The sequence below is a fragment of the Podarcis muralis genome, chromosome W, assembly GCF_964188315.1.
Source record: "Podarcis muralis chromosome W, rPodMur119.hap1.1, whole genome shotgun sequence".
Classification (NCBI taxonomy): Eukaryota; Metazoa; Chordata; class Lepidosauria; order Squamata; family Lacertidae; genus Podarcis; species Podarcis muralis.
In genome coordinates this window covers 15,563,404-15,635,268 of record NC_135674.1, presented here as the reverse complement: position 1 = coordinate 15,635,268, position 71,865 = coordinate 15,563,404, and the positions used below count along the sequence as shown (strand labels likewise).

General features: G+C 45.5%; 1 protein-coding gene across 1 annotated transcript; it reads right to left on the bottom strand.

The window, feature by feature from the left end:
- Positions 1-22,004: 22,004 nt before the first annotated feature.
- LOC114589415 (nuclear pore complex protein Nup214-like) lies at positions 22,005-71,225 on the bottom strand. Its single transcript, XM_077922856.1, has 9 exons — positions 71,183-71,225; positions 68,933-69,024; positions 68,254-68,343; positions 67,863-68,012; positions 65,141-65,299; positions 45,219-45,322; positions 43,624-43,806; positions 39,828-39,910; positions 22,005-22,099 (listed from the first exon to the last, which is right to left on the bottom strand). Exons 1-9 carry the CDS (start codon positions 71,223-71,225, stop codon positions 22,005-22,007), a joined length of 999 nt encoding a protein of 332 aa, XP_077778982.1.
- Positions 71,226-71,865: the final 640 nt, after the last annotated feature.

Below are 71,865 nucleotides of genomic sequence, written 5' to 3'. Positions count from 1 at the left end.
AAGTCCTCCGGGGCGCGCGCTCTGCTGGGCTCTTTTCGGTCATTGTGCTTGTGGGAAGCCGTCCCTTCCCTGGGCGACGCGCCGCCTCGCGACTCCGGAGTCAGTCCCGCGGGCTCTCGGAGGGACTCGCGAGCGGCGGCGCGGCGGCTCCGGGGCGCGCTCAGCCGGGGCCCCGCGCAGCCCCTGCTGCAGCTGCCCGGCGTGGAGCGCGACGCGGAGCCGGCCGGGCTTGGAGGCGCCCAGGTAGGGCCGAGCCGGGCGGGGGCGGGGAGGTCTCGGTCTGCTGCGGGCGCAGGAGGGTGAGCGGGAGAGGGGGAGCCGTCGGGTCTCCTGGAAGGAAGCGAGGCGGCGGCTGAGGGGGATGCAGCCCCGTCCCCAGCAACAGGCGCTCCTCGAAGTGAGGCCACAAGTCGGGGCTCGGACAGGGCCTGGAAGCAGCGGCTCCGGCTCTTGGGAGCGGAGAAGGGGACTTCGAAAGCGGCCTGGAGGAGAAAAGCCCCGATGCAGCGAGAGCGGGGAGCATGCTGCCTTGTCCAGGCCTCCTCGCTTTGTGCCGTCCGCTGCCGGGAGCAGGACACGGGGGCTCCTCGTTCGCATGCTTTCCCGGGTGATCGGTGAGGGTTAGGGTTAGGGTTAGGGTTAGGGTCCCTCAGTCCCTCGCTTTGCTGCCTCCTCCCCCCCACCCCCAAAGCTTGGAGGTTCCCCGGCAAGGGGGAGGGAAAAAATTGAAAGTTACACTTTCGTGCGTCCCTCCCGGCGTGACGCTGCGCGCTGACGTCACGGGGCTGTAATGGTGGTGTGCCTCGATATTTTTTTCATCAAACAAGTGTGCCTTTGCCCAAAAAAGGTTGGGAAACACTGTATTAAAGGACCATGATGATGGAAGAAAGAGAAGTTTCAAGGGACGGGTGATACCTGGCTCACTTGATTGGTAGCTACAGTTGCCAGAACTTGGTGGACAGCTTGTGCAGCAGACTGAGGAAGCGATGACCTAGAAAAGGAAAAGGAAAAGATTTCAGAGGCCAAACAAACCACCAAAGAATTCAACAAACAAAACACAGGAACAAAGGAGGCTGCCACTGAATGAGCCAGATTGCTGGGGTGCATATAGCTCAGTATTTCCTACACTGAATGGCAGAGGCTCTCTCCCAGCCCTTCCTAAAGACTCTGAGGATTAACTCTGTGTGACAGCATAAATGCTAAGCTGCCAAAAGAAAATGCAAGATTCTCAAAGGGTGTGTTGCCTGCTGCACCCCTTCATGAGTTACTGTTGTGCCGATTACATTCTGCCAAGATTGCATAATTCTCCTCCATCTTTGCATAGGACAAGATTGGGTCCATAACATCATTCAAGACGCAGTAGAGTCACCCTTCAAGTCAGTGGCAGCTTGGAGTATGTTTACATGAGTCTCTGCTCCATCAGTTCAGATGGGTTACGTCTAGCGCAGAGACTCAATCAAACGTACCAGAGATGGGAATTCTCTAGCCTTTTTACTGCTTTCATATTTACTCCATTTTTATCCCATCCTTCCTCCAAGGGCTGCATTCCCTTCTGGGGGCAACATGCCAATAGGAGGTGGGGCCAGAGGCAAAAGTATGAACAGCAATCACTGTAAATTTTTACTTTCATACAATAGGCTAGTTTCTACAAACACACTGATCCACCCCTTTCTATCTTCCATCCAAGCAAGCAAGCTAGAGGCTTTATCAGAGTTCACGGGCACAGCCCAGCAAGGCAAACACACTCAAGATGAGTCCCCCACCCCTACACTGCTTGTGGGTTTCTCATTGGTTCCTGTTGATAGCAGAAGACCTGTGGTCTGATCCAAGAGAATTCTTTTTGTGAGGGTGTTTGCAGAAGGCTTGCTTGCAGCAACAGCCAGGAGTGGGTAGAGGATGCACAGAGAAAGTGCAGTATTCCCCTTTGGTGTGAGGGTGCATATACACACAAACACACTCCTCCATTTACATAGACTGGGTTCTTTTATTTTTTGTCACACTGACAATACCATGAATCAATCCCTGGCATCTCCACCCTGGTTTGAAATCCTGGAGAGCCACTGCCAGTCAATGAAGACAGTACTGAAATAGATGGGTCAATGGTCAAACTCAGTTACAAGGCAGTTACAGCTCTCTGTGTTTGGGAAGTGGCTGCAGCTTGGGGGTAGAGCATAAGGAAATTTTGTCCATGGTGTGATTATTTTCCACCTAGTCATTTTGATACGTTGGCACTCTATTTGCAAAATTTAACAATTCCAAAACACAGGCACACTTTCACTTACACAAGATTAAATATACTGCCTTCAGCTGTACTTGAGGGTCGATTTCACTGGAAAAAACTTATGCCAAATGTGGACATGGCGGTATTGAATCAGTAGCTCATGTGCTTCTAGCTTGCACCCTTTATAAATATTTGAGGAGTGAAGTTATTACCCCTCTACTATTGTCCATACCAGGTCACTTAACCATTGCTACTGTGACCTTTCTTCTAGCAGATGAAGATAACCAAGTGACAGCAAAAACTGCAAAAAAATTATCAGGTGCAATTAGAATAAGATCTGTTATTTGATTGTTGATGTAAAATACTGTACCAAACATAAAACTTCAACTGGAATTGAAGCTTTAGAGCAGGAAGGAAGCTAGAGGACGAGTGGAAAAGCAGTGGTGGTGGCTGTGGTAGCACACATCAGCTGTTAGGCGGGTCATGCACAATGTATATGGGCCATGGCAAAGTCAATTGCATGCAAGTGGGGGGTGCCTATATTTGCATTCCGGGTCATTAAATCAACACTCAATTTAATTTTGGAAGGCCAGGGGACTAGAAACTTTATTTTAAAGACGAAAGCCAAGACCATGGAATACAGAGAGCCTCTTCTTTCTCAATGGCCCCTTTGCTCCTTTAAAAACAAGCCAACCAACTTCAGGAGCCCAAGCAGAGGCTCACCACTGCCTTTCTGAAACAATTACACTGCCCTACTGACAGCTGAACCTTCCTGCAAGCATGGCTTAAACAAAAACAAGACATTTGAAAGGTGAGCAGAAAATTAAAAGGGTTTACCTACCCTATTATTGCAGAAACAGCTGGAGGAGAGGTGTTACTCTTGAGTTCTCGCACATTCATTGCCTGAGGGACATTCTTCAAAGTTGATTCAGTTAAGGAAGCACTCACAGCTTTAAACATAACAATAATAAAGAGACATGCTAATGGTGAAAATTGTTGGCTTCTGTGTGTTGCCACTGTGCAGTGCTTAGAGTCACAAGTCTCTGTTTACATTCCAGATATTCCATACTGTTGGAAGTCTCATGGGAGAAGGATGTGACGTTACTGGTTTCCTGTTCCTTTGTTTTTCAGTTGCTCTCTGCTTTCACAGAGAGAGGATGTTTCTTTTCTGTCTGCGTAACTAGAAATAAAACTCTTTGCAATGTAGCTCATAAATCTCGTCACTTCTGCTGCTTTGAAACTCTGCAGAATGGGAACGTGCTTGGAGCCTTATCAAAGGCTCAGGTCGTTAATCACGTCAGAGGGCAATTCCAGAGGAGTCGCTCGGTCAAACGCAGGTTCCGACAAAAATAACCTGACTATGATTAACCAGACGAGGTTAAGAGGCTGCATATTCAGAAAAAGAGCACCCGCTTTGCATGCAGAAGGCCCCAGGTTCAACCCTTGGCATCTCCAGGTGTGTTGTGTTCATTTTTAGACTAAGACTGTCTTGTTTTGAGTGTATGTAAACTGCTCTAGGAGCCTTTCTGGCCGAAGAGCAGAGTACAAATATTCTAAATAAAATAATAATAATAAATATAACTGGGATTCAGAGGTGCACTGCTTCCAACAGAAAGATGGGTAGTAGCCATCAAAGGCCATGGCAAAAAAATGCTGAAGTGCACACAACTGTAATCATCTGCCCATACGTTTGGGCCCTTGCAGTGGCATCACCTCTTGAAACCCAGTAACCTCTTTCAGAGACAGACATCCTTGAAGTCTTCCCCAGGGTGAGGATAGCAATCAGGCTCTTGAAATGCTTTTGAGGTGTTATCATCTGTTATTGACTTCTTAGAACATTCATCAGTAAAATGATGATTTGGGACCACGTGATTTCCCTTGTAAGCCTTGCCGATGTTCTTCTTATCAGTATATGATTATTACAGTTGTGTGCCCTTCAGCATTTTTGTGTGTGGTTGTTATATGGTGCTGTGCTCTTTGCATATGATTTTTATTTAGCAGCCATCGATAGCCTTGCCCTTCATTAATTTATCTAATCCACACAAGTGGGGCAGAGCATTGTTTAGGAGCAGAAGAAGGCTGTGTGCTCTCATTCCCTTCACATGCTGAACTGGTTTGGAAGATGACCAAGTGACCAATGAGACTCCATTGAAGTATTTTCTGAACCAACCCCTCTCTTTCAGGCATGATTAAACCTCCTCTTTTTCATTTGCTTTCATCAATGGCGTGAAAAACTTCTCAAGGAAAACCCGAGTTAAAAAGTGAGTTGATGTGCAAAAAGGTAAAGGTAAAGGACCTCTGACCGTTAAGTCCAGTCGTGAACGACTCTGGGGTTGCAGCGCTCATCTCGCTTTACAGGCTGAGGGAGCCGCCGTTTGTCTGCAGACAGTTTTTCTGGGTCATGCGGTCAGCATGACTAAGCTGCTTCTGGCAAAATCAGAGCAGCGCACGGAAACACCATTTACCTTCCTCCCGGAGCGGTACCTATTTATCTATTTGCACTTTTTTGGGGTGCTTTCGAATTGCTAGGTTGGCAGGAGCTGGGACCGAGCAACGGGAGCTCATCCCATCGCAGGGATTCGAACTGCCGACCTTTTGATCGGCAAGCCCGAGAGGCTTAGTGGTTTAGACCACAGCGCCACCCGTGTCCCTTTGAGGAGATGTGCAGAGTCTACCCAATCATTAGCAACCCCAAATCGACACCTGGTCAAAGTGTGAGGTTTACCTGGGTTCTGAATAGCCATCTGTCTCCACAATGCTGCTTCTACTGCTGCCTGGGGTGCTGGAAGGCCGGTGGAGGGAGTAGGGACTCCGTGCTTCACTGTCTTTGTTGCCAGAATTGTGCTATCTGCCCCTTGGGGGATGATTCTGGGCATGGCTAATGGAATGAGGTGGGAGAAGATATTGTTAAGTTACTATGAACAGTAGAGAATCAAACATATTGTAAACATCATGTAAGGTTCTACACTTAGGCAGGAATAACTAGCTGCCCAAATATAAGATGGGGGGTACCTAGCTTTCCAGTACTACATATGGAAAGGATCTAGGGGTCTTAATAGATCACAAGCTTAGCATGAGCCAACAGTGCAATGCAGCAGCAAAAAAAGCTAATGCAATTCTAGGCTGCATCAACAGAAATATAGTGTCCAGATCAAGGGAAATAACCAGTTCCACTCTGCCTTGGTCAGACCAGACTACAGGACTGTGTCCAGTTCTTGGCCACACAGTTTAAGATGAATATTGAGAAACTGGAACATGTGCAACCAAGATGATCAAGGCTTTGGAAACCAAGCTTTAGGATGAATGGTTTAGGGAATTGGGTATTTTTAGCCTGGATAAGAGGATATTGGCAAAACCTATTGGTGTGGACATCCTGGGCATCAGTGAACTAAAATGGATGGGAATGGGCGAATTCAGTTCGGATGACCATCATATCTACTACTGTGGGCAAGAATCCCATAAAAGAAATGGAGTGGCCCTCATAGTCAACAAAAGAGTGGTGAAAGCTGTACTGGGATGCAATCTCAAAAATGATAGAATGATCTCGATACGAATCCAAGGCAGACCTTTTAACATCACAGTAATCCAAGTTTATGCACCAACTACTGGTGCTGAAGAAACTGAAATTGACCAATTCTATGAAGACTTACAACACCTTCTAGAAATGACACCAAAGAAGGATGTTCTTCTCATTATAGGGGATTGGAATGCTAAAGTAGGGAGTCAAAAGATAAGAGGAACAACTGGCAAGTTTGTTTGTTGTTGTTTTTAATAAAATTTTTATTAAGGGTTTTTTCTTATGGTTACAAAAACAAAGCATAACAATACATTAAAACATAACAAACAAATAATAACAAGTATAATTTCAAATCTTATTTTCTTAAACCTTACTTCCCCGACTTCCTCATGCTTCCCCTTTCTGTATTCCAATTTCTAATCGATTATTCAGCAAATCTTCTCATATTTTAACTTAGTTTGCTCTTATTTTTCTCCTTATCTTAACCATTACCGCTGTCAACCATTTATTTCACTAATCCAACATCATTTTAAGCTTCATTAATTTTGCAATATTTCTTTAAATAGTCCTTAAATTTTCTCCATTCTTCTTCCGCTGCTTCTCTTCCCTGGTTTCGGATTCTGCTCGTCATCTCTGCTAGGCCCATGTAGTCGATCACCTTCATCTGCCATTCTTCCAAGGTGGGTAGATCTTGTGTCTTCCAGTACTTAGCGATGAGTATTCTTGCTGCTGTTGTGGCGTACATAAAAAAGGTCATATCCTTCTTTAACACCCCCTGGCCGACTATACCCAAGAGAAAGGCCTCTGGTTTCTTAGGGAAGGTATATTTAAATACCTTTTTCAGTTCATTATATATCATTTCCTAGAATGCCTTAATCTTCGGGCACGTCCACCAGAGATGAAAGAATGTGCCTTCGTTTTCTTTGCATTTCCAACATTTATTGTCAGGCAAATGGTAAATCTTTGCAAGCTTGACTGGGGTCATGTACCACCTATAAATCATTTTCATAATATTTTCTCTTAGGGCGTTACAAGCCGTAAACTTCATCCCGGTGGTCCACAACTTTTCCCAGTCAGCAAACATAATGTTATGCCCAATGTCCTGAGCCCATTTAATCATACTTGATTTAACCGTTTCATCCTGTGTATTCCATTTCAGCAGCAAGTTGTACATTTTTGACAAATTTTTCGTACTGGGTTCTAACAATTCAGTTTCCAATTTTGATTTTTCCACCTGGAAGCCAATCTTACTGTCCATCTTAAAGGCCTCGTTTATTTGATGGTAGTGGAGCCAATCTCTCACTTTCCCTTTTAATTTCTCAAAGCTCTGCAATTTCAGTTTGTCCCCTTCCTTCTCCAAAATTTCCCAATATTTTGGCCACTTAGGCTCCATGTTTAGCTTTTTAACTGCCTTAGCTTCCATTGGTGACAGCCACCTTGGGGTTTTATTTTCCAACAAATCTTTATATTTGGTCCAAACATTAAATAGTGCTTTTCTGACAATATGGTTTTTAAATCCTTTATGGGCTTTAACCTTGTCGTACCATAGATATGCATGCCACCCAAACGTATTGTTGAAACCTTCCAAGTCCAAGACATCTGTATTCTCAAGAAGTAGCCAATCCCTTAGCCAGCAAAACGCTGCCGCTTCATAATAAAGTTTAAAGTCTGGCAGGGCAAATCCCCCCCTTTCCTTTGCATCCGTTAAAATCTTAAATTTTATTCTAGGCTTCTTGCCCTGCCAGACAAATTTAGATATATCTTTCTGCCACTTCTTAAAGCAATCCATCTTATCCAATATTTGCAATGCTTGGAACAAAAACAACATTCTTGGCAATACATTCATTTTTATAACTGCAATTCGACCCAACAAGGAAAGCTTCAAATTTGACCAAGTCTCTAGATCTCTTTTTACTTCTGTCCAATTTTTTTCATAATTATCCTTAAATAAATTCACATTCTTCGTTGTCATATTTATCCCCAAATATTTCACTTTCTTAACCACAGTTAACCCTGTCACATTCTGAAACCTTTCTTTTTCGAACAATGTCATGTTTTTCCCCAATACCTTAGTTTTTAACTTATTCAGTTTCAATCCTGCCAGTTGACCAAACTCTTGAATTAATTCCAGAACCCTTTTCGTACTAGCTTCTGGCTCCTGCAATGTAAGTACCAAATCATCTGCAAATGCTCTCAATTTATATTGTTTAGCTCCGACCTGGATCCCTTTAACCAACCGGTCTCCTCTAATCATATTTAGCAAAACCTCCAGGACTGAAATAAAAAGTAATGGAGAGATTGGGCACCCCTGACGTGTCCCTTTTTCTATCTTAAACTCTTCTGTAACAACATTATTTACGATTAATTTCGCTTTCTGTTCCAAATATATGGCACCTATACCATTTTCAAACCCTTGGCCTACCCCCATCCCCCGGAGGTTCTTCATCATAAAACTCCAAGAAATATTGTCGAAGGCTTTCTCAGCATCTACAAATATCAACACTGCTTTGGTGTTTATATTCACCTCCAACTTTTCCAAAATGTCAATTATATTCCTTACATTGTTCGACAAATGTCTTTTTGGGAGAAAGCCTGCTTGGTCCCCATGAATCTCCTCCATCAACACTCTTTTCAATCTCTTTGCTAAAATGTCCGCAAAGATTTTATAATCCACATTCAATAATGAGATGGGGCGGTAGTTCTTAAGTTGGGTCTTTTCAGTCTCTGTCTTTGGTATAAGTGTAATATAAGCCTCTCTCCACGTATCAGGTGCCTTTTTCCCTTCCATAATTTCATTACAGACTTCCTTCAGAGGTTGTATTAACCATTCCTTCAGAACTTTATAATACTTGGAAGTCAATCCATCCGGTCCTGGAGATTTGCCCAACGTCATATTTTGAATGGCACCTTCTATTTCTTGTTCCGATATATCCTGATTCAGAATTCTCTTACTTTCCTGAGAAATCTTTTTCAGTCCATTTTTCTCAAGGAATTGCTCTATTTCACTTTCTTTCTGCGGCCCTTGTGAATAAAGTTGTCTAAAGTAGCTCTGGAAACAGTTTCTAATTTCCACTGGGTTAAAAATATTCTTTCCATTCACTTCTAAACTTGTAACCGTGTTGAGTTTTTGTCTTTTCTTTATTTGCCAGGCCAATAACTTACCACATTTGTCTGCAGATTCAAAAGTCTTTTGTCTCATTTGTTTAATTTTCCATTCTACTTCTTGATTCATCAGTTCCATAAACTGTGTTTGATATAGTTTAATTTCTCTTAAAATCTCTTGCGATTTCGGTTTCGATCTTAATTTCCTTTCCCCTTCTTTTATTTTTTCCAGAATTTTTTCTTTCTTCTCATTTTGACTTCTTTTTTTCAAAGCATTTTGCTGTATCAAAAATCCTCTCATCACGGCTTTACTTGCGTCCCATATTATTATTTTTTCTACCTTAGTCCTCAAGTTAATTTCAAAATAATCTTTCAAAGTTTTTTGGGCCTTCTTACAGATCTCCTCATCTCCAAATAGGGTGTCATTCATTCTCCATCTAAAGGAGCCAGTTGATGTTTGTTTCATCACCATCTTCATTGCATTATGGTCGGAGAAGGTTTTTGGGCAGATTTCCACTTTCTTTATGTTTGATGCCATTCCGCTAGTAACCCAAATCTGGTCAATCCGAGTCCATGTCATTTTGGCTTCAGAAAAGAAGGTTCCCTCTCTTTCCAGTGGGTGTCTTGTTCTCCAGATGTCAATCAAATCCATGTTGTCAGTCATTTCAAAGAAAGTTTTTGGTAATCTTCCATCATTTGTAACTACCAGTCTTTGTGATTTGTCCATGTTTGTCGAAACTACTCCATTCATGTCCCCCAACATAATCATATTGTAATCCATGTAGTCCAGCAGTGTCTCATGCAACTTCTTAAAAAACTCAGCTTTCCCCTCGTTTGGTGCATAAATTCCGACTATCAGAAACTTTTCTCCTTGAAATTGAATTTCAATTGCCAAGTATCTTCCTTGATCATCTTTAAATCTAAATTTCGGTTGCAATCTTTCTTTTGCATAGATCACCACACCTCTTTTTTTTACTTTATCTGAAGATATAAATTCTTGTCCCAATCTTTTATTTATAAGTAATTTCCTATGTGCTCTTGTCACGTGGGTCTCTTGTAGGCAAATCAAGTCCAATTGATCTTTTTTTAATGCATGAAATATATTTTTTCTCCTTCTGGGGATATTTAGGCCATTACAGTTCCAACTTAGAAGTTGCAGAGACATGATGGGGCTACTTACTTTTTCCTCCTACAGCTCCTAATTGTTGTTCCTCTTCTGTTGGTGGTTCGGTCCCGTATGGTAAGTTGGCCGTATCCGCTGATCCCTTACTTGAAGGGAATAGCACTTGTCCCGGAAACACTTCTTTCTGTAGGTCTTCTTCGTGTTCACCCAAGAACTTGTCTTTGTCACTCACTGATTTTATCCTTCTTTTCTTCCCCTTGTATTTAAAAGACAAGCCTTGAGGGAATTCCCACCTGAATGGTATGTAGTTTCTTTTCAGTAGTATCACCAAGTCCTTGTACAGGCCTCTTGCGTCTAAGATATGTTTAGGGATATCTTTGTAAATCTCAATGTAAGAATCTTGAATCTGAAGTGTTCTTTGGTAATGAAAGTTCAGTATTTTATCTCTCTCCTCCTTTGACCTCAAAGTTATTAAGCAATCTCTCACTCTGTTCTTCCTCTGGCTTGCTCCCAATCTGAATGCGCTCTCTATCTTAAATTCTTCTTTGTCTAGCTCCTGCTTCCAGAAGTTAGAGAATTCTTTTGTCAGGTACTCCACCAGGTTGTCACCTTCACTTTCCGGCACCTGTCTAATTCTTAAATTCCTCTCCTTCCGTTGCATCTCCAGCATGGACAGTGCCAGGTCATGTTCATCCAATTTCTTAATCACCGGTGGAATCTTTCCTTCAATTCCAGTTGCAATCTCCTTAGCATCCTCAGCTATCTTTCGTGTAGTTGAAGAATCCTCCAGGAGCCTTCCAATTGCTTCTGCATTAGAATTAACTTTATTTCCGAGATCAGTTATACTTTTCGTGTTCAAATCAATCTTCCCTGAAATTTCTTCAATTTTCTTATTTGTTTCAGCAACTTGTACCTTAGTTTCTGCGCCTTGCTTCTTTAACTCCTCCAAAGAGTCATTTATTTTTCCCAGTGCTTTGGCAAGCGCTTCGTCAGAAAGCATAGTTTTTACTTTTGTCTTTGAGGCAGCTGCACTTCCAGAGGCTCCAGATACTGAAGCCCTCCTTTGCTTAGTAATGTCAATTTTATATTGTCTGCCAGATCTCAAGGTTGTTTCCTATGTGTCTTCTTTCTCTTTACCATCTGCCATAACAGAGTCTTACAGTCAAGGTCATTCCCACACTCTTGTATTGTCAAACAAAAGTTCTATAGTTAAGTCCAATAGTTGCTGAAAACTTTCCAAACTTTTCCAAAATCCTCTAGAGGGCGCAAAGCAAGTTCCTACATTCAAGCCAGTCACAAAGGAGGCAAACAAAAAAAAGACAAATAACAAGGAAAAAGCAGCCTCAAGATTCCCAAAGTCCCTTTCTGATAATTTTAAAAGAGAGAATCAAGTCTGTCCTGCATAGGTCTTTTAACATGCAACAAAGTAATGGTGTAGAATGTATCCAAACTAAAAGTTGCCCAAGTCAGTTTCTCAGTAACTTTTTAACCTTCATGTATCAACTGTCCTTAGCCAGCTTTCTTTCCTACGGCAGTCCGATCCCAGGTTCAGGAGCAGCGGTGAATAGTCCAAATTCTTTAACGGGCAGGAAAAGTACTGTAAAAGTTCTTCCCCCCCCTCTCCTGCCTTCGGGGGGAGTTCTTTTTCTTCTTGACAATAGATTTCTTAACTTTCACCAAATTCTTAAAAGGTTGCAGCTTAAAGTGCCTTTTGCTTTTGATCTTACTGCAGAACGGAAAGCAGACTTCCTTTTTAATGCTTCTCCGTCTCGGTACCCAATTCTTCAATTTTTAGCGTCCAATTAGTCTTTGCAACTTCAATCCTACTCACGGATAGGTAGTTTCTTGTAGTCCAATTTCCAGGAAGAAATCAGCGCTCTCCGCTAATGGCGACGCGGCTTCACTCCGCAGGCTGGGTAGAAGCGACTCTCAGCACCGCGCCGCACACCCGCCGCTGTTCCGTAGCCTTTAAAAAGGCTCCTTCACAGCTTCGGGGGGGCGCAAAGGTGCCCACCGAGTCTCCGGTTCACAGGCTTCGTGCCTGTGACTTTTAGGGGTCCCCGCTCCGCCGTAGCCGCGGGACCCGAACCTACGGAGCAGATCACCCTCGGGAGCTCCGGGGGAGATCCGCCATTAAGCGCTGGCGCTGACCGGAAGTACACAACTGGCAAGTTTGGCCTTGGAGTTCAAAACGAAGCAGGGCAAAGGCTAATAGAGTTCTGTCAAGAGAACAAGCTGGTCATCACAAACACGCTTTCCCAACAACACAAGAGACGACTCTACACATGGACATCACCAGATGGGCAGCACCGAAATCAGATTGATTATATTCTCTGCAGCCAAAGATGGAGAAGCTCTATACAGTCAGCAAAAACAAGACCTGGAGCTGACTGTGGCTCAGATCATCAGCTTCCTATAGCAAAATTCAAGCTTAAACTGAAGAAAGTAGGAAAAACCACTGGGCCGGTAAGTTAATATCTAAGTCAAATCCCTTATGAATACACAGTGGAAGTGAGGAACAGGTTTAAGGATTTAGATTTGGTGGACAAAGTGCCTGAAGAACTATGGATGGAGGCTCGTAACATTATACAGGAGGCAGCAACTAAAACCATCCCAATGAAAAGGAAATGCAAGAAAGCAAAGTGGCTGTCCAACGAGGCCTTACAAATAGCGGGGGAGAGAAGGCAAGCAAAATGTGACGGAGATAGTGAAAGATACAGGAAATTGAATGCAGATTTCCAAAAAATAGCAAGGAGACACAAGAAGGCCTTCTTAAACGAGCAATGCAAAGAAATAGAGGAAAACAATAGAATGGGAAAAACCAGAGATCTGTTCAAGAAAATTGGAGATATGAAAGGAACATTTCGTACAAAGATTTCCATAATAAAAGACAAAAGTGATAAGGAAGTAACAGAAGCAGAAGACATCAAGAAGAGGTGGCAAGAATACACAGAGGAACTATACCAGAAAGAAATGGATGTCTCGTATACCCCAGGTAGTGTGGTTGCTGACCTTGAGCCAGACATCCTGGAGAGTGAAGATAAATGGGCCTTAGAAAGCGCTGCTAATAACAAGGCCAGTGGAAGTGATGGTATTCCAGCTGAACTGTTTAAAATTTTAAAAGATGATGCTGTTAAAGTGCTACACTCAATATGCCAGCAAATTTTGAAAACTCATCAGTGGCCAGAGGATTGGAGAAGATCAGTCTACATCCCAATCCCAAAGAAGGGAAGTGCCAAAGAATGCTCCAACTACCACACAATTGCACTCATTTCACACGCTAGCAAGGTTATGCTTAAAATTCAATAAGGCAGGCTTAAGCAGTATGTGGACCGAGAACTCCCAGAAGTGCAAGCTGGATTTCAAAGGGGCAGAGGAACCAGAGACCAAATTGCAAACATGCGCTGGATTATGGAGAAAGCTAGAGAGTTCCAGAAAGACATCTACTTCTGCTTCATTGACTATGCAAAAGCCTTTGACTGTATCGACCACAGCAAACTATGGCAAGTTCTTAAAGAAATGGGAGTGCCTGATCACCTCATCTGTCTCCTGAGAAATCTCTATGTGGGACAAGAAGCTACAGTTAGAACTGGATATGGAACAATTGATTGGTTCAAAATTGGGAAAGGAGTATGACAAGGCTGTATATTGTCTCCCTGCTTATTTAACTTATATGCAGAATTCATCATGCGAAAGGCTGGGTTGGATGAATCCCAAGCCGGAATTAAGATTGCCGGAAGAAATATCAACAACCTCAGATATGCAGATGACACAACCTTGATGGCAGAAAGTGAGGAGGAATTAAAGAACCTCTTAATGAGGGTGAAAGAGGAGAGCACAAAATATGGTCTGAAGCTCAACATCAAAAAAACGAAGATCATGGCCACTGGGCCCATCACCTCCTGGCAAATAGAAGGGGAAGAAATGGAGGCAGTGAGAGATTTTACTTTCTTGGGCTCCATGATCACTGCAGATGGTGACAGCAGTCATGAAATTAAAAGACGCCTGCTCCTTGGGAGAAAAGCGATGACAAACCTAGACAGCATCCTAAAAAGCAGAGGCATCACCTTGCCAACAAAGGTCCGAATAGTTAAAGATATGGTTTTCCCAGTAGTGATGTATGGAAGTGAGAGCTGGAGTATAAAGAAGGCTGAAGAATTCATGCTTTTGAATTATGGTGCTGGAGGAGACTCTTGAGAGTCCCATGGACTGCAAGAAGATCAAACCTATCCATTCTGAAGGAAATCAGCCCTGAGTGCTCACTGGAAGGACAGATCGTGAAGCTGAAGCTCCAATACTTTGGCCACCTCATGAGAAGAGAAGACTCCCTGGAAAAGACCCTGATGTTGGGAAAGATTGAGGGCACAAGAAGAAGGGGACGACAGAGGTCAAGATGGTTAGACAATGTTCTGGAAGCTACAAACATGAGTCTGACCAAACTGCAGGAGGCAGTGGAAGATAGGAGTGCCTGGCGTGCTCTGGTCCATGGGGTCACGAAGAGTCGGACACGACTAAACGACTAAACAACAACAACAATTGGTGTTTTGCAACTTTCTGACTAGTTGCAGGACCTCAGCCAGACCTAGCAGAGTAAACACAAAATCCACAGAAGCAATTGGCGACTTGGCTGCAGACAGGATAGACGAAGAAGGAACCAGGAACTTGTAGTTAGGTGTTTATTATATACAGTGGACTATTTACAGGAACAGAACACGGATCTTTAGCTTGCTCTCTCATACACGACTCACAACTCCTACACTGAACCACTGAACCACTGAACTCACGAACTCAGAACTAACACATTCCAGTTAGTAGGCCATTAATTATCACTCCTGTGAGAGAGCTTGACCAAGCATGGAGCTGTCTCCATGCCTCTGTATCACCAGGCAGACTTACTCCTTCAGATTGCCTTTTGGCTGTCTGCCAAACCTTAATTGACTCTGTGTGAGTAGCTGCACGTACACAGTTTCCCAACACCCCCTCACAGCTCTCACACAGTGCAATTAACTTCTGAGCACATACAGAGTACCGTATTTTTCTCTCTATTACACGCAGATTTTTTCTCCTAAAAAGGAAGGGGAAATGTCTGTGCGTGTTATGGAGCGAATGTGGGGGGGGGGGGTCCCTGGAGCCGATTAGGGGAGCGCAGGAACAAAAATCAGCAAAAATCAATCGTGCGTTGTGTAGGAGAGGGAAACCTGAAAAGAGGAAGTGGTTGCTTTCCTGCATTCTGCCTCAGGGTCTTACTGCCCACCCTCCTCTGTTTCGTTGCTGTGTTTGCTCAAACAGAACAAAGAGCAGGCAAATCCCCTCCCCTCCAGGCAAGCAGAGGGGAAAGCAGAGGTCTTTCCTTCTAATTCCTCTCCGTGCTCCTCGCAGGCAGCCAGAAAACATGCAGGAGGAGAGAGAAAGCTGGCTTCGGTTTGTGGAAACTTTTGCCTTTCTTTCCTCCCTCCCGTAAAATCCCTTTCCTGCTTTCTTAGCCAGCTGCTTCTCTGCACACCGCTCTCTTGTCCCTTCTGTGTTTTTCCTTCACTTCCCACTTAAAATGTAGTTACAAAGCATGGATCCACATGGATCCTCAGGATCTTTGCATTGGGCCACCCCAAATTCACCATCAGATCACATAGCAGCCTGCCCCCCTAAAATCACACACCCACTGTTGCCTGGGGCTGCAATGGTGCAAAAATGTGGTTAAAAAGCATGGATCCACATGGATCCTCAGGATCTTTGCATTGGGCCACCCCAAATTCACCATCAGATCACATAGCAGCCTGCCCCCCAAAAATCACACACCCACTGTTGCCTGGGGCTGCAATGGTGCAAAAATGTGGTTAAAAAGCATGGATCCACATGGATCCTCAGGATCTTTGCATTGGGCCACCCCAAATTCACCATCAGATCACATAGCAGCCTGCCCCCCAAAAATCACACACCCACTGTTGCCTGGGGCTGCAATGGTGCAAAAACGTGGTTAAAAAGCATGGATCCACATGGATCCTCAGGATCTTTGCATTGGGCCACCCCAAATTCACCATCAGATCACATAGCAGCCTGCCCCCCTAAAATCACACACCCACTGTTGCCTGGGGCTGCAATGGTGCAAAAATGTGGTTAAAAAGCATGGATCCACATGGATCCTCAGGATCTTTGCATTGAGCTACCCCAAATTCACCATCAGATCACATGTCTGTGGCCACAGCATGAAGCACAAAAATGATACATCCACTGTTTCATTCAGAATTTTTTCCCTTGTTTTCCTCCTCTAAAAACGATGTGCGTGTTATGGTCAGGTGCATGTTATAGAGCGAAAAATACGGTATTTTACCCAACTTTGTTCTCCAAACCCAAGCATTCACACATTTGTTTTTTTTTTTTACAAATGACAACGGTTTCGTAAATATGTCAGCAACATTTCCAGCACTCTGAACATATTCACATGCAATGACATTACTCTGTACATTACATAACACATTTTGGTATTTTACGGCCACATGTTTAGATCTGGATTTAAACTGTTCAGTTTTACTTAGCGTTATACAAGCTTGATTGTCAACATACACCTGAATTGGAGAATTGCATTGTATGCCCAAATCTCTCAGCAACTGCTTGTAATACACCAGCTCAGTGCAGAGCTCACTTAATGCTGCAAACTCAGCTTCAGTGGATGACACACTGACTATACTTTGTTTTCTGGACTTCCATTCAATCAGTGACCCACCAAGCAAAAACACTAATCCAGGAATTGATTTACGATCAGGTAAATTTGCCCAGTCGCTATCTGAGTAACATGTAAGCATTTCATCACGTGCTGAACTTAACTTTAAAACACTACCAGCAGTATGCATCAGATACCTCAGAACACGTTTTACTGCTTTCCAGGCACTCAAAGTGGGTTTAGACACTTGCCTGCTCAAAATCCCTACTGCGTAGCTGATATCAGGCCTGCTCCACTGTGATATGTACAGCAAACTCCCAATAGCTGATTGATACAAATCAGGTCGCTCAAACTTAGAGCTTTCATCAGCTTGCAAAGCCTTAACAAAACCTAAATCCATGGGAGTAGTTGCCCCTTTGCAATCCTGCTGTGATGGCCTGGGAATCGGATTCAGAGGCTGAACCTGAGGAATCCCAGCCTGCACAGGGCCTCCAGACCAGGAGAGGCGAGTTACCTGTGGACTGGGACCATCCTTGACTTCGGACTGGACTCGGACCATGCCGCACGGTAACCCCCCGGGACCAGCACAGTTTGCTCCCGCACACCCCCTTCGTTGGGGTGCGTTAGGGAAGAGCCAGAAGCCATGACCGAACAGGCAGCTGCATTGGTGGCATTGGCCCAGGAGAACCTCCCAAAACCGGAAGGCGGATGCCCTGTCCCGGAAACCCGAAGATGTCGCAGACACGGTACAGCAAGCGGTACCAACAATGATCTTACAACCGGCCGCGTTCCTGGCCACTCAGGAGGCTGAGCCACTGCGGGCTCGGGTGCGGGAACAGCAATGGGTCGACGCGTGGGCTCAAGAATGACTCCGGGAACTGGCTGAAGGGTCATGCCCTCAATATCCGGGGCTGGTCTTGCACCAAGGCCTACTACTGCACCACGGTCGTCTGTACATCCCGCCAGGGGCACTGCAGGCTGAGGTTCCCCGGATGTCCCACGATGCCCCGGCAGCAGGGCACTTCGGGTGGTATTGGAACACCCATCTGGTAAGCCGAGAGTTTTGGTGGCCCCGCCTGAAGGCTGACGTGGCACGCTACGTTGCCGGTTGCGAGGTCTGCCAGTGAGCCAAGGGCCCTACTGGGTGACCCCCCAGCCTACTCCATGTGATGGCCTGGGAATCTGATTCAGAGGCTGAACCGGAGGAATCCCAGCCTGCACAGGAGTCCCTGCCTCCAGGGCCAGCTGAGCCAGGGCAGGGCCTTGAATCTGAAGGGCCCGCACCTGTGCCAGATCCTCAGGAGCAGACACCAAATGAATCCACTCTGGCTCCGGAGGTGATTGAGGACCCATTGCCTGCAGGTGCTCCTCTCCCAGCCCTGTCAGGGGAAGGTGAGGCTGCCTCTGGGTCCAGTAACCCTCCAACCTCTCCTGAGCTGCAGAGGCTCAGGGAAGAGAGGCGGAGGGAACTACATTCTATCAGGAGGAGTGCTCGCCTTAAGGCCAGGAGAGACGAGTCACCTGTGGGCCGGGACCGCCCTAGGACCCAGAGGAGATAAAGGCCAGTCAGTCCAGTCCCAGGTTGCGGGAGCAACGTCGTTAGAAACCTGTTTCTGCCAGCACCCAGACCTGTTCTTCCGGAGTTCCCGACCACGCCCGGCTTCTTGCTTTGGACCCCGCCTCGCCCTTGGTGGATAGTCTCCAGACTCCAGACCCTCGACCCAGGACCAGACTCTGGCCACGCCTCACGGTAACCCCCCCCCCCGGGACCAGCACAGTTTGCTCCCGCCACACCCGCACTCTCCCTTTGTTAGGGTGCGTTAGGGAAGAGCCAGAAGCCATGGCCGAACAGGCAGCTGCGTTGGTGGCATTGGCCCAGGAGAACCAGGCCTTGACTCACACCGTTCAGCAGCTAAGCAATGCGGTTATGGCGCTTCAGCAGCAGTTGAACGCCTTACTGGCTCCTGGGGCTGACACCCCAGTTTCTGGCAAGTACCCAGTGGCCCTGCCAGAGAAATTTGATGGGTCCCCGGCCAGCTTTCCCATGTTCCTCGCACAACCCCGTTGACCCGACTGCTGCGCCCCAAGACGCCATTTTCCTGGGACAAGGAGGCAGAGGAGGTGTTTCAGGGGTTGAAAGCCTGTTTTCAGAGGGTGCCGATTTTGTAGCATCCTGATCCCTCTCGACCCTTCGTGGTGGAGACCGATGCCTCCAGCACGGCTCTCGGTGCCGTCTTGTCCCAACAGCATGGACCGGATGCGCCACTGTTACCCTGCGCCTACTATTCCCGCCAGCTCCTTCCTGCGGAACATAACTATACCATGTGGGAGCGGGAACTACTGGCCATCAAGGTGGCCTTTGAGGTCTGGCACCATCATCTTGAGAGGGCACGACACCCGGTGGAAGTGAGAACCGACCACCGGAACCTGGAGTACCTCCAGACCACCCGCAAGTTGAACCAAAGGCAGATCCAGTGGGCGTTGTTCTTCTCCCGGTTCCAGTTCCGGATCCGCTACATCCCTAGCTCCCAAAACCAGAAGGCGGATGCCCTGTCCTGGAAACCCGAAGACATCACAGACACGGTTCAGCAAGCAGTACCAACCACGATCCTACCACTGGCTGCATTCCTGGCCACTCAGGAGGTTGAGCCACTGCAGGCTTGGGTGCGGGAACAGCAGCGGGTTGACGCTTGGGCTCGAGAACCACTCCGGGAACTGGCCGAAGGGTCATGCCCTCAGTATCCAGGGCTGGTCTTGCACCAGGGCCTACTGCTGCACCACGGTCGCCTGTACATCCCGCCAGGGCCACTGCGGGCTGAGGTCCTCCGGATGCCCCACAATGCCCCAGCGGCAGGACACATTGGCCGGTATTGGACTACCCATCTGGTAAGCCGCGAGTTTTGGTGGCCCCGCCTGAAGGCTGACGTGGCTCGCTACGTCGTTGGTTGTGATGTCTGCCGGCGGGCCAAGGGCCCTGCCGGGCAACCCCCCGGCCTACTTCAGCCGTTGCCAGTCCCACCAGGTCCTTGGCACACGGTTTCGCTGGACTTTGTGGTGGACTTACCCCCGTCTCGTGGCTGTACCTGCCTCCTAGTTTTCTCCGACCATTTCACTAAGATGGTGCACTGTGGCCCCTGCCCATCCGTACCCACAGCTAAGGAAACCGTTCAGCTATACCTTCAGCATGTCTTCCGCCTGCATGGCCTACCTGAGCGTGTGGTGTCCGACCGCGGCGTCCAGTTCACATCCCGTTTCTGGCGAGCGTTGCACCAGACCCTCGGGACAGAGGTCTGTCTATCGTCAGCCTACCACCCACAGACTGATGGCCAGACAGAACAGGCGAACGCGGTGCTGGAGCAGTACCTCCGGTGTTACTGCCGCTACCAGTAGGATGACTAGCGTTGGCGGAGTTCGCTTACAACAATGCGGTGAATGCGTCCACCCAGCAGACCCCGTTCCAGGCCAATTACGGTTACCATCCGAGGTTGTTCCCAGAAGTGCTGCCGGCATCCACGGTCCCTGCGGTGACAGAGTGGCTTCAGGACCTCCAGTCTCAGCAACAACTATTGATGGGGCAACTGCGCCAGGCCAAGGAGGCGTACAAGGCCCAGGCCGACCGCCACCGCCAGGTGGGGCCGGAACTCCACGTCGGTGACCTGGTATGGCTCTCCACTCGCCACCTCCACCCCTCTCAGCCTTCACGGAAGCTGGATGCCTGCTTCACCGGCCCGTTTCCTATCGTGGACCAGGTCTCGCCTGTGGCATTCCGTCTCCGGTTAACCTCAACCCTGAAGGTTCACCCAGTATTCCACAGGTCCCTTCTGAGTCCGGTGGCCCCACCCGACGAGTTCCACCTGAACCGACCACGACCGCAGCCAGTTTTGGTTCAGGGGGAGCCCGAGTACGAGGCGGAGTGCATTCTTGACTCCCAATACCACAGGGGGAAGCTCCAATATCTCATCGACTGGAAGGGGTATGGATCTGAGGACCGTTCCTGGGAACCAGCAGCCAACGTCCACGCGCCTGCCAGCCTCCGTGATTTCCATGCGGCATACCCCAACAAGCCTGGTCTGGTCCCTTGGTTGAGGGGGGGGCTGGGAGTGGGAATGGTGTGATGGCCTGGGATTTGGACTCGGAGGCTGAACCTGAGAAATCCCAGCCTGCACAGGAGTCCCCGCCTCCAGAACCAGCTGAGCCAGGGCTGGGGCTTGAGCCTGAAGGGTCCTCACCTGTGCTGGATCCTCAGGTGCAGGCACCAGCTGAGTCTGCTCTGGCTCCTGAGGTGATGGAGGACCCATTGCCTGCAGGTACTCCACTTTCAGCCTTGTCAGGGGAAGCTGAGGTTGCCTCTGGGTCTGGTAACCCTCCAGCCTCTCCTGAGCTGCAGAGGCTCAGGGCAGGGCCTCCAGACCAGGAGAGGCGAGTCACCTGTGGACCGGGGCTGCCCTATGCCTCGGGGCAGATAAAAGCCAGCCAGCCCCAGTCCCAGGTTGTGGGAACAACATTGTTGGTAGCCTGTTCCTGCCTGTACCCTGTCCTGCTCTCCTGCCAGAGTTCCTGACCTCACCCGACTTCCTGCCTTGGACCCCGCTTCAGCTTTGACGGACAGCCTCCATACCGCACCCTCGACCTCGGACTGGACTCGGACCTCACCGCATGGTTAACCCTTGGGACCAGCACAGACGGGATATTGGCACTCTGATATGTTGAGGTGCCTTTGCTCTGACCCAGCAACCCCAAGATTAAAATTGGCTTAGACTGCATACACTGCCAATACATTTAAAGCACATAGCTTCCCCCAATGAATCATGGGACCTGTAGCTTAAGGTTGCTGAAAATTCTAGCTCCAAGGGGTAAACCATAGTTCCCATGCTGCTTTGAGGGAGGGTACATGTTTAAAATGTATAGTGTGCAAGCAGCTTTAGATTAATTTAAAATAGAAGCAAGCACTTGGAAACAAGAGGGAGGCAACAGCATACTCGAGCAAATCCCAAGGATTGGAGAAGGACAAAAACACCACCCCAACAACTCCCAAAGGGGAGCCCCTCCAAAAAGCAGGCCAATGAGGACCAAGCATGGTCAGTGAAACTACAGAATGTCAAGTTGTCAATTAAAAAATATACAAAATGTATTGGCGGGGGAGGGGAAAGTGAATTGGTCTGATAGAGCCCCTTACAGCTAGTAGAGCAGGAAGGCATGGCTACCCTGAACAGAAGGACCCCTTGAAGAGGAGAGGAATATATTGCAATGCTTTGCAGCTGGCTCCACCTAATGGCAAAGGCAGGCTATTGTGTTTGTGTGTGTGTGTGTGTGTGTGTGTCTCTCAGGGGGAGGAGACAGTTGGAAAAACAACTTTGCCAAGTGATGAAGTTATTTTCAAGTCCTAGAGGATACCTGGCGCAGTTGTCCTTACGGGCGGCACCTTCCTCTTAGACAGCAAATTCCTCAGCTGGGCCTGCTTCACAGGGGACAGTTTGGCTAGAAGAGAAGCAAGAAGGGTGATTATTTATCAAGCATTGCCTGTATGGACCTTTATAATCCCGCAGGCATTCAGTTTCAATTGCAAATCCTTTGTGAGGCTTATAGGGTTAACAGCTCTGTGTGTGTCCTGCATCTGGGGAGGAGCTTTCCCTACATCAGGGAAGCTGAGTTCTTTGTGAGTTACTTTCACTTTTCTGCCGAGATGCAGAGACACCATGCCTGCCGTCTCGGATGGTATGTTTGTTATTCTATTGTTCTGATGTAAATAAAGCTGTTTAGAGAAACAACAGCGTGTGGACTCTCTCTTCTGCAACTGGCTGGCAGAAAGCGTGAGTAAGCTTATAGCCCCGGGAAGATGGCAGAGGCCCAGGCTCATGAGACTTTCACCATCCCCTTTGAGAGACTTAATGGGCGCAATTGGGAGGACTGGTCACAAAGAGTAAAGTATTGGCTTTTGGGCAAACAGCTTTGGGATTGCACCCAAAATGAGCCACCAGTAGCAGCTGCTGGGGCAAATGCTGCTGAGGTTGCCAGAGTTGCAGCTGCAGTCAAGAAGGACCAGAAAGCAATGTCCCATATAGTACTTGCCCTGGTAGCCTCCCAGTTGCCCCACATTGATGGTTTGCTGACTTGCAAAGGGGTGTGGGACGCTTTGGTCCGTGTACACCAAAGAACCACGGCTTTTTGAGATGCAGCTGGCTCCAGGGGAATCTGTGTGAGACCACATTATGCAGATGTTGGCTGTGTTTACTAAGCTGCGGCAGCTGAATGTACCTCTCCCTGATGAGCTTAAGGCCTACATCCTGTTGAGCTCTTTGGACAGGAGCTATGAGAATTTAGTTTTGACCTTGGAAACGATGCCGACTGAGCAGCTTAGTCTGGATTATACCACAGGGAGACTTTGTGATGCAGAACAGAAGAGGCAGAAGGCTGGAGGGCGAGTAGGCACTGGCTGTGCCCCCAGGAGTGGGGGTGCAGGGGAAAGCAATGATGAATCTGTGAAAGCTTTTGCTTCAAGACATTGCTACAGATGCGGATCCCCCTCCCATCTCGTGAGAGACTGCCCGGTAGAGGCTCAGGAATCCAAGGTCATCTTGCGTAGCAACCAGATAAGCTCAGCGGCGAGACGTGGGAAAGCTCGCGAAAGTTCCAAGGGAACTGATAGCAAAGACACGTCTTCACAGTATAACCTTGCAGCGAGCACGGCAACAGAGACCAGCTCCACCCATGGCAACGTGCTGAGCTGGGTGGTCGACAGTGGAGTGACTCACAACCTCATGTTGACTATTTGCAGTATAGTAGCGCTGCAGAGAGCTTGCTGGGGAGACCATGCATAACCAGGAACTCAAAAATAACTTTAACAAAGGTTTTAATAACAAAAACAAAAACTCCTTTTACACTAAAGATAACAACAACAAAACATGACCCAACCACCAGCCCATCCCCCAGGGTAATGGGAGAGCTAGGTGCTGCTCCTTATATACTATGCCCAAATGCTGACACAGCTTAATTAACACAACCTAGCAGCACCTGCTATGTTTCACAGCTGTAAGACTGGGTCTCGTTATTTGCCTTGACCCTGGCCCTTAAAGACATACACAACTTGTGAAACAATAATGGACCTTCACATTTTACAGTGACCATTCAACACCTCATGCCCTCTGGTGGTCTGCTGCAGAACTGCAAGGCTGTAAAAAGTGGACAAACTGTTACACTAGCAGATGGAAGCAGACATGATTTGGCTTTGTCTGGCTCACTGTGTTGTTCTTTTTTACAGCATGAGATTGAGGCTTTTGTCGTTCCAGAAATGTCCAGCTGTCTTTTATCCGTTGCTGCTCTTGTTGCCAATGGTTTCAGTATTTGTTTTGAGAATAATGTGTGTTCTTTTTCCAGGGGTGGGCGTCAACTGTTAAGCGTTGAATGCAAAGACCTGCTGTTTGTGGTAGAAACGCCTATTGCAGGTAACAGTCCCACTGAGTCAGCACAGGTGCAGTGTGCCAGTGTTCCAACACATGATGGCTGTCAGCATCTATGGCACAGACGAATGGCGCATGTGAACTGGGGATACGTCAAGAAGGTCCTGGAGTGTACTATACATACTTTCAATTGTGGATGATTTTTCGCGGAATAGCTGGGTCTTCATAATTAAACACAAAGGTGAAGCTGCAGCATTGGTGAAAGACTGGATCTCTGCTGTAGAACTGGAATTCTCCTCAAAGGACCAGAGCTTTCAGTCCGATAGCGGTTGAGAGTTCACTGGGTCTGTGCTGCAGAGTTTCTTCCGCCAGAAGGGAATACGTCACAGGTTGACAGTACCACACAGTCCCCAACAGAATGGCATTGCTGAACGCCAGAACAGAATGCTACAAGAGGCTGTTGCGGCTATGCTCTTTGATTCTGGGCTCCCCCAATGCTTTTGGGCCAAAGCCTGGAAGTGTGCTTCTTTTTCTCAGAATCGCTCATATTGTTCTGTTGTAGGGGACACACCCTATTTTCTACTGCACGGCAAGAAGCCCAAGGTGCATTTCTTCTGTGTTTTTGGTTGTGAGACTTGGGTTCTTGTGCCAAAGGCCAAACACAGAAAGTGTGGACCCAAGGTCCAGGAAAATGATCTTCTGTGGGTATGAACCAGGGACCAAGGGGTGGAGATTTGCCTATCCAGAAGGCAATCAGTCCAGGCTTCTAGTCAGCAGGAGTGCTGAATTCTGTGAGCAAAGTGGGTGGACACGCATACATGGGAACCCAGATGTACTTTTAGAGAGTCTGCTTGACTCAGCTGATGAGGAAGAGGTGGAGACTGATCCTGCTGCTGAGGAACAGAGTCCAGAGCCTCTCCTAGAGCTGTCAAGTCAGAGCCAAAAAGTGCACCGTCCTCACCCACAGGTCCAGTTGAGAAGTTCAAGAGTCACAGCAAATCAGAGGGGGAGCTCTCTGATGCCAAGGACGGTCTAGCTGGCCCTAGTGGGTCAGAGGGGGTACCTGAGCTCACGTTGAGAAGTTCAACCCAGGCCACTAAAGGTAAACCACCCGACAGGTTTGAGGTCACAAGTGTATGGGTTGGGGTGGCTCAGTGTGAACCTGAAAGTTTTGAGGATGTTCAGAAACTGCCTCAGGAAGAAGCCAGTAAATGGCAACAGGCAATGCAGAAGGAGATGAGCTCAATAGAGTCTCTTGGTGTGTTCTCCCTCACAATGTTGCCAGCTGGCAAACAGGCTGTGAGCAGCAGGTGGGGTTATCTTCTTAAACCCACAGCAACTGGAGAACCACAGTACAAGGCTAGGTTAGTAGCCAGAGGGTTCACGCAGCAGAAGGGGCTGCATTACACTGAGGTGTATGCTCCTACTTCCCAAAGTGAAAGTCTGTGCATGCTCTTAGCCATTGCTGCACAAAGAGGTTTGCTGGTGCATCACTTTGATGTGGATGTAGCCTACTTGAACTCAGACCTCCAGGAGGAGCTGTACATGCTTCCTCCTCCAGGGTTTGAGGGCAATGGGCAAGGCATTGTGTGGAAACTGCACAAGTCAATTTATGGGCTGAGACAATCAGCCAGGAGTTGGAACTTGTGTCTGATTGAAGCCTTAGAGAAGCTAGGTTTCAAGATGAGTCTTTGTTGGTACTAAAGGGCTAAGAGGTAACAAGTTGCTCTAATCACTGAGCAGCTGGAAGTCATTAAGCATCCAGGAATGTGGGTTAGTTTGTATAAATAGTCAGTTCACCCGTGTGTCCTCCCTCCCCCCCCCCCTTTGATCTGACTCGCAGACTCAGTTTGTGGCCATGGGCGTGTTTGCTGAGATGAGTTAAGTTTAGAGTAAAGTTTTCTTTATGCCGGAAATAAAAGCATGTGTGCTTTATCGCCAGGTTTTTTTTTTTTTGTAAATAAAGTTTTTCCTGAGTTCCAAAGTGCTTGCTCCAGGATTCTTCATTGAAAGGTACTGACTCTCCTGCCTTCTTCAACCGCTGCACGAAATTCTCTGCTGAGATAAGATTTATGGCGTTGGAAGCGCACTGGACGTTTACTTAACATTAAACTAATTAAAGTTTAATGGACAGGTTATGGTTGTTTGTACATCAAGAAGGAGATAAGGAGTGCAGTTCAGAGTGATTTATGAAAGGACTGGAGCGAAGACAGAAGCGGTTGCCGACAACGAAAGCCTTCAAAGCAGCTTGAGTCCTGCAACGTGCCTAGAAAAAGTTTTGAACAGGCACTGCACAGTTTGTACTCGCTGGAAGACGTCTTATTCCTCAAGGAGCCACCTCAGCAGCTGGGAGACGGTCTACAGGTGTGTGAGTATCGTTCCTAAGCCCCAGGGAGGATGGCAGAGTCCCAGGAAAGTTTTGCTGTCCCGTTTACGTGACTCAATGGGAAAAATTGGCAAGATTGGAAGGCTAGTGTAAGGGTTTGGTTGCAAGCAAAAGAGTTGTGGAGTTGTACTGAAGCGCCGCCTTTACAGGCAGCTGCAGACGCGTCTGCAGAAGACAAAGCAACAGCAGCAGCTTCACAGAAACGTGACAGGAAAGCCCAAGGTCTATTAGTTTTGGCAGTGGGACCAGAGCAAATGCCTTATGTATCTGAGTTAAAGAACACGCATGAGGTCTGGACGGTTCTGCAGCGGCTAAATTCCAGAAACACTGCGGGGGCCAAGATCCATGCTACAAGATGTTTGTTTCATTTACGTCTCCAACCGGGAGCGTGTGTGAAAGAACATATTGCCAAAATGGTGTCTGCCTTTAATCAACTAAGACAGCTGGGCATTCCTTTCTCTATGGAGCAGCAGTCATACATATTGTTGTCTTCTCTTGATAAAAGCTATGAGACTCTAGCTTTAACTTTGGAAGCTATGCCTTCAGCTGAATTAACCCTTGAATACATTTCTTCTCGGCTTGCAGATGAACAGGATAAAAGGCAAAGAGAAAGAGGTTTATCTTCAAAGGGGAGTTGTGCTGTGCCTAAGAGTGGGGGTGCTGAGTTTGAGAACACAGTAAATGCTTTTGCAGCTAGACACTGTTTTCGCTGTGGTTCCTCTTCCCATTTAATCAGGAACTGCACACGTGAACCTGGTCAAGACAGCACCAAGGCCGTTACCCCTAGTTACCAGACAAGGAGTTCCAGGGAACGTCGAAGAAGAGGAGGAGGTCGTGGCTACTCCCACAGCACACAGCACATGGCTTCAGCAATGGCGTTGATGCAAGGGCGTGGCCAAGGCAGCAATCTACGCTGGTTGGTCGACAGTGGTGCATCTCACCACCTGGTGGCGCCATCTAGTGTCCGTTTGCAGAACTGCAGACATTTGCAAACCCTTAAAGTTGTGACAATGGCAGATTCAACTAAACGCTCCTTAGAGACCGTAGGCACAGTGTTCTTGAATTGTTTGCATACAGAAATTGATGCCTACGTGCTAAAGGGAATGAAGGGGTGTATTTTGTCTGTGTCAGAACTGATAGAGATGGGTTTAAAACTGTGTTTGAAAATGGGGTTTGCACTATTTCAAAGAATAACGTATCTCTTTTGCAGGTGGAATGCAGAAATGGGTTATATTATTTTGAGACAAGTCCAGATGAAGTTGAACAGGTTCATGCTGGTTGTGTGAACTCGCCTACCCATAATTCTTGTGTTCATTTATGGCACCGCCGTTTGGGACATATTAATTTTCAGTATGTTAAAAGGCAACCTGAATTATCAGAAGGGTGCAAAATGAACAAATGTACTAAGTATTTGGATTGTACTGCATGCAAAAGGGCGAAGGTTCATAGATGCAGCTATCCCAGTTCAGATAGGAAATCTGACAAAGTATTCCAACTTGTGCATATGGACCTATGTGGCCCAATGCCTGTTGCTAGCATGGGAGGTTCGAGGTATGCACTGTGTCTCTCGGATGACAAAACAAAAGTCACATGGTTTTTTCCTCTCAAAACAAAAGCAGATACTGCAGAAACAGTTAAAAATTGGGTTCATGCAGTAGAACTTGAATTCGGTACTAGAGTACTTGCTTTTCAGACAGACAGAGGGTCAGAATTTACCGGGTCTGTGTTGCAGAATTTCTTTAAGAAAAAGGGAATTAAGCGCCGTCTGTCTACACCTTATTCTCCCCAAGAAGGAGGCGTGGCCGAACGTAGAAACAGGGTTCTGCAAGAGTTGGCAAACTCTATGTTGTTTGATTCTAAACTCCCTCAAAGTTACTGGGCGGAAGCCTGGCAGACGGCTACTCATATTCTGAAGCGAGTATATAATTCGGTAATTGATACTACGCCATATTTTGCTTTATACGGGAAGAAGCCCAAAGTTAATTACTTTCGGGTGTTTGGATCTCAAGCCTATGTACTTATCCCAAAAGCGTTAAGGAAAAAGGGAAGTCCAAGGGCTAGGAAACTCATCTTTTGTGGGTACGAACCACACGCCAAATCTTGGAGGTTCGTGAACCCAGATGGGGATACTACAAGAGTGGTCATCAGTAGGAGCGCTGAATTTTGTGAGCAATCTGGATGGACTCACTTACATGCTAACCCTGACATTTTGAGAGATGATTTAGGCATTTATGCTGAGAATGAAAGTCCAGAGGGTGGTGAGCCAGAGAGGGATGGTGCACATGGTTCAGATGCAGATTCTGACCAGGCACAAGGTTCTTCTCCTAAGGTAGAAAAGCCAGAATCTAGGAGTGTTCCAACATCACCAGTCAGTAGGCCTAGCAGACAGCAAAAGCGAAGCAGGTCGCCTGCAACACCAAGCCCAAGGGATGTAGCTAAACGGAGGTCTTCATCCCTAGGGGCGCACCCAGATATAAAGTCTGAGACAGATTCTGACAGCCAACGGTCAGAGGGGGCACAAGAGGAACAATTGCGCAGATCAAAACGTGCCACAAAGGGCAAACCACCAGAGCGGTTTAAGGTGACAAGTGTATACGTAAATATGGCACAGTGTGAGCCAGATAGCTATATAGAGGTACAACAGCTTCCAAGCTCAGAAGCCGTAAAGTGGCAGGAAGCAATGGAAAAGGAGATGGCTTCAATGAAGTCTCTCGGTGTGTTTACAAGTACAGAGCTTCCGAAAGGGCAACAAGCTGTAGGTTGTCGATGGGTATATTGTTTAAAGCCCACAACTACTGAGGAGTTGCAATATAAAGCCCGACTAGTTGCAAAAGGATTTTCGCAGTGCAAAGGTGTTCACTATTCTCAAATCTATGCCCCTACTTCAAGATCGGAGTCATTAAGAATGCTTTTAGCCTCTTCAGCTAAGAAGGGAAATAAGCTGTTTCATTTTGATGTCAATGTGGCTTATTTAAATGCAGACTTACAGGAGGAAGTCTATATGACACCACCACCAGGTTTTGAAGGAGACAAGCCAAACCAGGTCTGGCGCCTACACAAATCCATTTATGGGTTGAAACAGTCTGCCCGTAATTGGAATTCCTGCTTAAACGATGCTCTAGAGAGCATGGGGTTCAGAAAGAGCGCAGCAGATGCGTGTCTTTATCTAAAGGGCTCGGGATGTGAACAAGAAGCAGTTTTGCTATTTGTTGACGATTTATTATACAGTGGAAAGGACGATAAACTTGCACAACATTTTGCCACAAAGCTTGGAGAAAAGTTTCAGATAAAATCACTAGGCACTGTATCTGTTTATCTAGGAGTTAAAATTCAGCAAGATGAAAATGGGAACTATTGGCTAAGCCAAGAAGCTAAGATCCAGCAGTTGCTGGAAAGGTTTAAAATGGACGACTGTGCTGGTGTTAAAACCCCAATGGAGTTAAGTTACACAAAGGATGCTCAAGCCGAGCAACAGGCAGAGTTCAGTAATCCCGGGGTTTACCAGTCAGCGATAGGCAGTCTACTCCACATTGCACAGTGGACTCGGCCCGATATAACATATGCTGTCAACATGCTGTGTAGACAAGCTGAAAAACCATCAATGCTTAAAACTATCAGCAGAGGGCAGCACACAACTTGAATGTTGGGCCGACAGCAGTTGGGCAGATGCTGGACCAGATAGAAAATCAGTGTCAGGAATGGCGATAAAATTTGGAAATGCACTAATTGTTTGGAGATCAAGAAAGCAATCACTTATAGCTTTAAGTTCAACTGAATCTGAGTTCAATGCATTATCAGATGTATATAGAGAACTGGAATTTTATAAGCAACTGGCACAAGAATTGTTTGGAGAATGTTCCCTACCTATCAGAGTGTGGGAAGACAATCAACCTTGTATTAAACTAGCTAAATCAGGTCAATTCAAGGCACTCACAAAACACTTGGATATCCGTTATCAAAATGTATGCCAAAGTGTAAAACAAGGTTTAATTGAACTAAAGTATTGTCCAAGCAAAGAAAATCTCGCAGACGGTTTTACAAAAGCATTGAGTCCGCAATCTCATAAATATTTCTGTTCAGGTTTAAATTTGAATTAAGGTTGGTACAGCTCAGTGTTACGAGCGAGAGGGGGTGTTGGTACTAAAGGGTTAAGAGGTAACAAGTCGCTCTAATCACTGAGCAGCTGGAAGTCATTAAGCATCCAGGAATGTGAGTTAGTTTGTATAAATAGTCAGTTCACCCGTGTGTCTCCCCCTTCCCCCATTTGATCTGACTCGCAGACTCAGTTTGTGGCCATGGGCGTGTTTGCTGATATGAGTTAAGTTTAGAGTAAAGTTTTCTTTATGCCGGAGATAAAAGCATGTGTGCTTTATCACCAGGGTGTTGTTGTTTTTTTGTAAATAAAGTTTTTCCTGAGTTCCAAAGTGCTTGCTCCAGGATTCTTCATTGAAAGGTACTGACTCTCCTGCCTTCTTCAACCGCTGCACGAAATTCTCTGCTGAGATAAGATTTATGGCGTTGGAAGCACACTGGACGTTTACTTAACATTAAACTAATTAAAGTTTAATGGACAGTCTTGCTGACAGCTGCCTGTACCTGAAAGGGTCAGGAGAGTCACAGGAAATGGTTTTTGTCTTCGTTAATGACATCATATATGTCTCAAAGGCAAATAAACAGGTGCAAAAATTTGCCAAAGAGCTTGGAAAACGTTTTCAGCCCAAGAACCTTGGTCCAGTAAAGATCTACCTAGGTGTGCAGATAGACAGGGCTGAAGATGGAAGTTTCTTGCTCAGTCAGAAAGGCAAGATTGAGCAGTTGCTTGAGAAGTTCAGGATGTCTGAATGTGCAGAGGTCAGGACACCCATGGAGACAAGCTACGTGAAAGACAGTCAGCGAGTAGAACGCACTGAGTTCGAAAATGCTGAGCTCTTTCAGTCGGCCCTGGGTAGTCTGTTGTATCTGTCCCAGTGGAGCAGACCTGACATAGCTTTTGCTACCAATCTGCTCAGCCGGGAAGCTACAAACCCAAGCGTACAGGCCTGGAATGGTGTCAAGCGGGTACTGCGTTACCTGCAAGATACCAAAGACTTCTGTCTCAAGCTGTCAGCCAAGGGGGACGTCAAATTGACGTGCTGGGCAGACAGCGATTGGGCGAATCTGGAGGACAGGAAGTCAGTGGTGGTGACGTTCGGGGACTCTTTGGTTGGGTGGAAGTCCCAAAAGCAAAGTCTCATAGCGCTCTCCTCTACTGAGGCTGAGTTCAGTGCACTGTCTGAGATTTGTAGGGAATCGGAGTTCTATGTGTGTTTGGTCCAAGAGATCTGCGGAGAGAGTTGCTTGCTCATCACGGTGTGGGAGGACAATCAACCGTGTCTGAAGTTGGCAGAGTCTGGGCAATTTAAGGCCAGAACCAAATGTTAGTGTTTGTAAAGGGGGGGGGGGGAGGTTCTGACCTCCCTTTGTCGCCTCAGCCTGGTCCTCAGACCCTTGTCGGCATAAAAGAGTCCACGAGAAAAGTATCCTTGCAGAGTACGTTCTGCTTTTATTCTTAAAAGTCTTTCTGCAAAAGCGACTGACCAACTGTACACATCAACACTACCAGCTTTCACTAACCAACCAACCAACCAACCAACCCAAACAACAAACTAACATTTCTCACTCTATATATACTAGTCAGTGCAGGCCGCTGACTCACGCTGACCCAGCTTTTTAAGCATTAAAGAAACAGCGGCCAATTTTTAGCCATGACACCAAACACCTAGACATCCGTTTCCAAAATGTGTGTCAGAGTGTTCAGTTGGGATTGGTGCGACTGCAGTACTATCCCAGTTCGAAGAACCTGGCAGATGGGTTCACGAAACCGCTGACCTTCCAGCTTCATGGGGAGTTCTGTGAAGGTCTGTGTTTAGGGTAAGTGGTCACACTTACAAGCCCCCAGTGCAGGACAAGAGGGGGTGAGAGGTTTGGAGCTTACAGGGTTAACAGCTCTGTGTGTGTCCTGCATCTGGGGAGGAGCTTTCCCTACATCTGGGGAAGCTGAGTTCTTTGTGAGTTACTTTCGCTTTTCTGCAGAGACACCATGCCTGCCGTCTCGGATGGTCTGTTTGTTATTCTATTGTTCTGATGTAAATAAAGCTGTTAGTTTAGAGAAACAACAGCGTGTGGACTCTCTCTTCTGCAAGCTCACTCACATGAAGCACTCGCTGTGCCGCTCTGCTGCAAGTCCGGGAATTCTGTTGCTGTGGAAACATACCGGACTTGAACATCCTTACATCCATTTTTTTAAAAAAAGAGAAGGTGGTGTTGCAGGAATTTCCCTGAACCATTTAGTTTGTACAAGCACAACACGTACACACACACACACACACACACACACACACACACCCATCAGCAAACCTCATTTTCATGGCCTTCCATAGATAAGGAAGCGCTTAACACATACATTTATCCCCACGGAACCCGCTCCCTATTCTTAAATGCGTCGACCGGTTCCCTATTCAAATGAACTGCTGCGCTCCAGCCAATGAATGTAACCGAACAGCGCCCCTTGTGGCGGCCACGCAGGTACTGCAGGGCTGGTATCTACCTCTCTCAATGACTTTGACAGCCGCTAATACAATGTATCCAGGTTTAATTGACCGTGGCTAATCTTGTCAGAATGTATCCAAGTGTTTCCTCCCTAAGTGAAAGTGTTTTTACTTCTACAGTATTTCTGTTATAAATTCATAGAAATTCAGCCGTACATCGGATCTGTACCGTTCCACTTTTGTTTTCCACCTTGGAAAAAGGACTATCAAAGGGGGGAGGCTTGACATAGGGCAGCCATAATCCCCCAACCTTAATGGTGCCAGACAGTGGGCCATTTCACTGACAAAGAACCAGTGTGTGGACCTACCGACAATATATTATAAAAAATTTGAGGACATACTGACTGACCCATTAAGAAGTATCATGAACAACATTTTAAAAGATGGAACCATGCCGGACTCATGGAAAGGCAGCCTTATTGCATTAATTCCAAAACAGGGAATGGACAATCTACTTATTAACAACCATAGGCCTATTGCACTCCTAAATAACGATTATAAACTATATGCAAATATTTTAGCCGAAAGATCAAAAAAAGTCTTCCAGATGATTATACACAATGACCAAGCTGGCTTTTTGCCCGGGAGGCACATTTATAACAACACTAGGAACATTATAAACTTATTAGAGTATTTAGACTTAAGAATAGAAAAGAAGGCAGTCTTAATGGCCATAGACGCTGAAAAAGCTTTTGATAGGGTCTCCTGGAAATTTATGAAAGGTTTTTTACACCATATGGATTTTGGTATGCAGTATATAAAAGGGATTGAAGCAATATATTCAAAACAAAAAGCTAAAATCATGATAAATGGAAATTTATCACAGGAGTGTGAAATCAGTACAGGGGTCAGACAAGGTTGCCCACTATCCCCCTTAATTTTTATATTAACATTGGAAGTTCTATGTAAACAAATTAGGGAGGAAAAAGATATAAAAGGGATTATGCTGGGTAATAGAAGTTACAAAATGAGGGCATTAGCTGACGATCTAATTATAACTACGGAGCAACCAAAACAGAGTTTAACAAAGGCGTTGGAAATAATATATGGCTACGGTAAAGTTGCGGGGCTCAAACTGAATTTAAACAAGACAAAACTATTAGTTAAAAATTTGTCGCCAGATGAAAAAGCAGAATTAGAAAAAATAATACAAATTAAAATCTACCAAAAATCAAGTATTTAGGATTATGGATAACACCAAAGAATATTAACTTGTATGAAGATAATTATATTAATTGTTGGAAAGATATCAAAAGACAGTTGGAGACATGGACAAGCTTAAATTTATCATTCCTGGGCCGTATTTCGGTAATTAAAATGACAGTCTTACCGAAGCTACTCTTTTTATTCCAAACAATTCCAATTATAGGAAGACCTGCAGTATTGACAAGTGGCAAAAAGAAATTTCTAAATTTTTGTGGAATGGTAAAAGACCAAGAGTAAAGCATAAGATATTAATAGATACTGTAGAAAGAGGTGGCTACGGGTTACCGGATTTGAAGCTATATTACGAAGCCTCATGTCTTCTCTGGTTGAAAGATTGGTGTTTATTTAAAAATTGGGATATTTTAGATTTAGAAGGTTTTGACACCCGTTTTGGATGGCATGGCTATCTTAATTATGGGAAAATAAAGGCGCATCGGAGTTTTTCAAATCATATATATAAGGTGTGGGGAAAATACAAAAGATATTTGGAACAGAAAACCCCAAGATGGAACTCTCCATTAGAAGCAATCGCTGTTAAAAACAAAACAAACATCAAAGAGAACTGGATAACGTATAACACAATATTAAGGGAGGACGAGGGTCAACTAATATTGATAAGTTATGAGAAAATAAAAGATCACTTTTCTTGTTGGCTAGATTACTTCCAGGTTAATGAAATGTTCAGACAGGATAAGCAGATAGGCTTTGAAAAGGAGCCTTCAAGATTTGAAAGAGAATTACTGAATAGTAAAACTAAAATAATCGCAAAAATGTATAGACTTCTTTTAGACTACGAAGTAATTGATGAGGAGGTTAAGGCTTCAATGATAAAGTGGGCCCAAAATGTGGGCCGTCCAATTATACTAAAAGATTGGGAAAGCTTATGGAAGGTAAATCTGAAATTTACAGCCAGCTATAATATAAGAGAGAACATGATGAAAATGGCTCATAGGTGGTACCTCACTCCTTCCAGATTATCAAGAATGTATAAAAACTTGGCGAATGCTTGTTGGAGATGTGGAGGAAATAACGGTGACATGATCCACATGTGGTGGACATGTGAAAAGATTAAAAAAAAATGGGGGGAAAATATACGATGAACTAAAAAAGATGATGGGGGTAACTTTTACTAAAAAACCGGAGGCATTTCTATTAAGTATTATAGATAAAGAGATCCCAAAAAATCTAAGAGAGTTATTCTTGTATGCAACCGCAGCAGCTCGTATACTTGTGGCCAAGGGATGGAAAGATCACGAGGCTCCAAAAATAACAGACTGGCAAATCAAATTACAGGAATTGGTGGAGACGGCTTAATTGACTAGCAAACTCAGAGGAATCTCAAAGCAAAAATTTGCAGAAAAATGGGATGGTTATACAAGATATGTTCAAAAATACAATAATAGTTTTGACTCCATGCTAGCATTCGAGTGTTAAAGGAAATAAAAGGAGGTGGATAACAATTAAGGATTTATGTTTTCAGAATGTATTAGAAAAATTATACAGAAAGGTTTGTTTTGTGTACATTCAAATGTAAGATAAAACATATGCAAAGGGACTTGACAGGAAGTCAAAGTTGAAGAAAAGATTTTGGAAGATAAAAGTGAAAAAATATTTACTTTCATTATCATCATTTTGTGTGCGGGTGTGGGTGTCTGCACATATGTGTGTTGTTGTATGCAATGTTTGGGAGGAAATAAGACGATAAATAACAAATAACTATGCATGTAATTTTTATTTCTTAATTATATTTAGTGGTAGTATGGCTGTATTGCTTTTTGTAACATAAAATCATTCAATAAAAATTATTAAAAAAAACAAACCAGCGTGTGGAAGTGAATTCAGTACGGACTAAAACAAAGGGTGGTGTCCAACCTTTCCCTCTGGGGGCAGGGAACTGTGAACTCCTCTTTGTCCTCTGAAATATACGCTTAAGGGGGGAAAGAGGAGGAACAGGACAGGTGTCAGGACACTCAGGTTACCACCTCAACCCCTCCTTTTTGTGATGTATCAATGATGTAGTCATGATGTAGTTATGATGTAGTCTTAGGGGTGTAGCATGGAGGATTAGGAGCTAATAAAAGTTGGGGTCTTCTTTTGTCTGGGGCTTCCATCTTACTTCGTCTTGCTGTGAGTGGGTGTCCTGTCGCAAGAGTTTCAATAAAGACCAAGCCTACTGGCTGCTGTTTTGCTCCGATATTCCTGGTTGGTGTCCTTGTCTTTTGTCCAAGGGAGCCCTCGGATTTCTCCGTTAACAAAGGTTTCTAGACAACTGAGTTCTAGAGCAGATCCATTTAAAAGTAATGGACCAAAGTAAGTCATGCTCTACAATTTCAATACATTTACTCTGAGCAGGGGTAAATTAAATATAAGGAGATACCAACTTGCTATTTACACATAGAACAGCTTGTTGAACTCAGTTTCCCAGATATACTGGGAACACTTTATTAAATTAACCTGAAAGCCAGCCCATGGATTTGAAACCAGTAGCAACCACCATGGACTCCCTCCTCCACTGAGAACAGCTTCCCTCAACCTGGCACCCTCTGTAGGTTTTGGACTGCAAGTCCCACCAGCACCAGCATGCTTTTGTAGTCCATAACACCCACTGAAAAGGTGGCCATAGGCAATTCTCTATTTTAGGATTAAATAAGATTATAATATTTGATATAAAAGAATGGTTGCAAAGTGAAACAAGTTACGCATGCTAGCCTTGTAGCGCTCTTCTTATGAAGTATTTGTAAGTTAATCATAAAAAATAAAATACGGATGAAAAATTCTTGGGGGGAGGGTTGTATGTAATGTTAGACCTACTCAGAGTAGATCCATGGAAATTAATGAACATGACTAACTTGGGTCCACTCCAAGTAGAATTTAGCTGCATACAATGTTTTGTTCATTTCCTCCTTTGCTTTATTACATCACCATCAAACCAGAAGAAAAAAGAGTCCCCATCAGTCACGCAGCCTAGTCTTAAAGATGCTGGTAGAATCTTCATGGTGGATTTCTGAAACCTTGTGAAGTTAGGGTTTTGTTTTTGTTTTTTTACTTCACACTCAGCACACAAAAGCAGTTGTTTTATGGACAATACTGTAGCTGCTCCATCTACATTTTTATTGCTGTGACTATATTCTAACTTGTTTTATAGCTTCACTATGCAGGAAAAAAGCAGGGTTGAGGCTCGAAAAAGCGACTCAAGCTAGACAAAAAAAATTTATTTCATACAGCAGTTGGGTTCACATGTTAACACTAAGACAAACCATGGTTTAGCATGAACGTGCTGGCTCCTGCAGAGCAGATCACAGTTGCTTTGCCAGTCTTTTCAGGTCAGTTTGGTAGAGCAACTAAGCCAAGGGCTGGCTCAGCTTGCATTCTGAGCCCAGGATTGCTATTCGGGATGCTCTTCCTTTACCACAATCAGTAGCCAAGGTGCCACACTATGCTCAGCTAAAAGGGGAGGAGTGGAACAGGTGTGAGCTCCTCTCTAGGATCCAGCATGCTGGTTGGGACTGATGGGAGTTGTAGTTCAGCAACATCTGGAGGGCCATAAGGTTCCCCACACCCGTCGTAAGTCATAGTGTGGTTTACTGTGATGTACAAAACCTTGATAAATTACACTGGTCAACAACAAATTTGGTGTCTGCGTTTTTTCAGTTGATTTAGGACGAATCTAATGCACTGAACCCAAAAATCTATGAGCTATGGCCACATGTCGTTTTTTTTACATTTTTGTTCACATGTACGCTTGTGTGGAGCATTTTAGAAGAAGTTGGTTGGGGGTAAAATGCCATGTCGAATAATTGTTTTGATTGGAAATGATTATTTTAATGACAAGAAGTATTCAGGTCCGATAGTTCAGGGTGATTATGTCGAAAAGGGATCAGTTTGAAGTCATAAAACCTCGAAATCTTCAATAAATTGGTGCGGCAAAGCATAAAGTTGGGGGATCAAAACTAAGTTAATGGGGCAGCCGCCCCATGAAGTATCCTGATCTTCAATCAGCACGTCGTCCTGTAGCTCATTGTGATGAAATTCCAGTGACTATCTTCGGAGAACTTCCTGACATTAGTGACGAAGATGCCTCCAGTGTTGAAGGACATGAAGAAGAAGTGGTTCTTGAAGATGATGCTCCACATCCATTTTCCCAAAAGGAGTTGAATGATCTAGTTCGCGACCTCAGCTTGTCAAAGGACTCTGCCGAACTGTTGGCATCCAAATTGAAGGGAAAAAACCTCCTCTCTGACAGTGCTCGCATCAGCTTCTTCCGCAACAGGCATCAAGAGTACCTCCGTTTTTTCTCGGAAGAGAAGGACTTCGTGTACTGTGCAGATATTGCGCAGCTTCGGCTCAAGCTTGGAGTGCCACAGTATGAACCCAAAGATTGGAGACTGTTCATTGACAGCAGCAAGCGATCACTGAAATGTGTTCTGCTACACAACGGCAACCAGTTTGCCTCTATACCCCTGGCTCACTCGATTACACTAAAGGAGAACTATGAAGCGGTGAAGTATGTGCTGGAGAAAATTGGTTATGATCAGCATAAGTGGTTTATTTGTGTTGACCTGAAGATGGTGAACTTTTTGTTGGGACAACAGTCTGGCTTCACCAAGTACCCATGTTTTCTGTGCATGTGGGATAGTAGGGACCGTGCTCAGCATTACACAAAGAAGGACTGGCCTGTGCGGGAGGAATTGGTGCCTTGCAAAAAAAGGAACGCCATCAACGACCCTCTGGTGGACAGAGACAGAATACTCTTCCCACCGCTGCACATCAAGCTCGGCTTAATCAAGCAGTTCACCAAGGCTCTGGACAAGGATGGTGACTGCTTCACTTACTTGTGCCAGGCTTTTCCAGGATTGACCATGGAGAAGTTGAAAGCTGGCATCTTTGACGGTCCTCAGATCCGTCAGCTCATCAGAGATCCAGAGTTCGGAAACTCAATGAACAAAGTGGAACTGGAAGCGTGGAAGGCATTTGTTCTGGTAGTGAAGAACTTTCTGGGCAACAATAAGGCCAGAAACTATGCAGAACTTGTCAACAACATGCTGACTGCTTTCAGAAACCTGGGCTGCAACATGAGCGTCAAGATGCACTACCTCTTTTCACATATGGACTGGTTTCCTAAGAACCTGGGTTCAATGAGTGACGAGCAGGGAGAGAGATTCCATCAGGACATGAAAGAGATGGAGACCAGATATCAGGGTCGCTGGGACGCAGTCATGATGGCTGACTACTGTTGGACTCTGAAGAGAGACCTCCCTGCCGCTGAGCATTCCAGGAGTTCCAAGAAACGGAAGTTCAAACCCTGAAGTTTGAAAAATGGTGAAGGAACGTGCAGTTTACGTGTACTTACCTTTATCAGTGCCCACCATTCAGTTTACAGTAAACCTGACCTGATGGAGAGAAACGGATGCCATTTCCTGATTCAGCAGTGCAAAAATACCCTAAATCAGTTGTAGAAATCTAGACAACATTCAAAAAGTAAAAAATTGTTGCCCAGTGTTATTATACAGTAATCAAGACCGATGATTATCTCTGCAATGATCCCCTAAAGTGTGCTTGTTACACAGAAAACAAACCCACACACATTAGCACTACACAAGGACAGGACAACAGACCAATGTAGTCACTACCTGGTGATTTTGAAGTTCTGGTGGAAGGTTGAAGAGTAGCTTTTGTCAAGGCGTTACTTAGGCTCTCCAGTTCACTGTCAAGGCTGAGTTGATGAGAGTTAGAAAAGCAACAGGGAGGGAAAGGCGGAAAAAAGAAGCCAGGCATCAATCAGACCCTATTTACTGTTTCTGAAGAACTCAAAAAGCACAACTAATGTTGGATTCTTGGCGCAGAAATGAGCCATGGCAGAAATGTGGTCTCAGCAACTTAAAATTAGCTAAAGGCAAAACTAAAATATTTATGGGGATGAACCCAACATTAGTCCTACTTAGAGTATATCTATCTAAATTAATGGACATGGCTGATTTCGTTAAATTTCAATGTCTCTACTTGGAATGCAGCTTGGCTGAATACCAATTTTAGCTCAATTTTCATACACTGCAGTACGATTTTAGTTCATATACAAACCAGGGGCATCTACAGCAACGTTTATCAAAGCTCTTCCTCAGATGATGGAAAAGAAACTGAAGCAAAAAATGTAATACTATGATGAGGTGCAGGGGAAGACACTAAGTTGCCAATGCATCTTATCTATATGCTTACTGACACTTAGAAGAGGAAAAATATGTCCGTATTTTATTTAACAACAATATAGCACTTAATGGTAAATGGAACCTCTAAGTGGCTTACAAAAAGTAAAGCAAAAACAATAAAATTACCTGGTTTGATTAACCCTATACACACACACACTGCCTGATTGTAATAAATAAAACCTTGAAGCAGTTTAAAAGAAATAGTAAAATTAGCAATACAAAACCCAAAACAAAATTTAAAACCTTTTAAAAGAAATAACATTAGCAATTAAAGAGAGATTAAAGCATGTACATTTGGAGATGCTTGCCTTATGTGTGACAGTGAGGACTTGGACCATCAGGTGTGGTGAGGACTGCAGGGCCTGCTCCCTTCCAAGGCCTTTTCCAACTGGCCTAAGGTGCGGGGCCCAGGCCCTCACACTCTCAGCTACAAAGGACTCCTGTGGCAGTGAGGCCTTGGACCATTGGTTGTAGTGAGGACTGCAGGGCCTGCTCCCTTCCAAGGCCTTTTCCAGCTGGCCCAGGGGTTGCCAGGAGCTGAAGCGGCCTCAGAGTAAGCAAACAAGTGGGTGAGAGAGCCCAGCCAGCCAGTCCAACAGCCCTTGCTGTTGGGAATGGAGAGACAATTGGGAGGCTGAGCAGGCAGGCATTGCACTGGCCTTTCTTGTGCTTGCTGTGTGCAAGGCTTGCCTGGAAGCTGAGTGTCCAGTGCCGAAGGGGAGCCTTTCCACCATGCATGCCTGGCAGTGACCACTGTTGCCTCCCAAGGTGAATAAGGGGCTGGCCTCATGTTCACCTTTGGCCAGTCTCAGTTGGGCTGCTAAGGCTGGGGGAATCCTCTTCCCAGGCCCCTGCACGGCAGCGTGAGGAGGCAACTCTCTTTGGGATGGGGAGGTGGAGTTCAGAGACTAGGGGCGGTGGTGGCAGCTGCCTGGAGGACTCCCAAGGAGAGGGGAGAGGAAAGGAAAGGAGGCTGAGGGAACACTCCACAAGGGAGGGTGTTTGGGAAAGGGTGAGCGGATGCTAGCCCTTCAGGCAAGGGGTGACATAACTGGGCTCCTGAGCCCCACAGGGGTGCTGCAGAAAGAATGTAGTTGGTCAAGGGAGCTGTGGACTCAAAAAGGTTGAAAACCTCTAGGTTAGGGGATCCCGGACAGGCCACATGGCATGCACACACTGAACTCAGTCCTTCAACAGAGGGAAATGGGGGCTGCTACTGTCAGTACGCCTTTGAGCCGATGCCAGTGACTGGGCTCAACAACTGGTTCTGCCCCGACTGGGCTAGGCAAACTGGAGCACTTCCAGAGACCTTCCACTCCTAAAAAGCAGGTCTAAGTGCACTGGATCCACAACTGTGAGTTGTGAGTACCAAAGTCAGCAGAGTATGAACAACATAGAACAAAGCTGTGAACCATAACTTCTTTATTTTCTAATAGCTGCTACAAACTAAAAACTAAAGAGCTACTGGCTTGCATGAGTGTTACAGCTCTCACTCAGCCATCTAATCTCTACAAAGATAACACACAGACTCTCCACAGAGTCAAGCAGGAGGGAAGAAGCGAAGAGCAGTTTTTGCCCCCTTCTTTCTGAAAACATCAGGAGATTCTTACAATGGGAGGGGGTGGAAATATCAACAGCTACTATGGCTGCCCCCACGTCCAAGCATCCAAAGCCTGAAACAACCACTTCAGTTTTCCCATAAATAGAGCTGGATTTGCAGGCATTTACTGTTTTATATTTTTAAAAAAAAACAACCCAGTAGGGAATCTTTGATCCTCAAGATGTTCTGAACAATGACTCCCACCACCCACCCCTGGGCTATTGGCCAGGGGTGGATGGTAGCTGTAGTTCAACCACATTTGGAGGGCCAAAGGTCCCCCACCACCTGTTTCATGAGAACTCTTTATGTAGGCTGGCTTCCAGTGAACTCAGCTACTGTAAATATTGAGTAGAGAGGGGCCTTTTTTAGCTCACAGCTCTTAACCACTACGCTATTCTATTTAGACATTTAAGTACATCTGGAGAGAGAAAAGCAAGCAACTCACAGGAAACTAGTGTTTACAGGCATATTCCTTTGAGGAACACTAAACTGGCCAGCAGGACAAGAAGATCCACCTGCATTATCAGTTAGAAGAGGTTGGATTCCAAGTTCCGTGAGTGGAATCTGCTCATGGAATGGACTTTTCCACCTCCTTCCCTCTAACTTGAGTCCCTTACACATCATAAAAGCCGCCCTGATATGTTATTCTTTGTGGGGAGGGGACTCCCATAGTACAGAATGTGGTACTTGGGGATGGGGAAGGTAGTGGTGAAATCTGAACACCTCAAAGCCCCCTGGGCAAATGGAAGCACCTTCTAGACATGTAAAGACGTATGACTGTGCTCAGTATAAAGGACGGTGGGATACGGTTTCTAGCAGAATCCACAGACTAAAAGTCACCGTCATTCAAATTGAACAGACACAGAGAGCTGGATGGGGCTGGTGAGGGGTTGGAGGAGTGTGGGGGTGGAACATGGATCAACACAGGTATCAGTTTCAGTCCACAATCCCTGAAATCTCAAAAGCCTACTTAGTTTGTCTCACTGCCAAGTTCTCTACTATTCACCAGCACCCTTTGGGGCCTTAAGCACTAGATACACGCTCTTTAAAAAAAGTATGTATACACACACACAAGCTTTCCATTCCATCTACAGTGGTACCTTGGGTTACAGACGCTTCAGGTTACAGACTCCGCTAACCCAGAAATAGTACCTCGGGTTAAGAACTTTGCTTCAGGATGAGAACAGAAATCGTGCGGTGGCGGCGCAGCGGCCGCGGGAGGCCCCATTAGCTAAAGTGGTGCTTCAGGTTAAGAACAGTTTCAGGTTAAGAAAGGACCTCCAGAACGAATTAAGTTCTTAACCTGAGGTACCACTGTAGACCCAAACACAAGGAAGGAAAATGTGGCTTACATCTAACATTAGACCCATTGAAATTAACAGACATGACCAACATAAATCCATTAATTTCAATGGATGGTGTTCAACTCAAATAGTAGACCTCTTGAAATCAATGGACCTAACTTAGTTATCTTCATTCTTTTCAGTGTCTACGCTGAGCAAAAATTAGGTTGGACACAATGCTCCTTCTTTGGCAAAGCTTTGGACCCAGCACTCAGACGAACCAATGAACTGCAGAGGGGGAAAGCAAAGCTGCTTGGGGGGTTTCTTGAGCAATGCCCACCTTTGTATGCTGCTGCTAGAAGAGGTGGTAGTGGATAGGCTCCACCATGGCGTCTGATTGTACAAGCGGAGCTCCTGCAGGCTGCCCACCAAATTCTTCAGCCGTTTCAGCTGCTGGTCAATAATGTCCCAGTTATTGGTGACGGTGTTGAAGAGAGTCTCGCGCTCAGGTACCAGTAAGCGCCTATTTGGAAAAGGAAAAACCAGAAACCAAATTTCAACATGGAGAGAAAGAGAGAGGCAAAAGAACAGAGAACAACACAACAAAAACAATGCAAACATTTAAAGAACAATGTCATATATTAAAACAGTTAAAAGGAGTACCAACACAAATGTGGATTGTAAATGGTAGGTCAGAGAATAACGCTACAAATATCTGCAGATGGAGACCACAGGAAGGGAGTGCTCGTGTCCTTAAATGCTGTTTATCGGTTTCCTACAGGCATCTGGTTGGCCACCGTGAGAACAGGATGGACCATTGGCATAAACCAGCAGGGCTTTTCTTATAAGGGATTTTGTTTTGTTTTATAATACCATCGAATTGTAGAACTGAGGAAGTGGAAGGGACCCAGAGGGTCATCTGGTCCAACTCCCTGCAATGCAAGAATCTCAACCCAGTCAGTCCCCTCATCCAATTTGAAACCTGAAACTGGACTCTGCTTAGCTTTGAAAATGTTCCAGCAGTTTTATTGCTGCACCAACTGGGATTTGTTATTATGCTAAATTTTTATGTTTTTATGTTGCAAACCGCACTATGATATTTGAATGAAGGGTGAAATAAATAAATAATATATTCTCTTGAAAGGCTAGTTGGAAGAGGAAGGCCTTCAACAGGAGCAGAGAAGGAAACACAGAGGGTGACTGCCCTTACATTGCAGAAGAGGATTCCATAGAGCAGCCCCCCTACACTAAAGACCCAATTCCTACATCACACAGATCTCCTGGGTTAGATGATTATGCACAGGAGGCCAGACCAACCATATGGTGGGAATGCTCTAGCTCCAGACTTCTGATCAGGAAGCTGGACTAGAAAGTGGCCTTCAGGGGGGTCCTCCTGTTGGCTATTTGCAGTTTAGTAGCGCTGCAGAGCGCTTGCTGGGGAGACCATGCATTAAAAAGGGACTCAAAAATAACTTAAACAAGGTTTTAATAACAAAAACAAAAACTCCTTATACACTAAATACATCAACAACAAACCAGACCCAACCACCAACCCATTCCCCCAGGGTGATGAGGGAGCTAGGTGCTGCTCCTTATATACTATGCCCAAATGCTGACACAGCTTAATTAACACAACCTAGCAACACCTGCTATGTTTCACAGCTGTAAGACTGGGTCTCGTTATTTGCCCTGGCCCTTAAAGACATACACAACTTGTGAAACAATAATGAACCTTCACATTTTACAGTGACCATTCAACACCTCCAACCAACCCTATGGTTAAAGGATAGCAAATGAGGTGAACCTGGAGCCTGAACTATTCCTTGAGTGAAACTAATAACCTGATATTTTTGATGGGAAACAGGGAGCTCAGCCTCGAGAAGACACTTGGTTTTTTGAATATCACTTAGCTAAGAAGTAAGCTTTAAAACTCACTTCTGCTTTTTTTGCTGCTGCAGGTGCCGATCCCACTCCAAATCCAGGACATCATTCACATCCTGAACAGCAAATTTCACGTACTGGTGTAAGCGCCGGATTTCCTGCCCAGAAAAAAAGAGGGCGGGGAATTTAGAATCATTTTTAATCTACTCAGGACACAATACAAGTGTGTGTGGGGGGGGTGTGTGTTTCAGAAATTATTAGGATTATCAAGAGTTTACAACCATACTGATTTGGTTTCCTTCTGTGGTTAATGACAGACTGTGATCTATCTAGATTTCAATGAGGCTTCTGGCACCCAGTTGAGGAAAGGTGGGGCAGGATGCAAACAACCTTAGAGAAGGCACTTATTTAAAAACATTTCTATCTTCTCTGACCTGGCTTTAGCCTTATTGGTGATTGGGCAGTCTGAGGATACTAAAATAGTCCAATCAGAAACTTGCAGCTTCACATCTGGAACTAGCCAATCACTGGAAGACACTGGAGCTTTTGGAGAAAGGCTGGTTGGCTGGGATTTGGGAAAAAGCATTGTTAGAGGGCTTGACGTACCATAGTAGAGTACAAAGAAGTTTGCAGAAATAAAGGATGAATTTGAGAAAACCAGGGTGTCTTTCTTGATTTATGTAAACCAGATCTGTCCTCCCTCAGCCTGCACCTCTGCTGCATGCCTAGACCTGTCTCAAGCCTAACTCACAGTGGTGCTGGGAGGGCAAAGTGAACCTTCAAGCATTTTGTATACTGAAAAGGGTTATTTAATGATGGAAGTGGTTTCAAGAAAATGGGGCCAAAGTGGAAAGGGCTGTTGCTGTTCATGGGCTCCGAAGAGTCATCTGATTGGCCACTGTGAGAAAAGGATGCTGAGCCAGACAGGCCTTCAGTCGAATCCAGCCAGATTCTGCTTAACTATATCACGTTACAAATCTAGAGTCACATCTTTATTCAAGCAATATTGACTCAATGCCCTATTTTAATTTAGATGTGACATTTGGGGAAGATGATTATTGCCTGCAGGGGGCCTGCTGGAGCCTCAACTGGTGTGCATGAATGATTGAAAATTGGCCCCAAAAAGGCCTCTTTAGTTTAATGAATGTGCTTGTTCCACTGGCTTCAGAGCTCAGAAGGGCTGCGGAAGATATTGATTTGCTGGCTGCTACACTTGTAGGGAGAGATGGCAGCTGCTTTTGGCAAAGATGTGTTGCTATTTTGAAGAGCATTGTCAGAAATGAGAGAGAGAGAGAGAGAGAGAGAGAGAGAGAGAGAGAGAGAGAGAGAGAAATGCCTCGATATTAATTTCTTATAACAAAAAAAAAAAGGCAGTATGCCTCTGTGTGCTGGTCCCAGGGGGAAGGTTCCTGTTATCGTAGTCAAAGTTCAGTCCTGAGTCACTAGCCTGGAAATATTTCACAAGGTGCGAGGCGAGGTCCGAAGCAGGAAGCCGGGCGGGGAACAGGAACGCTGGAAGATCAGGTCTGGATGCTGGCCGAAACAGCTCTTCAATGACGACGTTGCTCCCGCAACCTGGGACCGGGCTGACTGGCCTTTATCTTCTCTGAGGCCAGGGGCGGCCCCGGTCCCCAGGAGCCCCGCCTCTCCTGGCCTTAAGGCGAGCACTCCTCCTGGGAGAAACCAGTTCCCTTCGCCTCTCTGCCCTAAGCCTCTGCAGTTCAGGAGAGGCTGAAGGGTTACTGGGCCCAGGGGGAGACTCACCTGTAGGCACTGAGTCCTCAACCACCTCTGGAGCCAGAATGGATTCACCTGGTGCCTGCTCCTGAGGATCCGGCACAGGTGCAGGCTCCTCAGGATCAAGGTCCTGCCCCAGTTCAGCCGGCCCAGGTCACCTGGAGGCGGGGACTCCTGTGCAGGCTGGGATTCTTCCGGTTCACTCTCTGAATCGGATTCCCAGGCCATCACACCATCCCCCCTCCCAGCCCCCCCCCCTCAATCGAGTGTCTGGACCCGGCTTGCTGGGGTACGGCGCATGGAAATCTCGGAGGCAGGTAGGTGCGTGGACGTTGGCTGCTGGTTCCCAGGAACAGTCCTCCGGTCCATACCCCTTCCAGTCTATGAGATACTGCAGCTTTCCCCTGCGGTATCGGGAGTCCAGAATGCATTCCACCTCGTACTCCGGCTCCCCCTGGACCAAAACTGGATGCAGTCGGGGACGGTTCGGGTGGAACTCACCGGGTGGGGCCACCGGACTCAGAAGGGACCTGTGGAAGACCGGGTGAACCTTCAGGGTTGCGGGCAACCGGAGACAGAATGCCACAGGTGAGACTTGGTCCACGATAGGAAACGGGCCGGTGAAACGGGTGTCCAACTTCCGCGAAGGTCGAGAGGGGTGGAGGTGGCGAGTGGAGAGCCATACCAGGTCACCGACGTGGAGTTCTGGCCCCACCTGGCGGTGGCGGTCAGCCTGGGCCTTGTACGCCTCCTTGGCCTGGCGCAGTTGCTCCATCAATAGCTGTTGCTGGGACTGGAGCTCCTGAAGCCACTCCGTCACTGCAGGGACCGCGGATGCCGGCAGCACATCTGGAAACAGCCGTGGATGATAACCGTAACTGGCCTGGAACGGGGTCTGCTGGGTGGATGCATTCACCGCGTTGTTGTAGGCGAACTCCGCCAATGCTAGGTGGTCGACCCAGTCATCCTGCTGGTAGCTGCAGTAACACCGGAGATACTGCTCCAGCACCGCGTTCGCCCGTTCCGTCTGGCCATCGGTCTGTGGGTGGTAGGCTGACGAGAGACAGACCTCTGTCCCGAGGGTCTGGTGCAATGCTCGCCAGAACCGGGATGTAAACTGAACGCCCCGGTCGGACACCATACGCTCAGGTAGGCCATGCAGGCAGAAGACATGCTGAAAGTACAGCTGAGCGGTTTCCTTAGCTGTGGGTACGGATGGGCAGGGGGCACAGTGCACCATCTTAGTGAAATGGTCGGAGAAAACTAGAAGGCAGGTACAGCCACGAGATGGGGGTAAGTGCACTACAAAGTCCAGCGAAACCGTGTGCCAAGGACGTGGTGGGACTGGCAATGGCTGAAGTAGGCCGGGGGGTCGCCCGGTAGGGCCCTTGGCCCGCCGGCAGACATCACAACCAGTGACGTAACGAGCCACGTCAGCCTTCAGGCGGGGCCACCAAAACTCACGGCTTACCAGATGGGTGGTCCGATACCACCCAAAGTGCCCCGCTGCTAGAGCATCATGGGTTATCCGGAGAACCTCAGCCTGCAGTGGCCCTGGCGGGATGTACAGGCGACCGTGCTGCAGCAGAAGGCCCTGGTGCAAGACCAGCCCCGGATACTGAGGGCATGACCCTTCGGCCAGTTCCCGGAGTCGTTCCTGGGCCCAAGCATCGACCCGCTGCTGTTCCCGGACCCAAGCCTGCAGTGGCTCAGCCTCCTGGGTGGCCAGGAATGCAGCTGGTGGTAGGATCGTGGTGGGTACTGCCTGCTGTACCGTGTCTGCGTTGTCTTCAGGTTTCCGGGACAGGGCATCCGCCTTCTGGTTTTGGGAGCTAGGGATGTAGCGGATCCGGAACTGGAACTGGGAAAAGAACAACGCCCACCGGATCTGCCTTTGGTTCAGCTTGCGGGTGGTCTGGAGGTACTCCAGGTTCCGGTGGTCAGTTCTCACCTCCACCGGGTGCCGTGCCCCCTCAAGATGGTGACGCCAGACCTCAAAGGCCACCTTGATGGCCAGTAGTTCCCGCTCCCATACAGTATAGTTACGCTCCGCTGGAAGGAGCTGGCGGGAATAGAAGGCGCAGGGTAAGAGTGGCGCATCACGTCCGTACTGCTGAGACAAGACGGCACCGAGAGCCGTACTGGAGGCGTCGGTCTCTACCACAAAGGGTCGAGAGGGATCAGGATGTTGCAAGATCGGCGCTCTCTGGAAACAGGCCTTCAACCCCTGAAACGCATCCTCTGCCTCCTTGTCCCAGGAAAACGGCGTCTTGGGGCGCAGTAGCCGGGTCAACGGGGTGGTGCGATGAGCATAGTCTGCAATGAAGGTCCGGTAATAGTTGGCGAACCCCAGGAAACGCTGTAGGTCCTTGCGGTTCCGAGGTGCCGCCCATTCCCGAACCGCTGCCACCTTCCCGGGATCCATCTGCACCCCATCTGGAGAGAGTTGGTGACCAAGGAAGTCCACTGACCGCTGATGGAACTCGCACTTGCTGAGCTTTGCATACAGGCGGTGCTCCCGCAAACGCTGCAGCACAGTCCGGACATGACCCTCGTGGCGAGCCGGGTCACGGGAGAACACCAAAATATCATCCAAGTACACCACCACGTACTTGTCTAGCAAGTCCTGGAACACGTGGTTGATGTACCGTTGGAACACAGCGGGCGCGTTGCACAATCCAAAGGGCATAACCAGGTATTCGAACTGCCCGTACCAGGTCCCGAACGCTGTCTTCCACTCATCCCCGGCTCGGATCCGAATTAAATTGTAGGCCCCCCCAGAGGTCTAGCTTGGTGAACACCTGCGCCCCTTGCACCTGCTCCAGAAACTCTGAAATAAGGGGCAAGGGGTATCGGTCTGGGATGGTAATTTTGTTCAGGGCCCGGTAATCATGGCAAAGGCGAAGCTCCCCACATTTCTTCTTAACGAAGAGCACTGGCGCAGCGGTGGGCGAGGTAGAAGGCCTAATGAAACCACGCTCCAGATTCTTGCGCAGGAAGTCCTGCAAAGCTTCGCGCTCTGGCTCTGTTAGAGAGTATAAGCGACTCACCGGTAGGGGCGCTCCGGGCTGGAGGTCTATGCTGCAGTCAAAAGACCGATGCGGCGGCAGCTGGTCTGCCCCCCGTTCCTCGAACACATCTTGGTAGTCCTGGTACTCGGCGGGGAGCGTGGATGCAGCCTCCTCAGTGGGTGCGGCTGCTAGCATCTCGGACCGAGCATGGGGACATGGGTCTGGGAAGTGCACAGTCCGATTGACCCAGTCAATCTGAACATTGTGAGCCTCCAGCCAGTCCATCCCGAGCACCAGGGGGAACCGGGGCATGGAGGCAATGTCCAAAGTTCGCTGCTGGAGACACAGGACCAAGGGCTGGGTCTCCCGAGTGACGGCACCCGAACGCAGGAGCCGTCCGTCAATTGCCTCCACCTGTACCGGTTCTGGCTTGTTCTGAAGTGGCACCTGATGATGAGCGGCAAAGGCAGCGTCCATATAGGAGCGGGTTGCCCCCGAATCTACCAGAGCGTGGGTAAGAATCCATGGCCCACCTGGAGGGTAGAGACGCACCGGAACCATGAGATGTCGCAATTCCACTGGTGAGGGCCCCTCTTGCATGGTTTGGGACCCCAGGTTGCTAGGGCCTTCGGCTACCGAGGTTGGCGGTTTCCCTGCGACTGGCATCTTCTCGGGACAGGATCAGGCGTAATGACCACTCCCACCGCAGTAAAGACGCCGCGTCTTCTTCGAGGGGGAGAGGCGAGGTCGCGCAGCCCTGAGCTGCGTTGGCTCGTCTGGCAACTCGGCTGTGGCCGTGGACCTGCTGGGAAGGACTGGCGCCAGGAGCCGGGAGTGCTGGCGGTCCCGGGCCTGGCGACGGTCCTCCAACCGATCGTCTATCTGCAGGCTCCGCTGAATGAGGGCATCCAGCGTGGTGGGACGATCCATCGTGGCCAACTGGTCCAGTATCTCGTCCGACAATCCCTCAAGATACTGGTCCCGAAGTGCAGAGTCGTTCCAAGACAAGTCTTGTGCCAACAGCCGAAATTCTGTGGCGTAGGCGGCGGCTGTGGACTTGTCCTGTCTCAACTGACGAATTGCCCGATTGGCTTGGCTCTCCTTCAGAGGGTTGCCAAACACAGTCTCTAAGTGGTTACAAAACCCCACATAGTCTGTTAGCAAAGGAGAGTCTTGCCGGAGCAGTGGCAAAGCCCACTTGGCCGCCTGGTCCTTTAACAAACTGATCAAAAAGTGCACCTTGGTGCAGTCGTCAGGGAAGTTCCGGGCTCGCCCCTGAATATACAACTTGGCCTGGGCGAGGAACATGGGAAAGCTGGCCAGGGCCCCATCAAATTTCTCTGGCAAGGCCACTGGGTACTTGCCTGGAGCTGGGGCGTCGGCCCCAGGATCTGGAAGGGCATCCAACCGCTGCTGAAGCTCCGCAACCACATCGCTTAGCTGCTGAACAGTGTGGGTCAAGGCCTGGTTCTCCTGGGCCAATGCCACCAGCGCAGCTGCCTGGTCAGCCATGGCCTCTGGCTCTTCCCGAATGCACCCCAACGAAGGGGGAGTGCGGGTGTGGCGGGAGCAAACTGTGCTGGTCCCGGGGGGAAGGTTCCCGTTATCGTAGTCAAAGTTCAGTCCTGAGTCACTAGCCTGGAAATAGTTCACAAGGTGCGAGGCGAGGTCCGAAGCAGGAAGCCGGGCAGGGAACAGGAACGCTGGAAGGTCAGAAGCAGGAAGCCGGGCAGGGAACAGGAACACTGGAAGATCAGGTCTGGATGCTGGCCGAAACAGCTCTTCAATGACGACGTTGCTCCCGCAACCTGGGACCGGGCTGACTGGCCTTTATCTTCTCTGAGGCCAGGGGTGGCCCCGGCCCCCAGGAGCCCCACCTCTCCTGGCCTTAAGGCGAGCACTCCTCCTGGGAGAAACCAGTTCCCTTCGCCTCTCTGCCCTAAGCCTCTGCAGTTCAGGAGAGGCTGAAGGGTTACTGGGCCCAGGGGGAGACTCACCTGTAGGCACTGAGTCCTCAACCACCTCTGGAGCCAGAATGGATTCACCTGGTGCCTGCTCCTGAGGATCTGGCACAGGTGCAGGCTCCTCAGGATCAAGGCCCTGCCCCAGTTCAGCCGGCCCTGGAGGCGGGGACTCCTGTGCAGGCTGGGATTCTTCCGGTTCACTCTCTGAATCGGATTCCCAGGCCATCACACCCTGATTCACTGGGCAACAATTTTTTACTTTTTGAATGTTGTCTAGATTTCTACAACTGCTTTAGGGTATTTTTGCATCAGGAAATGGCATCCATTTCTCTCCATCAGGTCAGGTTTTTGTGCTATGTTGATTTGAAAAAAATCAGATCTTGTGACAAAATCGATTACATTTTTGTGGCATTATCAGCTGATTTTTGTCAACACATATGATCCTAAGTATGTTTTTAAGATAAAAAAATGTTTTTCCAACAACATATATTGATTACCCGATAGAAACATCGATTACTGTAAACTGAATGGTGGGCATTGATTTTTTTTTTATTTCTCTTTATTAATTTTCATACACACATATACACACATATGTACAGAAAATAAATTCTTCACGGGAAAAGAAACAATAATAAGAACAACATAACTTAATTATAAGAAAACAAAAAAACCCAAAGACAAACATGTAAATTATTGACTTCCCTCCACCTCAGTTTTGGGTTATGTAATACATTTCCCCCCGCAGTTTTTCTTTAAAACTTTTGTATGTCGATGGGTTATATTAAGCCTACTGTGATCTTTGGATTTTTTTAAATCTACTTCAATATAGGTTATGAATTTATTCCATTCTTTAATAAACTTTGTTTCTTTCTGGTCTCTAATTTTTTGTGTTAATTTTGCCAATTCTGAATATTCAAATAATTTACTTTGCCAATCTCTTACTGTTGGGATATTGGCTGATTTCCAATTTTGGGCAATTAAAATTATAGCAGCTGTTGTTGCGTACTGGAATAAGGTCTGGTCCTCTTTCTTAATTTCATTGCCAATCATTCCCAGAAGAAAATTTTCAGGTTTTTTAACAAAAGTATATTTAAACATTTTTTTTTAGTTCATTATAAATGAGCTCCCAGAAGTTCTTGATTTTTTCACAAGTCCACCACATGTGGTAAAAACTACCTTCCTTGTTTTTACACCTCCAGCACATTTTATCTCCATTCTTATAGATTTTTCCTAATTTTACAGGGGTGATGTACCATCTGTACATCATTTTTTCCATGTTTTCTCTTAAGGCAACACAAGCAGTGAACTTCATATCTTTATTCCAGAGCTTAATCCAACTATCGTATTCCAAATTATATCCCAGATCTATCGCCCATTTCACCATAACTTATTTTATTTCCTCGTCCTTAGGATCCCATTCTAACAGTTGATTATACATTTTTGATAAGAGTTTTGAATTTCCTTCCAGTATTTCTATCTGGAATCTTGATTTTTTCCCCCGTTTATCCCGATCTTTTTATCTTCTGTCCACAGTGCATTAATTTGATGGAATTGTAACCAACTCGTTAATTTATCTCCTAGTTCTTCATACGTTTTGATCTGCCAACCTTTTTCTGTTCTCACCAATAAATCTTCATATGTCCATCTCTTACCTTCTATGTTTGTTTTTTTAATTGTTAAAATATCTATTGGTGACAACCACCAGGGAGTTTTCCTTTCAAGAAGATTTTTATTTCTTTCCCAAACCTCTAGCAGAGGTCCTCTAATGATGTGACTGGAGAATTCTTTATGTACTTTTGCTTTATTATGCCACAAATATGCATGCCAACCGAATCTGGTGTTAAAGCCTTCTAAATCTAGTAGGTCAGTGTTTTTTATTACAATCCATTCTTTATTCCAACAGAGGCATGAGGCCTCGTAATACAGTTTCAAATTCGGTACCGCAAAACCTCCTCTTTCTCTTCTATCTGTAAGCAATTTAAATTTAATTCTAGGCCTTTTTCCCTGCCAAATGAATTTAGATAAAATTTTCTGCCAATCTTTAAATACTTTGTTTCCTCTTATCACCGGAATATTTTGAAATAGAAATAACAACTTTGGAAGTATAGTCATCTTAATTGCGGCCATTCTTCCTGACCATGATAATTTTATTCTGTTCCATATATCTAAATCTTTTTTAATTTCTTTCCAGGTTGTTTCATAATTGTCCGTCATTAAATTTATGTTCTTCATAGTTAGCCAAATTCCCAGGTATTTTACTTTTTTTACCGCTTTAATTCCAATTTTAGCCTCTAGCTGGTTTTTCATAGCTTCTTCCATGCTCTTCGTCATCATTTTAGTTTTTGATTTGTTTAACTTAAAACCCGATAACTTTCCAAATTCTTCTAACAATTCTATTACCTTATGGACACTTTTTTGTGGATCTTCTAATGATAACATCAGATCATCAGTGTATGCTTTCAGTTTGTATTCTTTTTTTCCAATTTTAATTCCACGTATTTCTGGAGTTGTTCTTATCTTATTTGCTATAATTTCTAGTATCATTATAAATAAAAGAGGTGATAGAGGGCACTGTTACGAAAAAGGAGCAATGCAGATGCGAGCTCCAGCTGGCTGGAATGCCAGACAGGATGTTGTTGCTTGTGGCTGTACCGTGGGAACAAAGGGGCAGTCTATTCACTATGCTGAGCACCGGATGTTAGCTCAGAGTGTCATCTGACCTGTGCTGGAAGTACAGGGGCGGAGTTTCTCTCTCTGCTGTTGGTGTTAAGAGAGTACAGACACGTTTCTCTGTACTGCTGAAAGACAGAAATAAAAGGCATGTAAATACATTTCTGTCTGTCTCTTTCCCCTCCCTGGGGAATGGCAGGGAAGAGGGGAGGAGTGGTGTGTCCTTCTCACGTTAGAGGAGGATCGCCGATAGAAGATCTCACCTGATCTTGCCGGGAGTCGCAGACCGGGGAGGTCAACAAGGAATTAAGCCGGGTGCCTGGAGAGTGGCCAATTCCTCTGATAAGGCTTAATTCTGACAACAGGCACCCCTGTCTCGTACCCTTTGAAATTTCGAAATAATCAGTTAAATCATTATTAATAATCAATTTTGCTTTCTGGCTTGAGTAAATAGCTTTTATCCCTTCCAGGAAGGCGCCCTCTATCCCTACTGTTTCTAGACATCTTACAAGGAATTGCCAAGATACATTATCGAAGGCCTTTTCGGCGTCAATAAAAATTAGTGCCGCAGGTATTTCATTCTTGGCCTCTAGATATTCAATGATGTTAATTATATGTCTTATGTTGTCTTTTAATTGTCTATTGGGTAAGAATCCGACTTGATCTGTATGGATAAGGTTTCTTAAACATTTCTTAAGACGGTTGGCCATTACTTCCGCAAATAATTTATAATCATTATTTAATAATGATATTGGTCTGTAGTTTTTCATATCTAATTTATCTGTGTCAGGCTTAGATATTAATGTAATATAGGCTTCCTTCCATGAGTCTGGTGTCTTTCCACCGCTTAAGATGTTATTCGCTACTTCGCACAGCACCGGGGCTAAATATTCCTCTAGAACTTTGTAGTATTTAGCTGAAAGGCCGTCAGGCCCTGGAGCCTTTCCTAATTTCATTCTTTTTATCGCATCCTGGATTTCTTCAATTTTTATAGGATTATTTAATTGTGTTATTTCTTCTTCTGTTAATCCTTTTAGTCTATTTTCTCCTAAATATTTCTTTATTTCTGTGCTGTCTTCTTTTTCTCTTTTATATAATTTTCCATAAAATTTGATGAAATTTTCCTTTATTTTCTTAGGTTCTTCCACAATTTGCTCTTCTATTCTTAATTTGTTGATCATATTTTGTTTTTTGTTTTTTCATAATTGCCACGCTAATAATTTTCCGGTTTTATTTGCTGATTCAAATAATTTTTGCTTCCATATCTTGATTCTCCATTCTACTTCTTGGCCTACTAAATTTGAGTATTGCGTTTGTAATATTCTATGTTTGTTTAACCTGCTCCTCAGCTGGATTTATTGCTAGTTTTCTTTCGCAATCTCTTAATTGAGTATTTCTTCTTTTTTTTTTGCTCTCTTAACTTTTTCCTATGGCTGTTCTGATTAATTAAAAATCCTCTTAACACTGCCTTACTGGCATCCCAAACTATCTTTATATTAGTCTCTTTATTTAAATTCATCTCAAAATATTCTTTTAACGTTCTTTTGGCCTTCTCAATTATTTCCTCATTTTCAAAAAGATAATCGTTCATTCTCCATCTGTATGTTCCTTGTAATCTGCTTTTTATTTCCAACGTTACTGAGCTATGATCTGAAAGATTTCTGGGTTGGATTTCACATTTAAGTGCTCTTAATGTTAATTCTCTTGAGACCCATATTTGATCCAACCTGGCGCAACTTTGGTGTGGTTCTGACAGGTGTGTATATTGTTTCGTTGTTGGATATTTATGTCTCCAGATGTCTATCAGATCTAGATTTTCCACCAGATTATTAAATGTTCTTGGTAATTTCCCCTGCTTAAGTTTTCTTCTTTTCACGCTTCTATCTAATTCAGGTGTTGGCACGGCATTCAAATCTCCAAGTAAAATCATCTTATTATCCTCCAATTCTGTTAGCATTTGTTCCAATTTTTTAAAGAATTCAGCTTTATTCATATTTGGTGCATAGACATTTATAAAGTTAATCTTTTCTCCCTGATGGTTGATTTGTACTCCTAAGATCCTTTCTTCATCGTCCTTACATATTAATATTGGGTCCCATTTCTCCTTCACGTATATCACAACTCCTCTTTTTTTATTAGTGTCTGAATTAACAAACTCTACCCCCAACCTTTTATTTGCTAGTATATGTTTGTGTTTTTTTGCCACGTGTGTTTCCTGAAAACAGATCACATCATAATTTTTATTCTTTAACACCTTTTGAATTTTATTCCTTTTAGATTTTTCGTTCAAACCATTTACATTCCAGGACAGAACCGTTAACGACATTATATTGTTTGACTTTAATTTATATTCTACTCGACCTCTTCTCCGTTAACTCTTCTTCCGCCTCCTCCTCTTCTTCTCCTCCTGCTGCTCCTTCCTCTTCCACTTCCTCTTCTTCCTCTTCTCTCTCTCTTTTGCTTCTCTGTGTTTTTTGCCTTCTTTTCCTTCCTCCTTTCTGTATATCTCCCTCCTCCTCCGTACCTTTCTTCCCCTTTTCCTAGCTCCTTCTCATATCTTCTCAAAAAAATTATGCTTCTTGTGTATCTGTCAATCTGAATCTTTTATCTTTATAATAGAAGGTAATTCCTTCGGGGAACTCCCATCTATATTGTATATTGTTTCTCTGTAAGACACTTACTATTTGTCGGTATCCTTGTCTTTTACGCAAAAGTCTAATTGGTATTTCTTTGTATATAATAATTGTTCTGTTTTCAATTATTAATTTTTTTCTGTAACTTGTTCTTAATATCATATTTTTCATCTCAATTGAGTTGAAAATCATCAAACAATCACCAGGAGATTTTTTTAGTTTGAGCTGCTGGGATTTCACCCTTATTCTAAATGCGCTTTCTACAGTACAGGCTACTTCTTCCTCTTTTATTTCCAACCATTTTGCTAATTCTCTTATCATTTTTTCTTTTATATTCTCATGGATTTCTTCTTCTACTCCTCTGAATTTTAAATTGAGTTGTTTCTGACGCATTTCTGTCATAGCTAAGCTATCCTCAATCTGTTCTTGTGATTTGTTCAAATCTCTTATTTCCTCCTTCATTTTTTCTGTCTCCTTTTCTGTTCCTTCATTTCTTTTTGAATTTTCTTGTTTGATTCCTCTATTACTTTTGATCTGATAGGTCTTGTATTTTATTAGTGAGTTCTCCCACAGCTCCTTCAATTTTTTTATCTATCTGTTCCTGCACCTCTCCTAATTTACTTTCCATATGCAATTCACTCTGTTTAAATTCCTCTTTGATCTTTAACCACAATATGTCTAGGTCTTTAATTTCCTCTTGTCGTGAGGCCTTTCTGCCTCCAGGAGTCCCTCCTACCTTTTTTCCATTTTTCCCTGACATTTTGTGATTATTTACACAATAGTCTGTGTTAATTTTCTGTCTCTCCCCTGAGGGGCGCACAAACTTTTTTTATTATTATTATTCTTATTTTTCTATGTCTTAACCACTCTCCTTTAATTTACCTTATTATGCCCGTGCGATTTTGTTTTTCTTATTTTATATTCTTACAATTTCTTTTATATCACTTTCTATTGTATTTCCTTTTTTTCAGACAGAGTATTACCTTTGAAGTCAATTAATTCAGCTGTATCCTAAAGTACAACCATAATATCTCCGAGTACCACCAGAAAATATGTACTATTATAATAAACAGTTACAAATCCAGTTGGATAATAAAATGTCCAGAAATAAAAAAAAATAGCTTCACTTATAATCCCAGTATATCTCGACCTTGGCAATCTTAAAGTCTTGTTTATACACCTTAGTACCTTCCTTAGGCTCTTGTTTTTCTTCAAATGATTCCCCCCCTCCTAGGGTATTATTAATAGTATATGACAATATAGTTTGTGTTTTCCCAAACCGTCCCTTAAAACATTAACACCCTCTGAAAGTTTGGTAAATTTCTCCAAGACTCAAATAATTATTACTTATGTATGAGTTATTCCTGTTAAAGTGGTTTTCTAAAGTCCACGTAGATTGATGGGAGAGCAGTAGTTCCTTTTTAAAAATTAATTAATTAATTAATTAATTAATGTTCAGTTCCGATTTCTTTTAATTTCTTTAATCTTCCACCACTTGCCGGTTTAATCCGTCACTTGTAAAGGATATTCTGTAACTTAGTCCATGTCCTAATCCAAGGTCTAGTAAGGCTAATAATTCAGGCTTTAATCCACGATCTAAATCAGACCTGTAAACCAATTAGATCCCAATATCACAAAATCACTGGTCCAATCTCTATCACCAAATCACTGTTTCAGTCTCTATCACAAAAAAGAAGAAATCACTGGTCCCGTCTCTGTCACCAAATCACTGGTCCGGATTCTGTCCCAATTTCCTGTTTATATTTTCAAGTCCATAAGAGATGTGAATGTCCAATTCAAAATGTTGTAAATATGCAATTATAGTCTACTGGGGTGTAAAACCCCCTGTTTTTAACACTCAAAGTTATTTTCCAAATTTTCCCAGGGTTTATCGGGTGATATTTTCCGCATTCCAATTATTTCTGGTTTTTTCTAGCTCCAACGCTTAAATGTGAATCTTTCCCAGAGCGCAAAAAAACAACAAAAAAGAAAACGGGAAAGAGGGGGTTAACTTAAGTCCAGTTTTTCAGCAGTAAGGATCGAAAGAGTACCCAAGATAATTGCAGTCAAATATAACCTTTTTTCTTAGGCAGTTCTTATTTAAAAGAGAAGAGATGTTTCTGCCAATCTTCCCTTATTCTTGTCTTTACTGTAACTTTGTTGTTTTTAACGCAGCTTCCAAGCTTTCCGTTTTCTTTTAAATTAAACTTCTTCTAGTCGTCTCAAGCTGCTCTTTCAATCAGCTCTGTGGTTATTACGTTTCTAATTATCTCTCTCACCGAGAGGGAACAACAAAGTCTCTGGATAGTCCTTAATCTGTTGCTTTGTTTTACAAATTCAAAAGTCTATTTGCCTCGACAGAAGCTGCCGTGGGCTTTTGTTATGTACTCACGCAGTCAGGCTAGAGGCTGCTTCCTTCCTTTACTCCTGCGACTTTCTATCCTGCGCCATTTTAACTCCTCCAACAGGATGGATTCCTTAATTCCTTAATTTAATCCTTCAACATCCAGCGTTCACTTAGTGTGTTCTTAAAAATTTTAATTTTAAAATATTTCTCTCACACTAAGGGTCCGTTTTTAAATTTTTGGAGATTCGCCGCTTTCTCTAGCGAGAGCCAGAGACATCGCAACACAGGGTCAGTTCCTTCCTCTTGCGCTTGCAATCCCGTCGTCTTCGAGCTCTTCAAGAAAAAACCCCCGAAAAAACGGCCGGACCGCTTCCGCGCTGCCGGTTAGCCATCCCTCAAGGGTATCCCCCTTGAGATTTTTGGGGGGTGCAGTGCCTTTGCAACTCCCCCAAGCCCCTGTGTTGTTCGGAAAACCCCGACGAGGCTTTCCACGCTCCCTTTCTATCTGCGGCGGAAATCGGAAGTCGAATGGTGGGCATTGATAAAGGTAAGTACACGTAAACTGCACGTTCCTTCACCATTTTTCAAACTTCAGGGTTTGAACTTCCGTTTCTTGGAACTCCTGGAATGCTCAGCGGCAGGGAGGTCTCTCTTCAGAGTCCAACAGTAGTCAGCCATCATGACTGCGTCCCAGCGACCCTGATACCTGGTCTCCATCTCTTTCATGTCCTGATGGAATCTCTCCCCCTGCTCGTCACTCATTGAACCCAGGTTCTTAGGAAACCAGTCCATATGTGAAAAGAGGTAGTGCATCTTGACGCTCATGTTGCAGCCCAGGTTTCTGAAAGCAGTCAGCATGTTGTTGACAAGTTCTGCATAGTTTCTGGCCTTATTGTTGCCCAGAAAGTTCTTCACTACCAGAACAAATGCCTTCCATGCTTCCAGTTCCACTTTGTTCATTGAGTTTCCGAACTCTGGATCTCTGATGAGCTGACGGATCTGAGGACCGTCAAAGATGCCAGCTTTCAACTTCTCCATGGTCAATCCTGGAAAAGCCTGGCACAAGTAAGTGAAGCAGTCACCATCCTTGTCCAGAGCCTTGGTGAACTGCTTGATTAAGCCGAGCTTTATGTGCAGCGGTGGGAAGAGTATTCTGTCTCTGTCCACCAGAGGGTCGTTGATGGCGTTCCTTTTTTTGCAAGGCACCAATTCCTCCCGCACAGGCCAGTCCTTCTTTGTGTAATGCTGAGCACGGTCCCTACTATCCCACATGCACAGAAAACATGGGTACTTGGTGAAGCCAGACTGTTGTCCCAACAAAAAGTTCACCATCTTCAGGTCAACACAAATAAACCACTTATGCTGATCATAACCAATTTTCTCCAGCACATACTTCACCGCTTCATAGTTCTCCTTCAGTGTACTTGAGTGAGCCAGGGGTATAGAGGCAAACTGGTTGCCGTTGTGTAGCAGAACACATTTCAGTGATCGCTTGCTGCTGTCAATGAACAGTCTCCAATCTTTGGGTTCATACTGTGGCACTCCAAGCTTGAGCAGAAGCTGCGCAATATCTGCACAGTACACCAAGTCCTTCTCTTCCGAGAAAAAACGGAGGTACTCTTGATGCCTGTTGCGGAAGAAGCTGATGCGAGCACTGTCAGAGAGCAGGTTTTTTCCTTCAATCTGGATGCCACCAGTTTGGCAGAGTCCTTTGACAAGCTGAGGTCGCGAACTAGATCATTCAACTCCTTTTGGGAAAATGGATGTGGAGCATCATCTTCAAGAACCACTTCTTCATGTCCTTCAACACTGGAGGCATCTTCGTCACTAATGTCAGGAAGTTCTCCGAAGACAGGCACTGAAATTTCATCACAATGAGCTACAGGACGACGTGCTGATTGAAGATCAGGATTAACTTAGTTTTGATCCCCCAACTTTATGCTTTGCCGCACCAATTTATGGAAGATTTCAAGGTTTTATGACTTCAAACTGATCCCTTTTCGACATAATCACCCAGAACTATTGGACCTGAATACTTTTTGTCATTAAAATAATAATTTCCAATCAAAACAATTATTCGACATGGCATTTTACCCCCACCAACTTCTTCTAAAATGCTCCACACAAGCGTACATGTGAACAAAAACGTAAAAAAATGACATGTGGCCATAGCTCAAAAACTTGACCTGATTGAGCAAAACCAATGTGAATTTTGGATTCAGCGCATCAGATTCGTCCTAAATCATCTGAAAAAACGCAGACAACAAATTTGTTGTTGACCAGTGATCAGTTGCTGGGAATCGCAGGTAGGGACAGCGCAGCTGCACTCCAGTTTTGCTTGTGGGCTTCCCACTGGGGCACCTGGTTGGGCACTGTAAGAACAGGAGGCTGGAGAAGGTAGACCTTTGGGCCTGATTCAGCAGGGCTCTTATGGCAAGGGAGTTATCCCCCAAGGGCAATAAGAGATTAACTAACACCCTGACCTTACATTCAGCCTTCTAAGGTACTGTTTTAATTATGGTTCCTGCTCAGAGGTCGCATCCCACATTATCCTCATGCATCCAAGCTGTGTCAATTACACAATACCAGCCAAGGCTCAGTTCAATATTTCACAGTTCAGGGGAGAAATAGCTTGTTTAACTTCTGACACCCCAGGGGAGGAGAAGCGCAAGCAGAGTGAGGTGAAGTCTCTCGTTCGAAAAAACCTTTTTGCACATTGGCAGGAACTTCCTGCGGCAACCCAGTATTTACAAGCCCATTTGGCTTCCACCCTCCCCATCCATGAAATTAACTGCAGCAGCTCAAGTCCTTGTAAAATCGTCACATTGAGCAGCATGGCACTTGGTGGTGATAAAACAATCCCCGATGATGAACCCACTTTTTCTTTATAAAAATTGGGTTAGAATTATTAAACTGGCACTTCATTACAAAAACTTTGCCTTCCATGTTTGAAGATGGAGCAAAGAAAAATGTTGAGAAGATGACATTGGCTTAAAGAACAGCCTCTAGGCCAGCGGGTCAACAATTTGCCCTTTAGAGAATCATACAATAGAGGCATTGCACACCCCAGAAATGTAGGAAGCTGCCTTAAATTGAGTCAGGCCATTGGTCCATCTAGCTCAGTTCTGTCTAGACTGACTGGCAGTGGCTCTCAAGAGTTTCAGGCAGGAAACATTCCCAGCCCTACTTGGATATGCTGGGGACTGAATCTAGGACTTTCTACATGCAAAGCAGGTGCTCTACTGAGGCATCTGATCAAGGCCTGTATTTTAAAATGAGCTTAAAGATATATTTGCAAATGTTTGTATGTTTCATGCCAGGCAGAAAGCAGCTGGCTAAGTACTTTGGCAGTTGTTTATCTTCCTGCTCTCCTGAAAAAGGGCCCCCCCTGATTTATAGCAGTAGCAGGAGACAAGTTTCTCAAAGTTGTAAAAGAGAATTACAGGCTGGGAGCAAATGTTATACTGACCCTACATATTACAGAATACAATCAAGCTGCAAAAACACTAATTAAGAGTTGGTAAATAGTAAGATTTATTGTTTAACAGAAAATAATACCATGTGCCTCCCATCAGACTGTAGCCATATTTTCCTAAAGTTTAAGGTAAGAGCTAATGGGAAAAGCAGCTGGCTGGGAAAGGGGGGTGTAAACTGAAGAGGCTTCTTTTGAAGCTGTTTTTACTGAGTTTCTTTTTACTTTGCAAAGGCCTTTTCTTCTAAAAAGCTATCTATGTTATGTATGAGATTTATTGGCTTAATGTAATTATGCAAAGGATTTAGAAAGTAAGAAATGTTAGATTCTTATGTTAGATTCTTATTTCATTGATGGTGTGTGAGAATGTGAACCCAAGATCTCTGTTTAGATAGAATTTAATACCATGAGCCATTTGTTTTAGCCATTTGTTTTGGAATGCAGGGGCAACAGGGGCAAAAGGTGATCTGGTAATTAAGGTGTCTTGTCGAGGCAAATGTAAGATATATGGCTACTTGTCTGCCATTTATGGATAGAAGGAAATATAGCTCTTTGTCTCCCATAAAAGGTAATAGGAAATGGGTGTATCTTTTATGATTGGTTCTAGCAGACAGCCAATAGGAATTTCAACCAGGCTGATTGGACAGAGGCAGCCAAAGGAGGAGCAAGGGGGCTGGGCTGAGGAAATATAAGTGCTGGCCATCAGGGCTGAAGGGGGGCAGAGCTTTGGTAACTATATACCACTGTGCCTATCATTTATTTGTCTGACAAATAAATTATTATTTTAATTTCTCTATTGCTGCGTTGAATATTTCATTCCAGCTAAGCGTTAACCATGAGCAGGGTGCTACACTACCACTGGGCTATTGATTTCCCCCTAAACATAAAGAAGATTCTAGTCCTCATGGTTCTGAATCAACAGCCAATTTACACAGGAAGCTGCCTTGTACTGAGTCAAACTACTGGTCCAACTAGCTCAGTATTGGATACACTGACTGGAACACTTCGCCAGAGTTTCAGACAGGGTTCTCTCCCAACTCTACCTGGAGATGACAGGGATTGAAGTTGGGACCTTCTGCATGCAAAGGAAATTTTCTACATCTGGGCCATGACCACTTTAGCAAAAATAATAGGGACTGTCAACTGGTAGTCACAAAACCCAATCCAGTCTACAAATAGTTTCCATCCAATCTGGGGAATTGCACATGTATTCACAGAGAAGCAGTACAGTGTAATGGAGAACATGTGGTTCTCCACATGTGGTTGGACTCCAACTCCCATGAGTCCCAGCCAGCCTGGCCAACAGTCAGGGGTGCTGGGAGTTGTGGTTCACCAACAGCTGTAAGGACCAAAACATAGCTGCCCTGGGGTAGTGGATAAAGAGATTGACTAAGACTAAAAAGGGACGCGGGTGGCGTTGTGAGTTAAACCACAGAGCCTAGGGCTTGCTGATCAGAAGGTTGGCGCTTCGAATCCCCGTGATGAGGTAAGCTCCCGTTGCTCGGTCCCAGCTCCTGCCAACCTACCAGTTCGAAACCACGTCAAAGTGCAAGTAGATAAATAGGTACCGCTCTGGCGGGAAGGTAAGCGGCGTTTCCATGCGCTGCTCTGGTTCACCAGAAGCGGCTTTGTCATGCTGGCCACATGACCCGCTGGCTCCCTCGGCCAGTAAAGTGAGATGAGCGCTGCAACCCCAGAGTCGTCCGCAACTGGACCCAATGGTCAGGGGTCCCTTTACCTTTACCTTTTTAAGACTAGGGAAACCCAGGTTCTAATATCCAAATACATGAAACTCACAGGGTTGCCTTGGGCCACTCACCATATCTCAGCCTAATCTACTTGACAGGGCTCTTGGGGAAGTAAAAAGAGGAGGGGAAGAGATAAGAGATTCATATACACTGTCCAAAGCTCTTACCAAAACATTTCCAAGCAAACACGCTTAACTTATGAGAAGTGAGCAACTAGCAGCAGAGAATGCTTGCTAAAGATTGGAGCAGCTTACGTGACATCTCTAACTGGAACAGGTACCATTACCTGCTGGGGACCATGGGGTTTGGAACATCCTCTGCCTCCCTAGCAGGCATTTATAATTTCCCCCTGGCTCCCAAAGCTCTGACCCCCTTGCCCTATCAATGATACTACCTGAAGTTGAGCTTCACTTTTTGGGTCCAAAGGCCTCTTATAGAGCAGGTGCAGATATTCAGCGCTGTGAGCACGCATGTCCTTCTGTCTTGCTTCTTCCAGCCCTGCAAACCCCTCCAGCAGGCTTGTCTTCAGGAGGCTAAAGTCTGCATGAAGGGACTACAAGAAAAGAACAAAGGGAGAGGAAGACCCACCAGGAAGTAGGTGGAACTCTTTGTCACAAAACACATATGTGGCTTTTCCACAGAAATGTTAATTCATCAGGTCTGGAAGAAAGCTATACTGGGGCAACAACACAGTTCAGCAGCACAAACTGCTGCCACAAACAGGATTCTACATTTCAGGGGCAGGGGTGGTTGGACCTAACGAATCACAAGGCTTCTACAAGCCGGTCTGCATCCCAATTCCCTGTTCATTTCTTTTTTAAATTTTTGGCATCTGTATGCCACCCCATAACCATAGCTAAACTAATTAGACAAAACAAAGCACTTAAAAAAACAAAACCCCAACATAAATAGAACAAAAACAGTGGCAACAATAACATTAGCAACCTGCCCTATTATATATTACTGAAATGAAGAAAGCCTGGGCCAGAAGGTAACCAGGGTGGATTTGGGTGAGAAGGACTGATGGTGCTGTTCTGTTCTGGTACTCAACATTAAAGAAAACTAAGCCTAGGGATTTGTCCTTAAGTGTGTGCCTTTCACAACTGTTCTGTTTGAATATCAGGATTCTAGCAAAAGCAACAACAGATCTTGGAAGCCTGCCCTCTTCTGGTCTAGAGGCTTCAACTGTGGCAAACTGTTTGCTTGATGCTGTCTTTATTTTATTTTCAGTCCTAGCTCAAAAGCAGACATTTTACTCCCACTGGAATTTTTAAGTGGCTTGCTGTGGGTTTTTGCTCTTAAGTCGTTCTGAGAAGTTTGAACAAGAAGTGGCTAAAAATCATTCAATAAATATATATGATTTGCCAAAAGAATAAAACCCAAACAGCCTTCAGACCGTGGTTTCCAAGGCAGTCACAAATTATGGTTATCAGTTCAGACATGGTACTAAGCTTCTTTAACCAGAAGATGGAACTATGCTGTACAGTGGTACCTCGGTTTACAGACGCTTCAGGTTGCAGACTCCACTAACCCAGAAATAGTACCTCAGGTTAAGAACTTTGCTTCAGGAAGAGAACAGAAATCACGTGGCGGCAGCGCGGGAGGCCCCATTAGCTAAAGTGGTACCTCAGGTTAAGAACAGTTTCAGGTTAAGAATGGACCTCCAGAACGAATTAAGTTCTTAACCCGAAGTACCACTGTATGCACATTTCTGTCATCTCACTTTTGTCTCTAGCTCAAAAAAGGTTTGTGGGACGGTTCCCCAAAACCCAGCAAACCTATTTACCGGAGGCAACACAATGGAGAGAGTATGTCTCCTTCAGGAACACCAAACCCCCTTTCAAACTTCCTCCTCAAGAATGCAATCTGTGAAGGCTTTTTGGGAAATGATTTATAACGAGTTGAAAAAGGTATTTAAGTATACCTTTCATAAGAAACCAGAAGCCTTCCTCCTGGGCATTGTGGGCCAGAGAGTGCTAAAGAAAGATAGAACTTTCTTTTTATATGCAACTACAGCAGCAAGAATTCTTATAGCCAAATACTGGAAGGCACAGGAGCTACCCACACTGGAAGAGTGGCACACGCAACTGATGGACTACATGGAACTGGCTGAAATGACTGGCAGAATCCGAGACCTGGGAGAAGAGGCAGTGGAAGAGGACTGGAAAAAATTTAAGGACTATTTACAAAAACATTTTAAGTTATATGAATGTTGAGAATTTGCTAAGTCTTGAGAAAAACATGCTTCAGTATTGAGATTCGGAAATGATTGAAACTAAGTTATGACTGAGAAAAGTTTAACTTTTAGAGTAAATATTTAGATGAAAATACAAAAACACATGAAACAAGGTATTAATTTGCTGTTGATTTTTATTGTAAAGAATGCAGGGATGGAGGATGTGGGGAAGTCCAGTTGATGATGAAAAAAAAAAGATTTGGAAAAGTGTATCCTTTTTTGGTTTTTTTTTTCATTTTGTAAAAAAAAAAAGCTTTTGTTGTGTTATCGACGATGTATTGACGTTGTACTTTGACCCTGGAAAACAAAGCAATAAAAAATATTTTAAAAAAAAAAAGAATGCAATCTGATGGGAATAGGATAAGTATGATAAATAAGGAAAATACATGTGGCGTGCAGCCAAGGGTGAAGTGGTCTATTAAGGCACAGCATATTGTTTTCAGCAAATGAAAACATACACTCAATTACGAAACAATGGAGTGAACTAACTACTGTATTTAATAAGTGGGACTTGAGGGGCAGCAGGAATCAAAAGGCCATTTCAAACCACTCACTGTGGTTTATGATACTGATTTGGCAACTGTTTCAGGCAAAGCTGAAAATAAAATATATACACCACACAATGAAGAATACAACACCCACCTTGAATTACCAGGGCTACCAAACAGAGCAGACATGGTTAGGATTACACAGAAAATGTCACAGTCTCAGCAATAGTAATACCACCATAATCGCCCCATGCAATCAACAGAATGAGAAGTTCTTCAATTTGTAAAAACCAGGACCTAACAAGTAACCCACTCTCAACCCTGAGCTAATTGAGCATGAAGGAAAACTTGGTTCTCAACTGGAGGCTACATCCTCCCCCAAATCCTCTTACCTCTGTTGTCTCTTTGATCTCCAAAAGGAAAGTGTGAAGGTCGTTTGACTCCATCCTCAACATCTCCTCCTCTTCCTCGGTGCCCACTTCGATGGCAGCTTTGGCTGTCCTGCCTTTCAGCTCTTCCATCTCCTTCTGGAAATGTGCAATCTACAGGAACAAGTTCAGTAGTTCATGCATGTTAAATGACGACACACCCAACCGTTGAGAGCTCAGGTTGGGGAAGAACAGTACGGACAGCAAACATGTTGCCCACCAGATGTTGTTGGACTACAACTCCCATCATCCTCTGACCATTGATGAACGTTGAAGTCCAACTTCATATGGAGCCCAGGTTCAAAGAAAGGTGACCCGGGGAGGAGCAGTACATCATAGCTCCAGAAAGCCTCACCTCCTCCCTGATTCCTATGATGACAGGATCTGAATCCTTCCACTGGTGAGCCTGTTTCTCCACCCCAGCAGTGGGTGGTTGCTGCTGGCCCTGCAAGGCACAAATGCTTTATTATTGTTTGATGGGGAATTTTAGAACTAAAATGTTCTGCTATGAGAGATAAAACAAGAAAACTTCTGAACATATTAAAGGAAGAGAGGGGGGAAGGGGGGAGTGTGTGTGTTGAAAGCAAAACACAAGTAAATAAAGTTTGTAATTTGCTTGTCTATAAGGGTGGGTCTGACAATAATGGTACAAAAAATTAATACTAAGGACAAGAAAAATTAAGCCTCCCCAAAATTAAAACCTGCCCCCCATAAAACTCCTAAGCAACCCCACCCCATCCCCCAACAGTGTTCAGGTACCCTGAGCCACATATCCACCAGGAGTCACAGGTAAAATGTCTTCCTTGCTAAATAACCACCTAATATGCACAGGAAGACACTCTTGGGGTTCACTCACGTAACTGAATGTCTCCCTTTACCAAATCTGCTCAGAGACTCCTTCAATCTTCCAGAGAGAAGCTGTGTGAGATAGAAGCAGCTATGTTCACGTAGTAAGCTTTGTCTGATTTGATCCTTGTTTTTGAGATGGAACAATATGTTTCCTGTCAAGGACAGACAGGTCAGCTTCTAATTACCTGGGAAGGGCTCACTTTTGAAACAGCTGAGGAAATCTTGGCTGTTTTCTGGAGCATGGAAGCTGGAAGAGCACTCTGAGAAGGACGCTCCACTAAGAGTCCAAAAAGAAACAAAATCACTCATAGACTCATGAATTTCAAAGATACAGTGGTGCCTTGCAAGACGAAAAGAATCCGTTCCGCGAGTCTCTTCGTCTTGCGGGTTTTTCGTCTTGCGAAGCAAGCCCATTAGCGGCTTAGCGGATTAGCGCTATTAGCGGCTTAGCGGGCTTAGCGGATCAGCTGATAAGCGGCTTAGCGGCTTAGCTGTTAAGCGGCTTAGCGGATCAGCTGATAAGCGGCTTAGCGGCTTAGCGGATCAGCTGTTAAGCGGCTTAGCGGATCAGCTGATAAGCAGCTTAGCGGATCAGCTGATAAGCAGCTTAGCGGCTTAGCGGATCAGCTGTTAAGCGGCTTAGCAGATCAGCTGATAAGCGGCTTAGCGATCAGCTGTTAAGCGGCTTAGCGGCTTAGCAGATCAGCTGATAAGCGGCTTAGCGGCTTGGGAAAAAGGGGGGGGGGGAAAGGAAAAAAACCCTGCAGGAACTCGCAAGACATTTTCGTCTTGCAAAGCAAGCCCATAGGAAATTCGTTTTGCGAAGCACCTCCAAAACGGAAAACCCTTTCGTCTGGCGGGTTTTCCGTCTTGCGAGGCATTCGTCTTGCGGGGCACCACTGTAACAGGATTTGGTAAGTGTAGCTATCTGCTTTCAGGAAAATTAAGTTTATATGTTTTTATGTACCGTATTTTTCGCCCCATAGGGCACACCAGCCAATGGACGCACCTAGTTTTTTGGGGGGGAAATAAAGGGGGGGAAATTATTTTTCCCCCCCAGGCGCAGGGCTGGGGTGGGGGGTGCCCGAGCTTCCCCCGACCCCAGCCCCCAGAACAGGCTGCTATCCGCAAGCCTAGGGAGCCCGGCGGGAAGTCACGCCAGTCTCCCCAGGCTTGCGGATATCTGTCCCCCGAGCTTGTGGGGCTGGTGGTGGGGAGATGCACACTTTTCCCCAGCGCAAGCCTCCAAACCAGGTCGGGGAACAGCGGGAAGGCGCGCTGTGCCTCCCCACTGTCTCCCAAGCTTGTGGGGCTGCCCGATATCTGCACGAACCCTGCACCGACCCCTCTCGCTCTCCAGGCTTCAGGCTGCTATCCGCAAGCCTTGGGAGCCCGGCGGGAACTCCCGCAAAGCTCCCAAGGCTTGCGGATAGCTTCCTGAAGCCTGGAGAGCGAGAGGGGTCGGTGCGCACCGACCCCTCTCGCTCTCCAGGCTTCAGTGAAAGCCTGCATTCGCCCCATAGGACGCACACACATTTCCCCTTCATTTTTGGAGGGGAAAAAGTGCGTCCTATAGGGCGAAAAATACGGTAGTTTCCATATAGCTGTTTTTAAGGTTGTGTTTTAGTTTTAATGACATGCTGTTTGTTTTTTTAGACTGAATGCTGATTAGAAGATTTTTGAAATATTAAGCAGTAGATCAGAGCTCTCCAAACTGTGTGTCGTGGCAGCTGCAGTGTGTAGGTGTGTCATGCAAATGCTCCCCACGCTTCTCCCAGGGCTGGAAAGGGGTTAGTTTAACCTCCAGTTTGCTAGTAAAAAAATGAATTACTGTGTTGTGAAATGATGCATGTCTAAAAAGTGTGTCACCAACATGTAAAGTTTGGAAAGCTCTGCAGTAGATAAGAAAGAGCAAGAAAGAGCAGACCACCATGGCAAAGAGAGCTCTAAGCACACATGTGACCATTCCAGAAAGGAGGGAACACAGACAGGCAGTAAAAAATAAAATCTGTGTGGCAGCAATAGACATTTTCAGCAAAAAGAACTGACCACTGTAGGATGTTGAAATGCCAAACTTCCATTTTTGTACAAAGTTTATAGTCCTCAATCCCTGTTTCTCATACTAATCCACATGTAATGCAGTCACATATGAGGTTTTATCAGCAGAAAAAGGGGGAAAGGGAGAGGGGATATACCTGCTGAAGAGACTGGGGTGGAAGCCTTGATTGGCACTGCAGGAGGGGTGCCCAGCACAGTGGACTGACCCACAGTCCCAGCAGGTGAGAAGGAGAACATACTGGAGCTTTGGCCACTGTTGGCAGCTGGTATAGAAGATTCAGCAGCAGGGAACCTGGGGAGGGAGGGAGAATAGAAGAATTCATGCTCTTGGGACTAGGAATCTTCATGGTACGGGCCTTTTGCAGGTGACTTGTTACCCGTAGCTGCATGCAGGGTGCCCTTGGTCACACCCTGTGCCATCAGCACTCTGCAAGAGCTGTTGAAAACCTCTGTCCCACAAATGTATTGAAAAATAGCTGCACTATATATTTAAAGCGGTACCAATAGTCAGGACTTCTCCAAAATAACCCAGGGAGCTGTTGCTTGTTAAGCCTGCTGAGATAGGTTAAAGGTAAAGGGACCCCTGACCATTAGATCCAGTCGTGGACGACTCTGGGGTTGCGGCGCTCATCTTGCTTTATTGGCCACGGGAGCCGGCGTACAGCTTCTGGGTCATGTGGCCAACATGACTAAGCCACTTCTGGCAAACCAGAACAGTGCATGGAAACGCCGTTTACCTTCCTGCCAGAGCAGTACCTATTTATCTACTTGCACTTTGGCGTGCTTTCGAACTGTGTGGAGGTAACGTTTCACTTGTGCTGAGGCACACCTCACACCAGGCATGCAACAATGTGCCAAGGAGCATCGCGCCCACGCTCCTTGAACTCCTGGCTCTTGGCTAGAAAACATGGTTTTTCACTTCCAGGTTAGCGCCATCGGCAATGGCGGAGTTCCTCTGACCGGGAGGAACCCGCTCCGTAAAAACCGGGTCTTGCCGCCGCGGCGAAGGCGGAGACCCTTCAAAAATCCCAGGCGGATGAAGCCCGGGAACGTGGGATTC

Excerpts from the sequence above, each read along its gene's own strand:
- LOC114589415 (XM_077922856.1), bottom strand. The coding sequence starts at position 71,225 with ATGGCACAGGGTGTGACCAAGGGCACCCTGCATGCAGCTACGG. Across the intron at positions 68,013-68,253 it reads TCATAGGAATCAGGGAGGAG|ATTGCACATTTCCAGAAGGA; the intron begins GTGAGGCTTTCT and ends TTGTTCCTGTAG. Across the intron at positions 43,807-45,218 it reads CAGCAGCAAAAAAAGCAGAA|GCGCTTACTGGTACCTGAGC; the intron begins GTGAGTTTTAAA and ends TTTTCCAAATAG.